This window comes from Physella acuta, unplaced genomic scaffold (genome assembly GCF_028476545.2).
Source record: "Physella acuta isolate Inbredline_101_S28 unplaced genomic scaffold, ASM2847654v3 ptg001231l, whole genome shotgun sequence".
Taxonomy (NCBI): domain Eukaryota; kingdom Metazoa; phylum Mollusca; class Gastropoda; family Physidae; genus Physella; species Physella acuta.
In genome coordinates, this window is record NW_026732747.1 from 298849 (window position 1) to 370937 (window position 72089).

General features: G+C 34.9%; 1 protein-coding gene and 3 long non-coding RNA genes across 4 annotated transcripts; 1 reads left to right on the forward strand and 3 right to left on the reverse strand.

Annotated features, from left to right (window-relative positions):
• Positions 1-7568: 7568 nt before the first annotated feature.
• LOC131957284 (uncharacterized) lies at positions 7569-9686 on the reverse strand. Its single transcript, XR_009389088.1, has 3 exons — positions 9493-9686; positions 9176-9245; positions 7569-7756 (listed from the first exon to the last, which is right to left on the reverse strand). It is a non-coding gene; the product is annotated as an uncharacterized LOC131957284 (long non-coding RNA).
• Positions 9687-23052: 13366 nt separating this feature from the next.
• On the forward strand, positions 23053-29422 carry LOC131957297 (F-box only protein 39). Its single transcript, XM_059322023.1, has 4 exons — positions 23053-23957; positions 24772-24965; positions 26764-26866; positions 28968-29422. Exons 1-4 carry the CDS (start codon positions 23121-23123, stop codon positions 29085-29087), a joined length of 1254 nt encoding a protein of 417 aa, XP_059178006.1. The 5' UTR covers positions 23053-23120; the 3' UTR covers positions 29088-29422.
• A 3415-nt stretch (positions 29423-32837) lies between these two features.
• LOC131957303 (uncharacterized) lies at positions 32838-36170 on the reverse strand. The gene is made up of 3 exons (XR_009389091.1): positions 36021-36170; positions 33978-34029; positions 32838-33831 (listed from the first exon to the last, which is right to left on the reverse strand). It is a non-coding gene; the product is annotated as an uncharacterized LOC131957303 (long non-coding RNA).
• A 2427-nt stretch (positions 36171-38597) lies between these two features.
• On the reverse strand, positions 38598-42525 carry LOC131957302 (uncharacterized). The gene is made up of 3 exons (XR_009389090.1): positions 42356-42525; positions 41903-41953; positions 38598-39754 (listed from the first exon to the last, which is right to left on the reverse strand). It is a non-coding gene; the product is annotated as an uncharacterized LOC131957302 (long non-coding RNA).
• Positions 42526-72089: the final 29564 nt, after the last annotated feature.

A 72089-nucleotide genomic window follows, 5' to 3' on the forward strand; every position in this document is an offset into this window, starting at 1 on the left:
AAATCAGGCGTTTTTGCACTATAAGCATTGCATTTGATTTGTAGCTTCCGTAACTAGCGTCTTCACAAAACGGGAGCATTTCTTTCCAGCAACTTTCGTACTACAGACGGTCAAGCACTCAGAAGCAGTGGCGTAGCGAGGTCGGGTGTCACCCGGTGCGGCACTTAATGGTGTCACCCCCCAGACGCGTAGCGACCCTTCCCGGGGACAAACTTTCAGGTTTTCGATTTGCACCCCCCCCCCCCTCAAACTTTCGATTTGCACCCCCCTCAAGTTTTTCTCTATATATTTTGCTATTTTTTGCCTTGGTGTCACTCCCCTAAATGGTGTCAACCGGTGCGGTCCGCACCCCCCGCCCCCCCCCCCCTCGCTGTTCCCCTGCTCAGAAGTATCGAAGTTATTTTTCTTATATCTCTAGCAATAGACCTTGACCTAACCCTAACCCTTACATAAATTAATACAGTAAAAAAAATTCTCGAGATGAAACTGTGTTGTCCTTCAATAGATAAGACTAGTGATGTACGATATTGTACATTGCAGGCTACCCAATAATCAATTTTGATTGTCTATTGACTATTGGTAGTGAACTAAAAATAGCCTACGACCTCTATTCGGAATAAGTTATTTTTAACAGACCAATCATATTACTTCTAAAATATATCGGCATTCGCATGCGTGCATATTTATTTTGTCGTCATCTATTGTTTATGATTCAACTTTTCTCCAAGTAGGCTACACCCAGCTCAGATGGGTACCTAGCTCACGTTAGGAATAGTAACGACGGCAAGGCTTAGGGTTGTCCGGCCCCCCCCCCCCCCCCCCTCCTATTTCAGTTTTATGTAGAAGTTACAATAAAAAAATTAACTTAACTTCACCTACATTGATGGACCGACTGGTTATACAAGGTGACTTTTGTTTCTGTCTGTAAGAATAAGATAAGACTTAACACTGTTTAAGTTTGAAAATAAACAAACTTAGAGACCCTTCAGAAATTACATTGCAACTTTGGGGAGTGTTTGTGTGTGTGTGTGTGTGGGGGGGGGGGGGGGGGTCGCAACTTTGGGGAGTGGGGGTGGGGGCGCAAACCACATTTTAGGATCCCGTGCTCTAGAAAATGTAATGCGAATCTTCACATCACATTATTCATAAATATTGCTATTAAGATAATTTCTCGATTGTAAATATGTAAGGTTGGTGTTTGCACCTTATTAATTTGAAATTATTAATGTACACACTTCGAGAGCAGTTAATCTTTTTCAGAACTAAACAAAATAAATCAGTGGCGTAGCGAGGTCGGATGTCACCCGGTGCGGCGCTTAATGGTGTCATCCCCCAGAGTCGTAGCGACCCTTCCCGGGGACAAACTTTCAAATTTTCGATTTGCACCCATCCCTCAAACTTTCGATTTGCATCCCCCCTCAAGTTTTTCTCTATATATTTTGCTATTTTTTGCCTTGGTGTAACCCCCGTAAATGGTGTAACCCGGTGCGTTCCGCACCCCCCGCTCCCCCTCGCTACGCCTCTGAAATAAATAATATGTTTCTTAAAATCTGGACAGAAATCGTTAAAGAAAGCGTTAAATCGCGAACTTACTAGCAAGAAATTTGTTTCACAGAGTCTCAAAGTTTGCAACAAATATAAATTGCGATTTTCATGGGTTTGGGGTCTCATGTTAGTCGGTTAAACCTGTATTTAAAGAAGAGATGTTAAAGAAATAAATCTGAACACGAAATTCTCATTGCAATATAACATAATAAAATTTGAGTGTTTTACACAAAAAAAAAAAACAGTTACAAGGTAGAAGTGTGTTTATTGGAAAATACGTTGAGCGAAAAACATTTAAAATATTAAAACATAATGTACCTAAATTATCAAACGAACTCAATTTTTCTGGTTTAACTCACTCTCAATAACAATCACACATGCAATTAATATTTTTTGAGGGGTTTTGTGTTTTTCCCCCTGAAATTTCATTCTGTCTCGCAATAGTGCAACATTTGATGTATACATCTGAGCTAAAGTCACTGTATAAACATTGTATATAGCCACACTTGTGTTCTCTAATGAATTTTGAGAAGAGCTCCTCTATAGGTCAGTAGATAGAGCATTAGCCTTGTAAGCTAAGGGTCGTGAGTTTCTTTCCCACTGCATGATATGCTTTTTAATGAAATATATTATTGACTGATATATAATACTAAACTAACTAATATAACAATTAAATGTTAAAGTATTGTTATCTATATATATAATTCTCTTCTGGGAGACTTTAGAAAACAAGCTGCAAGCGCGCGCCTTGCAGTCCCCTCTCTTCCTCTCTATCGCTACCACCCCCCCCCCCCCCCCCACCCCCACCCCTCACATGGTCAGGTGAGTTGTAGTTCATGCTAAATGTTTACAAAACAATCGTAGAGCCGGGTTTGGTGACGGCTATTAGGGGCAGATACTTTAGTTTGAAACTTTTTAAAACTTAGACGAGGTAACTAAGAGGAGGCTGCTTTCACGGGGGGGGGGGGGGGGGGGGGGGTGTAAAGTAGAAAAAACAACTAAATAGCGGCGCATGATACACCGCGGGTCGGCTCGTATTCAATATTAGTCACGAATAGTCGTTAATATAAATTTAATTATACCTTTATTGAGTTTTAATCATTAGAGTTGTTGTAACACAACAGAGATGAGTGGTCTAGGAGAATGATGATCGAGGTCTAATTTGGGTATTGTCTTTCTTTACTTGATCGTATACAGAGTGAAGAGGAGGGTCGGTGTGGTCGAGTCGATAAAGCTCATGGTTGCTAAACCAAAAATCTCGAGTTCGAACCCTCGGGCAGATGAGGCTCGTTAGCTGGGGACAGCCACTCTTCTAGGAGAGACAACTCCAAAATCAAACAACTGCTGCCTTGTAGTTTGTTCTTTATTGGACAAAGGCTATGGAAGCAAATAAAATCGGAGTCGAATTTGTGAATTCGACAGTACCAATGCTGCCACTGAAAATATTTGCTTTAAAACACTATCAGTAGGTCGTTAAGGACGATCCTACCCCCTCCCTCCTTTCCCCCAACCCCAACCCCTACCCTACACCCCCCCCCCCTTCCCCCGTGAAAGCAGCCTCCTCTTAGTTACCTCCCCTAAGTTTAAAATCGTTTCAAACTAAATTATCTGCCCCTAATAAATGTAAACATTTAGCGTGAACCACAGCTCACCAGACCATGTAGGGGTGGGGGCGGTAAGGACCGCGCTTACAACTTGTTTTCTAGCGTCTCCCAGAAGAGAATTATATATATAGATTGTAATCATGTACAGAAACCACATGCAATTTTGATAGTTATCGCGGTTTTACTTCTCGGTACTTAATCATATACGTAGTACATGGGAATATTTTAAAGGGCAAAAGTTATAAATCCAAATGTATCAAAATCTAGTCATCTAGTCCAGGGGTCGGCAACCTTTTGAGATGGAAGAGCCAAAAGTTACAATTTTCAAAATTTCCCAGTTTTTAAAGAACCAGAAACATTTTTTATATCAATATTTCATTATTCGATTAGGATTAGGTACATAAATTTGATTTGTTATTTAAAATACATAGCTTTAAATATGACATAATATTTATTCATATAAAAACATACACTTCTTTCGCGAGAATAATGAAATTAGTAATCAAAAATTAAAATTTTTTTTTTCTTTCTTGACGTACATCACCTGCTCAGTGGGTGTCTCCCATTAGCCAGTCAGGCCCAGTAGCGTAGCGAGGGGGGACGGGGACATATGTCCCTGGGCGCCGACCTTAGGGGGCGCCAAAATGGGTTGGAAAAATAAATTGAAAGGTTGAGGGGGGTGCAAATCGAAATCTTGAGTGGGGGGTGCAAATGGAAAAGTTTGAGGGGGGGGGGGGGGAGTTCAAATCGAAATCTTGAGGGGGGTGTAAATCGAAAAGTTTGTCCCCGGGCGCCGGGAAGGGTCGCTACGCCTCTGGTCAGGCCTCAACTTGGCTAACTTTGACTATCTGGCCTGAATATCGGTTTGATAACAGTGTAACGGTCGCTTCTGTCCTTCGGATCTCATCAGACTTATCTTCTACCCCACAGAGCACAAGGTAAACTCGTACCCCACCGTTCAGTATTCGGCTCAACAATAGTAACTAATCACTTAAAAACTATGTCACTCTCGTCAAATTAATGATTACTAACCACTATGGACATGCATTCTGAATAAAATGACATTCGCATTTAACGATATTCAAAAAAGTGGCCACTTGGGCGGTGGCAAGCATTGAATAGTCGCCACGGGACTGGCTGCAGCACTACTGTGGGGCTAGGCCTGGTGCCCAAGCGGCTGTCCGTATACTTTCTACCTCACAAACTGTCATTTTTCTCTGATGAGTGTTTTTATCCTGTTTAATGTTGAGTTTCTTTACAGTATAATATTTGTTGCGAATTTTGAAAACGAAATAATATAACTATTTAATAGATCTGAAGAGCCGCATCTTGACATTAAAAGAGCCGCATGCGGCTCGCGAGCCGCAGGTTGCCGACCCCTGATCTAGTCCAAAAAAACTTGGTTACGCTATTTTGTCCGTATGAATAGATATGCAGAAATGAATACAATTTGTTTATTTCATTTACACCACGTACAGTTGTTTATTATTATTTAACTCTAACAAGATTTTGTTTTCTATTTTGTATAGTGTTTTGTTACCAGTTTGTGGTTGTATGTATAAGTCGTGTGACGCGCTTTGCTGGACATAAGTTGGGTGTCAGTGAATTAACAGGAATGGAGACATTATTCGGTAGTGAGGGGGTAGATTGTCTGGAGTATGTATTGATTCGAATTAGACAGATGTATATATTATTTTCTTAATTGGCACAAGTGAAGAGTAAAATAATTTTCTTATTAAGTAGTACCTAATAAGAAAATTAGGACAAGACTTACACTTATCAACTTTATCCCTCTTTAAGGGATCCAAAATTTTACTTACATCTGTCTTGAATAATGCTTAAAAAGCGTATCTCTCTATACATAATAAATGTTTCTTAAATCAGAGCTAATGTGTTTTAATTTATAACTATTTTAATATTTTATGCTATTATATTTACAAAAATAATATTTGGGCATATTTATACAGACAATTAGTAATACAAAATAATATTATAACAATTGCGAACTATTATTCTTTTGTTTGCGTTGTTGATAAATAAGTATTTGTTTTTAGTTGATTTGATTTATTTCTATATATTGCCTCCCTTGATTCAATATTTTATATTGAAATCCAAATGGGAGGTAACCTAATCAATAAGACTGGAGAAATCATGATCGGCTATAATATCATCCATTTATTTAAGCCGCTTCGTGTGTATTTTTTCTAAGCCTTGTTTTTCTTTCCAAATTTTCAACGACTAATGCAGAAGTGAATAATGTTTGTTTACTTCGATTACATCACGTGCATTTGTGTAAGAGGCATTATCGGTTTTCTGCAGTCACACAATGTTAAAGTGCTACTAAACTTGTCTATCGTAGAATAGGGAGTTCAGGCCCAAATTGTTTTCAAAAAAAAAAAAATTAAAGCTATTAAAAATTGAAAAATGAAAATAAAATACCCAGCTGTAACGGGTTCCTGACTCACGTTAAAGAATTGAATGCCGGATGGGCATAGTGCCCATAGTATGCCCACAGTATACAGAGGTGATTGAAACATATGAACTCTACTTCATCTGTGCCTTGTGGCGTGGGCACAAAAAGCTGATGATGACGATGTTAGTCCACGCTAGCTGTGTGTAGCATAGTATTTAATGCAAATGCAATCTATTGTGTTGTTTACTGTTCTTGTGTGTCAAGTTTTTAGACTAGTTAAAATAGAATGTGTTTCTCTTTTGTTTTATGTGTAATGTAGATGGTTCATTTGAGTTGTTTATTATTGTTTAACAGAGTTTCTTCCAGGCATCTCTTCGGAGGAAGGGGGGCCGACCCCCCCCCCCCCCCCCCCTCCACCCCTTTAGAAAGTCTACCGCTCCCCGAACGAAATGGAATTTATATAGAAAACATATACATTTAACTGTGTCCGCCACCCCCCCCCCCCCCCCCGAAGAAAGTCTACCCCCCCCCCCCCCCCCGAAAATTTCAGGTGCCCCCTCCGGAGAAAAAAGTCTGGAAAAAACAATGTTGCTTAGCTACCATGGAACTACCATTTGACTCAAGATCTCCCAGTCATAAGGCATTGCTTATTTTGACTCGGAGATTGAAGGGTTATCTGGTCAAATAAAAAGTCAACGGTCGATCAAAAATAGATGACTTCGACAAATACTTAAGTTAAGATGTCTGAACAAAAAGTCAACCACGATGGCGTTAAGAGTCTATCTAGAGGTTGTTCCGGTAGTCCATGAAGGACATGCATAAAATTTTACAAACTTTTTATTGACATTATTGTATTGTCCCCTTGAAACAGGGATCCAAAATTTTTAGTTGATACAGGTCAAGATAACTCATTCAGTAAAGTAATTTATCAGTAGTGGCCAAACTTAATGTAACACAAACCTAGTGTATTTATTGTTTAAATTATAATTTTTTACGTAATACCAAATGGACGGACGGACGGACGGACGGACGGACGGACGGATGGATGGATGGATGGATGTGTGTCCGCAGCTTTAAGTCGTATCTTCTCCTCAACGAAGCAATATCGAGGACTAGTTCCAAAAGCAAATATGTTAATTAAGCAAGTTCGAAGGATGATTGTGGGCCAAAAATATTCCCGGAATTCCTTCCTGGATTTCCCGGAAAAGCCAAAAAAACTCGAAAAAAAAAATGCAGTTTTTGGTCCATATCTCGGCAACCAGACAATTTAGCGACTTGAAACATTTACCAATCGATTCCTGCCATAATTTAGAACAATATTGCCGAAGAAAGATTTTAAAAATATCCTTTCGTTCGGTCACAAAAAATTAATTAAGAAAATTGCGCTTAAATTGTCACTAGACTTTTTATTAACTTGTTTTTACGTTTCTACTCTTTTAACCACAACAAATCAACAAACGCTGTTAAAGAAAATTTTGCAAGTTTTCTTAGAGGGTTTTTTTTTAATTAACGTAACATTTAAAGCATTTAAAATCGTTGTATCAATACAAAATTGTAAACAGTATTGTTTTCTTATAAAAGCGACATACATTTCCTTTTGGAAAATATATAATATAACAATATAATATACACAATTTGAAAATGTAATTTCAAAATAGCTCCATAAATAATTAATAGTTTTTTAAAAAGTTTCAGCCTATTTATTTGATGAAAACAATTCCAAATAATATCGTAAATTATATATACTAAAACAAAAATTGCTAAAATTAGCTCCCATAACTTAAAACAACGAGATGTCTGTCCAATAAAGTATGTATATGAAATATGTAAGATAATACGTGGTATGTCTGAAAGCCAAAGAGAAACATACGAAACATTCATAAACACATTGAATTTCATTTTATATAAATTTATAGCAGTATGAAACGATATAACCATATACTGGTTAAAAAAATGAAACATGGCAAATACAGTAATGACGTGTTGATATCCTGATGCCACCGCAAACACTTTGTAAAGAAACCAAAAATCAAGATAAATTCTCAATTCCTCTAAGAATGGTAGTGCATCTAGCATTTCCTCTTTAGTTACGAAAAATACTTCTTCAATTCCTGTCTTTAAAGTTATGCTCTCCATTTTTTTGCTGTTGCAGAGAGTTTTTATAAGTCTCACTTTTGAAAACCCTTCTTCTCACCTATGAAAATAATTAAATATGCATGTATCAATATATATATTTTTTGTTTATATATATATATATATACATATATATATATATATATGTATATATATATATATATATATATATATATATATATATATATATATATATATATATATATATATATATATATATATATATATAAAGAGAGAGAGAGAGAGAGAGAGAGAGAGAGCATTAATAACATTATAGATCAACGAAGTAGAGAATTACAAAGGCCTATGGTAAAATGGAGTAAAAATCCAGTAGACTCAAAAAACAGTTGATTCTGATTACACACAACATTAAGACAGTAATCAATAAGATATTAAGACATCCTGATTATAATAATAATATTTTTTATTGTGGGAGTCTTAGATGGCAATTAGCGTCAGGGTGACTTCTTCAGTGCAATCAGGTTATAGAAATATAGAAACGAGAAGTGGAGTAAGCTTCTGTTTCGGTTACCGTAAATTGCTCAAACGTTGATAGAAAAATACAAATTTGATATAATACTAATGATATTTCGTAAACCTAACTGAAACGTCACTAAAGTTAACGAGTTTACTCACACATGCATGCACATAAACATACACATATACACACATACAAACACACACATTTACAGTCCAACGGTCAAATTGGACAACTACGTGCATATGGATACAAAAGATCAACGACAAAATGAGTCGAAATCTCGATTTTTGGAACGACTGCGATATATATATATATATATATATATATATATACATATATATATATATATATATATATATATATATATATATATTTATATATATATATATGTATATATATATATATATATATATATATATATATATATATATATATATATATATATATATATATATATGTATATATATATATATATATATATATATATATATATATATATATATATATATATATATATATATATATATATATATATATATATATATATATATATATATATATATATATATATATATATATATATATATATATATTCTCTTCATGGGGACCATAGAAAACACCACGCAGCTTAGCCACCACCCTCATCTCCACGTGTCAGGTGAGCTATGGTTTATCCCCAAATGTTTAGAATAGTAGAGCCGGTTCATTGTCGTCTGTAAACATCTGCTTTCACTGGGCGGGGTGGGATGGGAAGGCAGAGGGTTGGGGTAGTGTCGAATTCACAAATTATGAATTGTTGATAAAGTAGAAAATAAAACAACTAGATAGCTCCGTATGCTACGTCGCGGGTCAGCTCGTGCTTTATATTCTGTATACGTTACAGTAAAGAAGCGTAAAACGGCGAAAGCTGTTACAATCTCATTTTTTTTTAAATTTAAGTGCACGATTAAAGTTTTTTTTCTACAATCTGTATAAGAGAAAGTAAAAAAAAAAACATACCTTTGTTTCAAGGTTAGTTTCTGTTGGTCTAAGATGAATATCACGTGTCCGTTATTTGAGTGTCAATATGCTGTAAAAATATTTAAATACAAAGTTCAATGCATACGATTTACAAATTAAAACTACGATTTTATTTTAGCTCTTGCTAGTGATGGATCTAAGTAGTATGTAAAAAAGGGGGTAAAAATAAACCAGTTCCTTCTGTTGAATTACTTTAATATATTTACGGTATTTACAGTGCACAGAGTACAGTCAAAAACGAGAAAACTGTTATACAAGAATCATTATTTAACACAAAATTAATAGAACATTCTTACCAAAAGAATCAAAATACTTCGTGAAAGTTTATTGTAATTCTTTGCTAATGGTTTCAGTGAAACTAAAACTAAGACTTGAATGTACGGGCTTTGGAATGCCGATATATGGACGGGAAACCATTTTATAAGCTCAAGACCATTAGGTGGTTTTCTGACAGCATTCTGACTCAGTGCCAATATTACGTGTTATTAGGTGATTCCCTTAAGAACACTAATGGTTTCCAAATAGCTTTTAAAGAATGTGAACCGCACGTGGTTAGAAGAAAGTCTACCACCCCCCCCCCCCCAGAACGAAATGAAATTTATATAGAAAATATATACTTTTGACAGTGTCCGCCCCCCCCCCCCCCCGAGAATTGTTGCACCCCCGGAGAAAAAAGTCTGGAAGAAACACGGCAGTTTAGGTTCGGTTATGCTAGGCTAGACTAGGCAACTTAGAATGCTCAATGCTTTCTTTATTATTTTTTTAAGTAAGAGACGTTTTCTCATACTTTTAGTCTATTCATGAATATTTACAAATATTTTAAGCTAAACAAATCGAAATCGATCCATTAGGCATAACGAATAGGTGAAGTAAACCGAAGATTATACCATTGAAATGATTGACACCTGATTTGGCATGTGATCAAGTTGCGGTGAAATCAATATGTTATTCGGTCAAGTTTTTGTATGAGTAATTGGAAGCTTGACAAAGTTTAGACTTTAGAAATATTTAAAAATAGTTCATAGTAATCAAACAGTTGTCATTTACAAGAGAGTATTTTTAAATTTGAAATTCCCTTCATCGATTATTTTATGGCAATCTAAATGGTTGATCTGGTGGAAAGATATCTTCGTCGGACTAATTAGCATTTATTGAAAAATAACTTTAATTTTTAACAGTTCGTTAAAATTAATTGTGTCATAGAAATATTGGAAACAGAAACATATTCTAACCTAAGGAAATTATAATCTAGCTAATTTGTTCATTTTCGGATAAATATAATTTGTCTATTGCTAACGGAAATTGAAACTAACCTTTCAGTGATAAAATTGATGTCCTTTACTAGGTTTTCAAACTTTAGCTTAATTAAAAATTCAGGGGGAAATAGTACACTGAAAAAGTAAAACAAAATGACAAAAAAATTAGCAAAAAAAAAAAGGATTATAAATACATTATACACACAAACCGCATATAAACGAGGGCCTATGTATGATGCAAAAAATGTTTTAAAATAATTCGACCTCTAAAAGTGTTAAATTTTAAAGTTTTAAACGTCCAGTTCTCTAAAATAATAACAGATTTTTCTGAAAATTTGTAATCTAACATTATCTATAGCAAGAGCTAAAAAAATTTCATTATGATGAAATTTTGAAAAAAGTTTAAAATTTTAAAAACATCCATTTTACAAAAAATAAATTAAAAACTTCTACTTTTGATATGATGCTTGACATCAAATTTTAAATAGTATTGTCTATATTTATATTTAAAGAAAACAATTTCTTTTCTTCTTTTTAGTGAATTATTACATAAAAGCAGGTTATTTTTAAAGCAATTTTTTCAGTACTCTAAATTTGTTATTTACAAAAGAGTTGCATGACTAAAAACCATTGCGCACCTAATGATCATAACAAAGCACGTATAATGGTGCGGAATAGTTTGATAAGACTGCCTACTTATTTGGACACAGTTTTAATTAACTCATAAAACATTAATTAGGCATCCTTCTTTCTTCTTCTTCTTCGTTCTTAATTTTAAATGTTGGAGGTGATCGAGCCTTATCTGCCAGAGGGTTTGAAACTCGAGACTTTTTCGAATTTATCAACCATGAGCTTTGCCGACTCGACCACGCTTCCAACACAATTAAGTATACGTGTCAACTGGTTATGCACCATTGAGGTCATTGACTCCGATTTCAGCCTGCTTTTCTTTTTTGATTTGCTTCCAACCAAGAACAAACTACAAGGCAGCAGTTGTTTAATTTTGGAGTTGTCTCTCCTAGAAGAGTGGCTATCCCCTGCTAACGAGCCTCATCAGCCCGATGGTTCGAACTCGAGATTTTGCGGTTTAGCAACCATGAGCTTTACCGACTCGACCACGCCGACCCCTTTGATTTAAAATTCTCTGTATAAGGAGATGACGAAATCGATATTTAAATTGAACCCACTGTTTGATATCCGATCAAAGTGATCGATAGCGTATCAATCGAAATCAAGGACATTCGATACTGTTATTAACAGAAGCGTGAGTGCTTGATTGAAAGAGAATTTCATTCGTTTGCATGTGGGGTGTTGCACTGCTCAGCACTTGCTTTCATTAATTACAATTTTTTAATTGGTGTCATGATTAATTATGTATAGATAACTAATGGCGAAGGTGGTTAGTTGGTTGTTGACATCATGACACGCCTTTTGTGTGTGTGTGTGTGTGTGTGTGTGTGTGTGTAGGGGGGGGGGTAGGGGGAGAAGGGGGAATAGTTTGTTTTAGACGGCTAGGGTCGGGCTCTATTGAATACTGAAAGTAGGGTGTTGTATGTAGAAGTATATCTAGTAATATGGGGTGTTGTATGTAGAAGTATATCTAGTAATATAGGGTGTTGTATGTAGAAGTATATCTAGTAATATAGGGTGTTGATGTAGAAGTATATCTAGTAATATGGGGTGTTGTATGTAGAAGTATATCTAGTAATATGGGGTGTTGTATGTAGAAGTATATCTAGTAATATGGGGTGTTGTATGTAGAAGTATATCTAGTAATATGGGGTGTTGTATGTAGAAGTATATCTAGTAATATGGGGTGTTGTATGTAGAAGTATATCTAGTAATATGGAGTGTTGTATGTCACTCTACTTCACTTGCTGTGGAACTAAATAGTCGGGAAGTAGAGCATTGGACTGCTAACCCTAACATTTCGAGTTCGGATCTCGGTCCGCTTAGATCTAAGCGGCACCTGACTCACATTTGGGGAATGTTAAGGTGGATGAGCATAGCGCTGTATATACTATACTATCGCTTCGTATGCCGAGGTCCGAAAATACATGAACTCGACTTTATATGCCTAATGAATCGTTAGGACTCATAGACTAATTTTAACGTTAACAAACTTTCTTTATTTAGCTTTAAACATTACGTTAACTCTAACCAAACTTTGCTACGGACTTAAACCCTAATCACGTTACCAATGTTTCTTTCTTTAGGAATGGGCCACACTATCTGAGAGTAAAACTTGGGATAGTTCTCTATCTCTACTATTATCCCTACCATTATCCCAGCTTTGGTATTTGTACTCGCTGGCTGGCTGTTGCTAAGGCCCTTCAGTACCCAGCCAACGTGCCCCCCCACACCCCCGACACCTCCGCCCCTAAAATGTCGACCCCTTGCGGCGTCCATCTCATTGTGTGGTCACTGTCGGGTCCCGCTGGTGACCTCTAGTCGCTTCATGTGTTTAACCAACCGTGGTGTGAGCGACACACATACACACACACGCTCTATCTGTTACACACACAAACACACACTCTCTATCTTTTAAACACACACACACACATACACAGTGGCGTAGCGAGGTCGGGTGTCACCCGGTGCGGCACTTAATGGTGTCACCCCCCCCCCCCAGAGGCATAAAGACCCTTCCCAGGGACAAACTTTCAAATTTTCGATTTGCACCCCCCTCAAACTTTCGATTTGCACCCCCCCCCCCTCAAGTTTTCGATTTGCACCCCCCCTCAAACTTTCGATTTGCACCCCCCTCGAGTTTTTCTCTATATATTTTTCTATTTTTTGCCTTGGTGTCACCCCCCTAAATGGTGTCACCCGGTGCGGTCCGCACCCCTCGCCCCCCCCTCGCTACGCCCCTGCACATACACACACTTTCACACACACATACTCTCTCTCTCTCTCTCTCTGTATATATATATATATATATATATATATATATATATATATATATATATATATATATATATATATATATATATATATATATATATATATATCGCTATCTTTCACACACACACATACAAAGTTGACTTTTAGCGTTTTCTCAGATTACACTTTGACGGTTAAAAATACAACAAACATCTTTTTGTGCAGGTTTTGCTTATATCTCAACATGTGCCAGTTTCTCTATCATCATCTCATCAATTCTTCTAACTCAACTTTCGCGGTTGAGTAAGATCCCGGTTTTATTAAGGCTAAAAATAGTCACAACATAATTTCTAGTAATATAATAGTTGGGTTATCGTTTTTAACGACCTACTGATAGTGTTTTAAAGCAAATATTTTCAGTGGCAGCATTGGTACTGTCAAATTCACAAATTATAATTTCCTGAAAAGTAGAAAATAAAATAAATAGAGGCATATGATACGCCTCGGGTCGGCTCGTATATATATAATTCTCTCCATGGAGATCATAGAAAACACCACGCAGCTTAGCCACCACCCTCATTCCCACATGTCAAGTGAGCTGTGGTTCACCCGAATGTTTACAATAGTAGAGTCTGTTCGAATAAGACAGTGAACGGCTATTAGGGGCAGATAATTTAGTTTTTAAACGATTGGAAACTAAGGGTAGATAAGTTCTTCTTGATATTTCCATTGTCTTTCACTGGGCGGGGTGGGGGAGTCAGGGGGGTGGGGTAGTGTCGAATTCACAATTTATGAATTGTTAATAAGTAGAAAATAAAACAACTAGATAGCGGCGTATGCTACGTCGCGGGTCATCTCGTTTAATATAAATACAATACTAGGCTATATACCATAGATCACTATTGTGTATTTGTATTATGGAAAACAATAGTTCTGAATTTCATTGTTTTACTCTCCCTGGCCATTCCGGTTGACTTTAAGGAGAGGTTGAGGGCAGTTTTTAAAAATACTTGAATTGATAAAACAATTCTAAACGGGTTTTCACCGGCGTATATTCAATACAAATATATAAAAATGAGTGTAACCGATGGTTCCCAAACAGCTTAAAGTTTAACTATAATTTTATCTCTTTGCATATTATTTAAAATATTTTATTACAAAGACTTTTCAAGACTATTGGGTGTTGCAGTAATACTTTGCTATATAACATGCTATTTTTCAAAAAATTATATAAATTAATTGGCAAGCGCTAAAATTATGTTTTAGCTGTCAAAAATTAAAACAAAATATTAAGTATCGATTTTTATGTGTTTTGAATTTTTTAATTCAAGATAAACTATTGAAAATAATTTTTAAAATAATTAATAATATTAATTCATTAATCCATTCCAAGTTTTGGAAAAACTTCCGCCAGGGAGAGATTAAATTTTCCAGACTAAATGAATTTTTGTGATCATGATTACCATTGATAAACAAACATGGCGGCTGCTTGTTTCTTGACTTCGCTTCAACATTTTAAACTCATCATGAACTCCCAATATGCAACAAATATACAAAAGTTCAAGTCTATTGTGTACGTACGGTTGGGAAGTAATGTATTTGCATTCAATTCTGACAGAAAAGTTTTGTGGCGGTAAGTAAATTAATTATTTTTTAAAGTTAATGTAAGACCTAGCAAGCCTAGCCCCAGGGGACATCACTCCTACTGAACGATTTGGTAAACAGTGAACACTTATCTAGACCGTCAAGTTCGATGACAGAATATTACAAAAATAGATCTAAAATCTAAATCTACCTGATCCTAAATATATAATATCTGAAGGCCTATATCTACTTTATTACTTTATTAACTATACTGATCCCTCTAAATAAAAAGTGACAGTACAGTAGTGATTAGATTTAGAATCTACTAGATTCTAGATCTAGATTACTAGACTAGATTGAATTCTAGATCTAGATTCTAGTGTGTGTTTGTCGAGTAGAGAGCTAGTTGTAAGGCTGTAAGGTATCTAATCTATCTAGATCTAGTTACTCTAGTCTAGTACTACCTATCCCAGTCTGCCCCGTCTAGTGGCGTCTAAGCTAAGGCAAGGCCTAAAAGGTGTGTAGAGTTGTAAATGTAGACTGTAGAGTTCACTAGTGTTGTAATAGACAAATTGTGACAGTGACTGTAGCATTGCTAGTGTGAGTTGTAGTAACAATGTACACAGTAATTTAGAAATTTTGTCTAGGACTTAGTGTCAGTAAATATTGTAACATGCACTTATTACTCTAGCCCACAATCTAGATCTAGTATGCAATGTAGCAAAATGTATCTATATCCACTTATTTAGTAGGCCTTGTACCCTGGTTATTAGATCTAGAGTTTAGATTTAGTAATAGAATCTAGGCTTAATGCTCAATATATATTGACCTAAAGTAGTTATAGATTTAATGGCTAGTTTTAGTTTCAATTTTATTTAAAATTTTGATTATGCATAAAAATGTAAACTATAATTATAAGAGAAAATTCTGAGTAGAAATATTGTGTGTACATCTATTTTTCAGATTAGGCCTACCTGAATTAAATCAGTGCATATAGACCTCTAGAAAGAAGCCTACACAATTTCCAGGAAACCTCAACCAAGACTATCAACAAAACATGAAATCAAAATGTGTGTTATAATGAAGATTTCATCTAAGACTGCAATTTATGAAGAACAATGTTTGATGCAAGAAAAAAAAAATCCCCTGCAATTACTGGAAAGTAATAAATCAAATACCTTTACCTTTAAATATTAAATAAATGATAAATTTATTTACTAAATATTGAATTTTTCTCATTCATTTTATGTTGAATTTCTTTTTTAAAAATTGTATTTGTAATGTTAGTTTATGAAAATATTGTAAACAATAGTGAGAGTTGTATGGTAGTAAAGCTCCAGTTTCAAACCCGTTGATCCATGGATCTGACAACATAGAGTTCACCTATTTTTGTGACCTTGGCATAGGAAGGGATGATTTGGTCAGCCATATGCCCATCCACATTTACTTTCACTAACGTGAGTTAGGTACCCATCACTGCTGGGTGCACTCAGGGACTTTCTACTGACTACCGGGTTAGCAGTCTAATGCCAGTGTGAGTTGCTTAAAACAAAATTTGCAAGTAAAATACTATTTAGTTTCCTAAACAGTTTAAAAAATATTTGAACCCACACACACACACAAAGAACTGGTATTAAAACAACACACTCAATAAAAGAATAATTAAGTTTAATAATTTATAAAAGGACATATTTAGGATGTACATGTAATATTGTTTAATATGAACAATGAAACCAGTTGCTCATATCATATTTCTACTCATAATTAAAGTTAAAGCAATATTTGTGAACAGAAATATATATTTACAATGACATATATATGAAAATGGGATTTATTGGTTGAGCATTACAGCACACAATTGCTAATCCAGAGAAGTGGTTTGAGGGCTTGAGTACATTAAGGGTAACTGGCTTGAGATACTGACTTTAACTTACTTTAAGTGTAAACCACACAACTGTTTTATTAGCCTAAGTAAAAAAAAACAAGACATTATTATTACAAGTGGAACATGCTTCATCTGTGGAATAATATTTTCATTAACAGTAAAAATAAATATTAAATAGTGTACACAGACACGAAAAATACATGCTTACTGTAAAGCAAAAGAAATTATTCTAAAACAATGTAATATACATTAGTAGTCATTAGGCCTATTTAGTCATATCTGTTTATTCTGAGTGATATAGTCAGAAAACTGTAATTATAGCATATTTAATTTCTACTAAGTATGCCTTGTACAACAGTATGAATATCTAGAATCTAGCTATATAGATTAATTAAAGTTGCTGATTTTTTTTTTTAAATCTTGGAATTAAATTTTCAATGTTAAATTAAAAGCTCAATGACAGTAACACAAAGCCAAACAAAGCTTATTACAATAAAACTAATTAGACCCTAATAATAGTAATTATTAGATTAATCCAATTTTAGGCCCACTTTGGGCTTAAATCAAATTTGGAATTTCTAGAGCTACTACTAGATATAGAATTTTATCTAGTAATACTGGTACACTATAACTTGTCTATACTAAGCAGACGACTAATTAGTAATTACTGTTATTAGGTCTAGCCTACTGTCACTGTGTAATATCTAGTTTATCTACTTCTAGATCTAGTACTAAAAGAAAAAGTACTAGGAAAAGGAATTATTTTTAAAAATATGGCATTGATTTAAAATAGGGGCCTATTTATTAAAATGAATAAAGGCAAAGTCTTTATTACTAAATAGGCCTAATTTAAATTAGGGGCCTATAGGCCTAATTAACTATAATAATATGATTAATACATAGGGTCAAATTACTAATTTAATCAGGCCTAAACTTTCTAAGCAAAATAAAGTCTAAAGAAAAATTTATGGGCCTAAATTCAAAAGTTAAGTCTAAAGGCCAAAGGTTTCTATTTTACAAAATGATCGTAAATCTAACTAATTATTCTATTATTACTAAATCTAGCTTAAATACTACTAGCTATTAAGTACTAAACTAATATAAATACTAACACCTAATAATAATATTAATAAAAGTATTCATATAGTTCGCTATAAAAGAAAATACTCTATAGTCTATATATATTATTTAATTATAGATCTAGGTCTAACTAAAATAAGGCAGAGATCTAGATCTAAATAAAATACTTAGGCCCTAGATCTAGCAAATAATCTAATACTATTTGACGATTTGTTAGGCCTATATCAGACTATGACTAGATCTATAACTAGATCTAGATTCTATATCTTATTAATATCTATCTACAGTTTATAACTTAGACTTAGTGTGTTCGTGTATACTGTACTTAGTTACTTAGTGTACTATTAATAATTAATATTAATTAGTACTAGATCTAAGTACTAAGTTAGTGCACTACACTAGAGTAGAATCTAATTATTAAAGTTCTTTAATTCTTTAGACTTGGTCACTTGACTTTACGACGTCTTCTTTAGTAAAGAATCTTTAGTTCTTTACTCTTCTTTAAAAAAATCTTTAGAGTTTAGAACTTTAAACTGACTACGGTCCCTACACTAAATATACTAAATAAATAAATGACTAAAACTAAATCTAACGAGTAGGTTGTATTCTAAATAAAATTCTAGATCTAGAATTTAGATTCTTTATTAAAATCTGAAAAGTTGAAAAGTCAATTCTTTATCTAGAAAGATCTAGAATCTAGATTAGATTCTAGATCTATCTCGAATTCTAGATCTAAATTCATAAAATTCTGATTCTAAAACTTGTATTTGTTTTGAAGCCAAAAGCGAAAGTAGCTTTCCTAACTTTAAAAAAAAAAGATTTAATAAAAATATCCAGATTTGGTTTAAAAAAACGCCAACTGGCAGGACTCCATTTGGACTCCACTTCAACAGCCTATTGTTTTTCATCTTGCAACTCTTTTGTATTACAAATTTTAAAGTACTTGAAAAAATTCATAACATAAAAAATAGAATTTTTTAAAAATAAAAAGCTTTTATATAACTATGCACTAAAATCATTTTCCTTAAGTATTGAATAGTACACTACTATTTAAAGAACTATAAAGAAAAACATGGGTCTCTTCTTAAATTTTAGTAAAGGTATCCAAAAGATAATATAGTGACCAACCCTTTTCTTTACAGTTATTTAAACAATAGTGCATAGATACATATTTAAATAAAATAATTTATTCTCTCCTTTTTAGTGCATTATCACATAAACGCTTGTTATTAAAATGTTTATAATGATTATTTTTAGTACCGAAGATGAGGTGTAATGAGTATGACAAGTGTTTGATTAAGCGATAAATACGTAGTAAATTATCAAATCAGGATTAGTGAAGGGAAATTGGATGTACTGAATTGAGTTTTATCGGGAGGTTAATGTGTGTCATCCGTAGCGGTGGTGGGTATTAATTGTTACAAGTGGGGAAAAAAATTATCACAAATGTACTGCCAAATTCAGCAGTAACAAACAATTGTGTTTTAAATTATCATTACACTAAGCAATCAAAAAATTAAATGTTTCATAAATAAATTACAATTAAATAATAATACTAATTTCTGTAGTTTGTAATCACTGTATAAAATATTCGATAAACATATATATACAATAAAAATGAATAATAGTGTATAATCTGATTGCCATTTCTGTGTTTTATATTTTTAGAAATTTTCTACATTTTAGGATTTGTAGAAACTTTTATTAGGGTTCTCGCCCTTAGTAATTTAAATTCATATGATCGAAAAAGCTAACAATAAAACTTTTATACTCAAATTACAAAATAAAGAAACGTTTTCTTTAGATATTGTGGTAAAGATAAATACTTTAATCGCTAAGTATACCGCACAGATTTCTCTAACGATCAATGCGTTTGTGTGCTTGGACGGTGGAGAGTATGACTACGCTACTTTTTTTTTTACAAAAGTGTTTTTTGTTGTTTATCTGTATACATTAGTAATCCAAATCCAATTCAATCCAAATCTTGAAGCGAGGCCTAAGGGGTCGTCCATAAATGACGTCACACCAGAGTTTCTTCCAGGCATCTCTTCGGGGGGGGGGGCTTATCCCCCCTACCCCCCGAAGAAAGTCTACCGCACCCCCCCCCGAACGAAATGAAATTATATAGAAAATATATACTTTTAACAGTGTCTGCTCCCCCCCCCCCCCCCGAAAATTTCAAGTGCCCCCCCCCCGGAGAAAAAAGTCTGGAAGAAACACTGCGTCACACTCGTAGGGGGTAGGGGGGTCCTTAATTTTGTGACGGTGTGTGATGAGGGGGAGGGGGGGGGGGGTCAGATGTTGCGACGTCACACTTTTTGCAGTATAAAAATGCAATGTTAGAAAACGAATTTTAGACGTTATTTCGCGTTTTAGAAGACAGTTTTAATAAATTGTAATAGGAACTGATTAAAATACTCTTTTGACAGAGTTCAGACAAGATTTTGGAAAAATATCGACGTTTAAAAAAAATTTGACTGCAATTTCGAGGGGGGTTTTAGGCTGACGTGTGTCGTCATTTTAGGGGGGGGGGGGGGGGGTCTGGCTATTGTCACGATGTGTGATTGAGGGAAGGGGGGAGGTAAAAATCATTTTTAAAAAAGCGCGACGTCATTTATGGATGACCCCTAATAACACTTATCCGCCGTGTTTTTTTTTTTTTTTTTTTTTGTTAACAATAGAAATCATGTTCACTACAATTTAAGTTCAAAATATATATAACTCTCTTTAGATAACGAGGTTTCGATTGTTAAGCGAGAGAGACCGAGACTTACAAACCCTATTACAACCATGTTTACCCCCCCTCTATCACCTTACAGGTCCATGCCACCTTCTGCTATCCGGGAACAGAGATGATCTCCCATCAGGTGGCGCTGCAGAAAAAAACCGCTTTCAAGACATGATGGTGTCCCTTGAGAAGACCAAAAACACTCGCAAGAAAACACAGTCAACGGTCCAGGTTCGGGTACCGCCTATGCCACACCTCCGACGAACAGTTCATAGAATTAGACCAAGGCCTAGAACGATTCTATGGGCCTAATATATGAATCAAATGACACAATATAGATATTTTTGTCAAAGCCTGTTTCTTACTAATAATCTTTACATATTTATTAAAATTATATTCATATTTTAAAAATATATAAAAACATTTACTAACGTATCTCTTTATTTCTTTTTTATTAAATTCATCGTGTTTGATTTCTTTTTCTAGAGAAACATGTATTGGCTCGTATACAGGTAAAAAATGTAATGACTTCAGAAATGTCGTAATGCCGACGTTTCATCATATTTAAAACAAAAGAAAGAAAAAATACCATTTTAATTATTTTTGGTATTTTTATAAAGTGCTAAATTTAATCAGACCGAAGTTTTATATCCGTTATTTCATCCTTATGTTTAGATTTGAGAGAAATAAAGATTCTTTTTAATCACATTGCCCCGATTAAGTTGTTGAGGCCAGGGGCGTAGCGAGGGGGGGGGGGGGTGTCGGGGGGTGCGGACCGCACCGGGTGACACCATTTAGGGGGTCGACACCAAGGCAAAAAATAGCAAAATATATAGAGAAAAACTTGAGGGGGGGTGCAAATCGAAAGTTTGAGGGGGGGGGGGGGGTGCAAATCGAAAGTTTGAGGGGGGGGGGGTGCGAATCGAAAACTTGCAAGTTTGTCCCCGGGAAGGGTCGCTACGCCTCTGGGGGGGGGGGGGGGGGGTGATACCATTAAGTGCCGCACCGGGTGACACCCGACCACGCTACGCCACTGGTTGAGGCTCAATATTAATTAGTACAAGAAAACGTAAAGTATTAATTAGTACAAGAAAACGTAAAGTATTAATTAAGATGTTGAAGACATAATTTTGGAAATAGCGAGAGAGTCTTGTATATATAATACTCCTACAGTCGCTTTTTATTCGCAATATAAAATACTTTACTTAGAAATTGTTTGTACACTTCAGTGATATCATATCAACTTTTCTGTTTATGCAAAGGACTTCTCTTTGAGTATAGTATAGGTAGGTATTAATTTTTTTTTTACACAGTGTTCGTAGATCAACGTTAAAACAAAACGATGACTCATGGTTTCATTGTAACTTATTTGATGTACTCTTTAATGTACCTAATTAACACGTTTAGTGTATGGATCAACACCCTAATATATAAAGAGAAAAAAAAATGCACTACAGAAATAAACATCTAAAGGTTTTTTTTTATTAAACTAGACATCTAACACTTACGAACGTTGGTCATTCATAAACTTATCTGTTTAAAATCACAATGTAAACTGAAAAAAAGTTTTTTCTGCACATTGCGTGAGCGTCTAAAGTATTTTATGTCGGCTCTCCATCTACTTTCAATATTTAAAAAAAAAATAATAAAAAAACGTTTTAATAACAAGCTTTTATGAAATGATGCACTAAAAAGTAGAAAAAAATTACACACTACTATTTAAATAACTATAAAGAAAAGCGTGGGTCACTTAAGTGCCTATTGGATACCTTTACTAATATTTGAGAAGAGAACCACGCTTTTTTTAAATAGTTATTTAAATAGTAGTGTATAATTTATTTTCTACTTTTTAGTGCATTATTACAGAAAAGCTTGTTATTAAAAACGTTTTTTTTTAAAACAATTTCAGTACTTTACATGTTTTATTTACAATAGTTACATGACTATAAACCATTGTCAAGTTTATAGCTGAAGTTTCAGTAAAGTATTATGGGATGGCGCCGTCTAGTAATAAAGAACTAGACTGCTGACCCGACTAAAAACCATCACGGGCCTATTGAACGTGATGACGCGTTATTGACGTAGAGCCCCCCCCCCCCCTCGCACCACGCCCAACACGGCCGTGATGACGCGTGTGGATAGAACTGCCTACTAATTCGGTCCAAATTTTAATTAATTCATAAAAAATTAATTAGGCGACCAATTGAGTCAAATTGAATGTCACGATGCATTGTCTTCATGTCTTAAAAAACAAACAGCCATGGTCGTAAAGAGTGAATGTTGAAAAGAGACATGCTAACAGTAGAATACACCAAACATCTAAGCCGATGAAACTGAAATATCTAACTAACATGGCCACATGTTGAGTACTTCATATGTTTAGTAGTTTGCACACCACACTGCCTGCACCAATCCGCACAGATTTATCCAGGAAGTTGCTTGTTTTCGCATGTACGATGTACACATTTACATCCAGATTATATAAAAAAATAAGAAAAGAAACTTAAAATGCCTTTGACAAGAAAACATCCTTGTAAGGGGAATTATAAAAACACAACAGAAGGTATAAACCACTGGTACAACTTACCAAACGATGTGATGGAAAATATATTCAAATATTTTCCTCAAAAGGATATGTTTCGACTAGCGACCGTGTGCCAGTCTTGGCGGAATATGATCTACACAACGCCACACTTTTGGCGAAACATGCATTTGAAGCTCAGCTGTAATTCCAAATCTCTGCAAAACAAAAAAACATTTTGGTTGGCAACCAAAGTGGGAGGTTTCATCAGGGAGCTGCGAATCACATGTGATCATCAGCATGCGAGTATTGGGTGCAAGTGCATGGCGAATCATTTTCGCAAAGTTTTGATTATCCTACAACCTACATCTCTGACGTCTATAAAAGTATTAAACCTGGAATTAAAAGGCGCTATGTTGTCTACCGTTTCCAATATCAGTCAGGTTATGACCCGCATGCTGTCCAGCCTTGACCGTCTGCATTGTTTCCAAATGTCGTCTGCGCAGTGGCCGCTTAAAGAAGGCGTCAAGGTCATGGACACCGTCTTGACCGTGTCAAGAGGAACCCTACAGTCTCTGGTCATCGACGGATTCTTTGATACGACCGCGGCGACCAAGAGACCGGCTGAGTTTGAGCGAGTGACCAACGGCATCCTTTCTCTCAACCGCCTGACTAAACTAGGCATCGACTACCAGCTCTTGACTGACAGTTTTGTGACAGCGCTGTCCAGGTCACACACAGGACAGCTGAAGGTACTGAAAATCGTGGCAAGCAAATTGGAAGAGAACACGCCCCTGATAAAAGAACGGGCCTGGCTGTGTTTGGTGAGTAGTTAAACTTAGTTGCAAGTCCACAGATGTACAGGATTGTTTAAACTTAGTTGCAAGTCGACAGATGTATAGGATTGTTTGAACTTAGTTGCAAGTCGACAGAGCGATATCATTGTTTGAACTTAGTTGCAAGTCGATAGAGTGATAGCATTGTTTGAACTTAGTTGCAAGTCGATTTCTGAGCTATAGCATTGTTTACTTTTAACCGAATAATAGAGCAATTTATAATCCACCACATTAGGGTTAAAAAATGGGATAATCTGATTTTTAAGCTTTCTATTTAATTTATAAATATCATCAGACTAATTAGTGGAGAGTACTTAGCAGAGTTAATACCCAAAATTAAAATACAGCGGGAAGTTGCTAACCTTTAATTTTTTTCAATGAAACGGTATTGCGTCTATCATATAAACCCCATTTACTTATAAAAATACCAACATTTCTAACTAGATCACAATCTTGTTTTAGGTAAAGTAAAAAAAAAAAATACTTTTTAGACCTACCGATCCATAGGGCAGATGAAGTAGAGTTCATATGTTTCTTGACCTCGGCTAGGGAAAGTGTGGTCAGCACTATGATCAGCCGCCTTTACTTTCCTTAACGTGAGTTAGGTACCCATCACAGCTTGGTTGGCTTGAACCCGGATTTGAACTCGAGACTTTCGGGTTAGCAGCCTAGCGCTCTAAAGCGGTTAGAGTACACATCCTAAAAATCACCCCCCCCCCCCCCCACACACACACGCCGTACGATCTTGTTTTATGGAAGTAATTATCAAAAAGGTTTTTTATATCTTTGCTTACAACTCCAGACAAAGGCTTGTCCTGAAATGAAGGTGGCCTTCACCATCGATGGCATACATTCATTCGAGGCGATATATAACGCTTTGGATCCAGACTTGCCCATCAAGAAAATACGTCTGAGGCATACACCAAAGCGTCGAACTGGAAACTGGTATTTGTCCACGATGGTAGCGATCTCTGTGATCATAAAAAATCGTTATAGGTAAGTGTTTATACGTGTTTGGTTATGCGTTATTTGTAGGTATTTCTGCGTGTATATTACGATGTTGCTTTGTAAGCCATGCTGCACAATTATGCTGCTTTTTAGACATGTGACAATTGTTGACTCGACGGTCTATACGCCACAAATGCATTCAAGCGATCAGAGGCGTAGCGGCCCTTCCCGGCGCCCGGGGACAAACTTGTCGATTTGCATCCCCCCCCTCGAGATTTTGATTTGCACCCCCCCCCCCCTTAAACTTTCGATTTGCACCCCCCCCTCGAGATTTTCATTTGCACCCCCCACCTCAAACTTTCGATTTGCACCCCCCCCCCTCGAGATTTTCATTTGCACCCCCCCCCTCAAACTTTCAATTTGCTACCCCCCTCAACCTTTCAATCTATTTTTCCAACCCATTTTGGCGCCCCCTAAGCTCGGCGCCCGGGGACATATGTCCCCCCCCCCCCTCGCTACGCTACTATAAGTGATTCTACACTCGGTATATTAAAAAAAAAATTACAGCAGTCAGTACCAAGACAGACAGCAACCAATCTAAGAAAAAAAAATACGAAGTTCAACGCGAGTGGAGCCCCTTAGGATTTCCAACCCTCGTTTCCTTTCGGTAGCTGCTACGACATTATTATTAAATCCAAGCTGTACAGGTAATTCCGTCACATGGGTCCATCAGCTGTGTGGAGAGGGTGGGTCTGATACATGTGCAACACCTGGGTCGACTTATTTTAGGGCCCAGGTTTTCTGCTTGGATTTTTAAAGGGCAATCATCTAATGGTCTATGGAGCCATAAAACAGATCTGGATAGACGCAGGAACATCTATCGCTGGCCGAATTGCTATACTGCAGACCAGATGCTTAGGTCGATGACTCTGGCTCTATCTAATAATGCCGTTGTTGTATAAGGATACTTGATATTGTTCCCCATATCAGGCACGGTAAAATAATACAGTTGGAACAGGAGACCTTCATGGTTGTTGTTCTTTATGTTTTCAATCAAAGAGATGTTCTTCTGAGCTTGGCTATACACGAACCGTTTTAGTTGAAGGAGAGATAGAATCTCAGACTTTTTTGTTGTTATACCTAATACCTATCCCCCCCCTGATATTTCTACGGAATAATGAGACCGAATCGCGTGAGCTAACAAATTATGCCCCCATGTACTAACAGCACTGGACACTGGTCAGCATAAAGGCTAGTACTGTCAAGTCAAAGCTGTCTGTTTTTTAAACCGGTCATCTCTTGTCCCTCTATGGTGTACCCTGTAATTATATGCAGTAAATTGCTACTTGTAGAATTATATACGCTACAATTTAATAAGTTCTTGAGTATGTTCTTTCAGACTTTCTTGCTAGGATATCGCGGTCAATTCGGTGGGATTTCAATCTCTCCGGACATTGGCCAAGCGAGTAGGTCAATGCGAGAACTGGTGGGCCATTGCGAACATTGGCCACACTTGGCTTTGGCCGCAGTATATATATATATATATATATATATATATATATATATATATATATATATATATATATATATATATATATATATATATATGAGTCAGCTTTTGCTTTACGTAGATTGAGATTAGATAATTTAAAACACATTATCAGATAACATTGTTTAAGATTACGACGACTCCTAACCCATCCTCACTTTAATAACTTAATAGTTAAAATAGACAATGCTCACAATACATTTAATGATGTAGGCTTCGTTAGGTGTTTAACTATAACAATTTTCAATTTGTGGTAAGGGAAACAACTTATCTTTTTTGAAACCGGATTATCTACAGGCACTTGGTCAAATTTGATTTGGACATAAAATGTAAACACATGCTGATAGATACAGTTTTGCTACTCCTCGTCAAGGAATGTAAAGAACTGCTGTATGTAAAAGTAAGTTGGAGATTATAAAAATCATTACAAATCTCTCCACACTATTGGCACATAATCCTTCCCAAACATCCGAAATGAACACCACATAATATTGAAACTAACCACTTGTTTTATACACGTAAATAAACATCCTCAAAGCTTAGTATTGAGAGTCCTTACTATAAAAATCTAAAACAACCAAAGTGAAGAACCAAACAAGGAAAAACAACACTTAGCCCATAACTCAAAAACAAACAAAAATACACTAAAGATTTTTTAAAATCTCAGATTTAAATGTTTGACTTTTATACTATTAACTAGCAATCGGTACCCGTAACATGTGAATTATAGGCCTATATATTTTAATGTTATACTTGTATGAAGAAATATTTTATAAAAAAGTTGTTGGTCAAAACGCAATGTGCTTTACTACACGTTGAACAATATTAGTGACAAAGCAAAGAAGTAACTAAATAGCTACAAATCCGACATTATTAAAAATAACATAGGCTTCCAATATCTATAAGAAAAAAACAAACAAATTACATACATTATTAGTCAACACACATCACACCATTTTAAATGCACACACTGATTATGAGACTTAAATGATTCTGTTAAAACCCGGCTGTTCAAATGTATTTATGCTGTCTTTTAAAGTAATAATTAATTAGAATTACTTTTGGCCGAGAAAATTGTATACATTTCATACCGTACCTCCTGATAAGTAGGTATATAGATCTATATCAAATATTAATATAATAGTTCATTTCTTCATATTCTAAAATTGGAAGACAACGCCATTAGTTTTGTGTACTTTCCGTAGTTTAAACATGTGGCATGTGACGCTTTGTTTTTAGAGTTATTGTCAACACCATACACACTTTTCCGGCTGCTTAAATAAAAGTGTTCCTCCATTCGAATATGCCTTTACATTTATTTCCCTTTTTTAGCTAGAATTTAGTTTATTCATTACAACATCCAACATGTTATTTTCAACAAAAGCCCGTATCTTTAAGTTCTCCATATATAGCTATACATACTGATCACATAAGCTCAAAAATATTGCGGATAGAGAGAGAGAGAGAGAGAGAGACATAAAGAGAGAGAGAGAGAGAGAGAGGTGTGCACATGTGCTTCTATATATTAGGATAAATACATAAATATAATTATATAGTTAAACAAAAACAACTAACAAAGCCATATATTAATACTTAATAACTTGAATACAATATATTTAATTTGTTACAAAATAGACAATTATATATATATATACGAGCCGACCAGCGGCGTATCATACACCACTATTTAGTTGTTTATTTTCTACTTTTCAGTCATTCATAATGTGTGAATTCGACAGTATCAACGCTGCCACTGAAAATATTTGCTTTAAAACACTATCAGTAGACCGTTAAGGACGATACCCCCCACCCTCCTTTCCCCCAACCCCAACCCCTACCCCACACCCCCCACCCCCGTGAAAGCAGCCTCCTCTTAGCTACCTCCCCTAAATATAAAATCATTTCAAATTATCTGCCCCTAATAGCCGTCACTAAACCCGGCTCTACGATTGTAAACATTTAGCGTGAACCACAGCTCACCAGACTACCTAGAGAGGAAGAGAGGGGACTGCAAGGCGCACTTACAGCTTGTTTTCTAACGTCTCCAAGAATAGTATTATATATATAGATATATATATATGACTATAATTTTTTTACGAATAACGATGTTTATCCTCATAGCTAGGGACAGCCACTCTTCTAGGAGAGACAACTCCAAAATCAAACAACTGCTGCCTTGTAGTTTGTTCTTGGTTGGACAAAGGCTATTGAAGCAAATCCTAAAAGAAAAGCAGGCTGAAATCGGAGCCAATGGCCACAATGGCGCATAACCAGTTGACACGTAATCCTTAACTGTGATGGAGGCGTGATCGAGTCGGCAAAAGCTCATGGTTGATAAATTCGAAAAAGTCTCGAGTTCAACCCCCCTGGTAGATAAGGCTCGATCCCTTCCAACACTAACAATTAAGAACGAAGAAAAAGATCCTCATAAAGAAGTGAATTTTGTAATCTCTAAATGCTTATTCCCATACATTTACTCGTTGCAATATTGAATATTTCAGACAACAGCAGACCTATATTACAGTAATACCATGATGGTGGTAGATAGAGTACTACAACAGCGAAAACGCCAGTGCCCAGAATTGCCGCGCAAACGCGCGAGAACTAACCGGCTGCTGTGAGCAGCTTCGAATAAAAAAAGGCAGAGTGCTGTGGATGAGACCAGGGCGGTTGGTCTTAATTAAAACGTTTATTGATTTATTTGTGTACATATAAATTAGGATACTTAAAGAAATATATTTGAAAGTATTAGGGACTTTTTTGAAAATATGGTTGAAATGACAACGGCGGCCAACTTTAAAAAAAAAAACAACCAATTTGTGGATTTCTAAAATTTCATAAACTAATATATATATATATATATATATATATATATATATATATATATATATATATATATATATATATATATCGGTTATATAACCATTGATACTTCTTTTACTAACACTAATAGTCAGCTGGCTAGTTTTTGTAATAGAAAACACTCTAAACAATTTTTTAAAATTTTTAAATTTGGTGTGGCTAAATTTAATGGAATTTCGCCATTAAAAAAGATTGAAAATTTGAAAAAAAAAACTTCTAGCCGATTTTCTGTTACACAAATTAGCCAGCTGGCTCTATTAGTGTTAGTACAAGAAGGATCAATGATTATATTGGCTGTTTATATGTTACTTTATGAAATTTTAGAACGCCACAAAAGGTAGTCTTTCCAAAATGGCCGCCGTAGCCATGGCGAACATACTTTCAAAATAGTCCCTGATGCTTGCAAATATTTTCACTTAAGTACCCTAACTTATACATACACAAATAAATACAAAAAAAATATTAATTAAAACGTTTTTTCCCTTGTTTTTTTTCCGGAACCTACCCCCTTAAATATAGTTTAACTACAATTGAGTGGTTTGATTTACATTTACCATTCTGTTGTGTCCAGAAATGGAAAAGATTGTATATAGGTTGAAATGAAAATATATAAAAGCTTTTTAAATATACCATCATTATTATTATTGTTTAAAATGGGAACAGGGCATTACCCCCCCCCCCCCCCGAGTAATTACCTCCCTGTCAATTACCCCCCGCCCAGTAGGATATTACCCACCGGTCATAGCTTAAGGTTCAGCTAGGGTTAGAGCTAGGGTTTGTTTTTGGGCTAAGCCTAGGTCTAGGGTTAGCGCTAGGATTAGGGTTAGGGTAAGAGTTAGGGCTAGGGCTAGGGTGGCCAAGGTGGCTAGGGTTAGGGTTAGGGATAGGGGTAGGGGTAGGGGTAGGGGTAGGGGTAGGGGTAGTGGTAGTGGTAGTGGTAGTGGTAGTGGTAGGGGTAGGGTTAGGGCTAGGGCTAGGGTTAGGGTTCGGATCAGGGTTAGGCTTATGTGATCAGTATGTGTAGCGATAAGCTTAAATCAAAGTTGCGTTTTTTTTTTTTGGGTTTATTTTAAGGTGAGGTGAATTCTTAGGTGTTTAGTCTTTTTCTTAAGGTTAGTATTAAAGTAAAATATAGATATAGAGTTGTAGTTAGAATTAGGATTCTATGTTGGTGGATGGCGGGTGGGGGTAATGGACAGGTGGTAATTGCTCCGGGGGGGGGGGGGGGGGGGGGGGGTAAATACGCGGGGGGGGGGTAAATGTCCGTTGGGGGGTAATGTCCTGTAGCTGTTTAAAATATATATTCTTTAATTTAGTAAAGCAATCATTGTTTTGTGAAATCTGTTTAAGTGAACTTTTGAAATGCTTTATAAAAATATCAAATATTACATCTATTTTGATACCTTGAACTAACCATCTTTAATGAATGAAATAAAAAAATTACATCAATTTGATTGTTAGATTCTTACATTCATTAATGTTACATACATTGCTGTATAGCCTACGAGTGGATATTTATTCTGTTAATCGCCTTGCAAAATATACGTAATGCGCTGAAACATTCTATGAAATAATAACAATATCCATGACTGTGGATTCACTAGGTGTATCATATTCCTAAATGTATCAGTAACCACCCTCGATCCATTTAAGAAAAAGGTGCCAAGGAATTTGTCAACATGACAAAAGCGAACACAATCCTAATACACCCAGGAAAATAAGGTTAATATTCATTGCTACATATAAAAAACGCCAACATCTTCCATCCACTTCATTACATATTACTGTAGAAAATAAAATCAATGAACAAGTTATCGGCTACAAACGCTTAGAGTTATTTATCAATCAGAATTCAATTCAACCTTGGCTTATCATGTTGATTAATCTTCTAAGATTATCCATACTAAAACTGTTTTTCAAACTAAACGATTGTGTGTTAACTTTAAAGTGAAAGTTGATTTTTAACGGACCTATTTTTGCTGTCTTGGATAGAATATTTTTTTATAGTCTGGAGTGTCAGCTTCATAACCAACCAAGATATTCTTTCAACAATACGAAACAGCTATAGGGGTTGTAAGGGTCTACGACAAAAACTTTACAAAATGATTTGCACCCCCCTCAAATTTTTCTCTATATTTTTTACCATTTTTTGCCTTGGTGTCACCCCCCCCCCTAAATGGTGTTACCCGGTGCGGTCCGCACCCACCGCCCCCCCCCCCCTCGCTACGCCTCTGTTTAGGAGTCACGACTGCGTAGGTCAACTATTAATTTTTAACAGCTTTAACCTACTTTTCTAAGTCGACCTTTATCCACGTAGGTCCTGAGTTTAAAAGTGAAAGTTATACCTGCAATTCACAGAAATCTAAAAATAGACATTACACCTATTATGAATTGTAAATATGAAAATACTAGTAGGGTGGGGAACGTGCATAAATGACGTCACACATTTAGGAGGGAGGGGGTCGAAAGTTTGTGATGATGTGTGACGAAGAAGAGGGAGGTTCAGATTAGTAATGTCACACTTTTGCATATTAAAAGTAAGTAATGTAACCATCTGAATTGTTGACATTATTTCGCGAAAATTGTTTTTGTAAGTTGTAATAGAAATCGGTTACAATACTTCATGTTGACTGAGCTATGTCATAATTTTAGAAAGAAATCGATGTTTAAAGGAACTAATCTGCAATTTTAAAGGGAGTTGCAGACAGAGGTGTGACGTCATTATAAGAGGTGCTGGCTTTCTGTGACAATGTTTGACGGTGTGGTGGTGGGGGTGGGGGAGGGAGGTAGAAATCGACAAAAACCGCTTGTCGTCATTTATGAATGACCCTTATAATAAAATCAACGGTGGCATATATATTTTGTCATGAAATCGCCCTCACTTAATGATCATACACCTAGTAATAGTATGCTAAGCTTTGTATTGATTTTCAACTTTATTTTGCACCGGTAGACAAGAACTTGTCATTATTTATGCACGATTTTAGAAAACGAAAATCGCTACATCTTACCAATTTATTATCAGAAATTTCTTTACTATACTGGAATAATAATGTATTATTTTTCAAATATTACTTTGATCAATATATATTTGTACCCGCCGGTTGTATTTCAAAACGTCAAAAGTTTTGACAGTCTCGTTTTTAAAAAAAAAAAATGACACACGGTAGTTTATTCTGAAAAATAAATAAACGGCAAAACGTTTACATATAGAGCTAGTTTTATTTAAACCTGAACTATTATTATATCATTGATTAAACTAACATTAAACATTTCATTATATAATTTACACACAAAAGTTAAATAAATAAAATCCAAATATAAAAATGTAAAGACAGCTAAAACACTAAACATACATACAATGTATTATGGCAAATGAAAACAGAAACAGCATGTCATTCTAAAAATTAATCTACACTTCACCTGCCATTCCTAAATATATGTATATATATATATATATATATATATATATATATATATATATATATATATATATATATATATATATATATATATATATATGTGTGTGTGTGTGTGTATTTATATATACATACATATATAATCACAAACACGATCGCGACCACAATCATAATCATAATTGTAATCAAACATTGTATTTTAATAAAAATACTTTTTTCATTTAAGTTATTACTTTCGTAATAAAACATCAGACAAAGCAGTCACAAGACAAGAAACCCATTATAGCGATAAATCAAGATTTTAGTGATTTTCTGCTGAGCATACCCCCCTTAAACAATAGAAAATAAACAGACAAAGTACGAAAATCAACACAAAAATATACATTGCGCTAAAACTATTACTATTTTTAAAAAGAAGATGAGTGCTCGTAGTTCTTACATTTAGTGTAGTAAAAATGTCGTAACAATTAAAATTAAACGTATTTGCAGGTTTGCCAGAATAGCAAAATATTTTTTGCAATAGTTATAATAACACAAAGTTGTAATTTTAATTAACATTACTCCTATAAATTGCCAATCCAATCACTATTAAAGTGATGATAAATTTATACGTGTGGGCAGACGCTAAATCTTGTTCAAATGAATTCATCCTTTCAAAAGGTTGACCTTTCAGTATCCCAACAAAACTAAACACGTTCATAAAAACAAGAGCAATTTTACACCACTGAACATTAGCCACCGGGTCTTTATTGTTGTAATATGTAACAATCAAGCTAAAGGCATTTTGAAAAATGTCGATGTACTCGTGAGCCAATGAGAGGTTCCCCCTACCCTCAAAATGGCAGCAGTGATTAAAAATATCAAAAAGCCGAATAAAACCTCCAAGGATAGTGAATACTAAAACAGCAGTATAAGTATTTCCGACCACTTCATGTTTATTTGTTGATCCAAGGTGACTATAAAAAGCGCAATCACATACAAAATTTAATACAGCAGTCACAACACCAATCACTGTCTGGAAGTCTTTATGCTTTCTTCTATATTGCGAATAGTGTGAAATTGTAGTTTCATTGTTGATTGTGCCCTGAAAATAGTTTATATATATATATATATATATATATATATATATATATATATATATATATATATATATATATATATATATATATATATATATATATATATATATATATATATCCCTACACAACTAAATTCCAATATATCACTTACCATGTTAGCAAATGTGACATCCATAATGAGCAGCTAATTCATGTAAAACAGTCTGTAGACAAAGTTACATATGATATAATAAATAAAACGAGTAAAAACAAAAAAAAATGCTTTATTATATATTGAATACCTAAACTAGAATTTAGGAAGAGACCCACATTTTTCTTTATAGTTAATAATTGTATAAACGCTTGTTATTAAAACTTTTTATGAATTTTCTTTTCAGTACTTTACAATAAATTATTTTTAATACAATAGTTCCATGACTAAAAACTATTGCGCACCAGATGAAAATGAGAAAAATGCGCATATACGAAAATTTTAATAAATTCATAAAAAAATTAACTAGGCATCAAATTAAGTCAAATTTGATGTCTGATTACAACGAATCGGTTGGTTAGAAGTGATTGAAATTTCGCTCCATGAAACCCGGGGGATTTAATTGAACACAGGTAAAGAACCGCTCCACTAGAAACTAGAATATACACCTCAACACAACACAAAACACGATACTGTTGACAACACAACTCTTCAAGCGATCCAGTCAAGTCACATTCACCAGTTTACGCATAACCAGAGGCGTAGCGACCCTTCCCGGCGCCCGGGGACAAACTTTTCGTTTTGCACCCCCCCCCCCTCGAGATTTTGATTTGCACCCGCCCCTCAAACTTTAGATTTGCACCCCCCCCCCCTCGAGATTTTGATTTGCACTCCACCCCTCAAACTTTCGATTTGCACCCCCCCCCCTCGAGATTTTGATTTGCACCCCCCCCCCCCTCAAACTTTCAATTTGCACCCCCCTCAACCTTTCAATTTATTTTTCCAACCCATTTTGGCGCCCCCTAAGCTCGGCGCCCGGGGACATATGTCCCCCCCGCCCCCCCCCCCCCCCTCGCTACGCTACTGCGCATAACTCCAGTCTACTACACACCCGCCAGGGGAGGACACTCTATTTTACACAGTGTCTGCATTTTAAATCGACCATCGTCACAAGGAGAAATGTATTTATAAATAGTAGGAAACAGGAGGGGGTGGGGTGGGTTAGACCAGGGGTCGGCAACCTGCGGCTCGCGAGCCGCATGCTGCTCTTTTGATGTCAAGATGCGGCTCTCCAGCTACTTGCACAAATACTAATAATCTTAATAAAAAAATAAAATACTTGTAATAAAAAAATGTTAGTGGCTCTTTAAAACCAGGGAAATTTTGAAAATTGTAACTTTTGGCTCTTCCGCTTCGAAAGGTTGCCGACCCCTGGGTTAGACTATTTTAATTCACCTTTTGAACATCCCTGTCAACCTTACAAAGTAAAAATAAAACTTCAACTTATATACACATAAATAAAACAAATACAATCACGTCTAGATTTATAAAAGAACGTCCTAAAAAATGTAATGCTAAATTGATATAACACGACGCGTATTAGATCGATGTGCTTGCCTAAAAATAACTAAACGAGTTTACAAAATCAATATTACATATATATATATATATATATATATATATATATATATATATATATATATATATATATATATATATATATATATATATATTCAATTAATTTCAGTTTAGCAATGTGAAATGCATAAGCCTACATATTTTTCTTTGCAGTCAAATGAAGTAAAAGTCACAATCAGCCTTTTTAGACGAATGACTTCTTAGTTGGCCTGTGATCAAATCGCAAAAATCGATAAGCTATGTACATAGCTTACATTAAGTATGAATAACCAAAACTGTGGTTAGAGGTGAAACTAAGGTTAGTAGCTTAAAATAGACATTGTTTACAGGAAATTTCTAAACAAAACTAGAAAAAGCGTCCGCCTATTTTGTTTTTTCTGTTAATTTAAACATGAAAATAAAATTACTGTAAACATAAAGATGCAGCAGAATTGATTGATTAAAATATCCATATTTTATATAATATGCGATAAAGTAATTTTTATGAATTATATAGGCCTTCTTGAAAACATAGAAAGTGAAACAAAAACCTTAGTAAAAAAATTGAAAACTAGTCCAGCTTAACAAACTTTTTTGAGTTCTTACCCGTGAAGAAGTAAAAATTAATTTCTTATAGAAAAGGAAAAATGTATATTTATATGCTACTGAATGTCTTAAAAAAATGACCAATAAGACAATTAAAAATAAACCAAAGCACGCCTTGAAAATCCGTGCGCCAGTATCAACCTAGCCAAGAAGTAGTTTTTACCTTCTGCGACTGTGAAGATTCTATTTCGTTTAGTCTGGTTTAACGGGACAACGATAAACGTAATCATGCTAAATATAGCGGCATGGCGCGTGTATTTTTAGCGCTTAGATATTTTGTTACACTTCTTAAAATTGATTGAAATGTGAAATGTCACTAGCTTGATACCCGTGTGCCTAATAGCAAGATTGCGACTAAAAATGACAAATACCAGGATATTATATTAATAATTTTAATGATTCAAAAATAAAAATAAAATATTTTTTATAATAATCATTAAGGTAATATTGAAAGTAAAATTAAATACACAAGAAATAATAAAAAGTGATGTTTTTAGTTTTAGCTTTCAGTTGTTAAATGCACTTCATTTTATTTATTATGTGTTTTATAATGCTGAAACTTTTTTTTTCTAAAACACACAATTAAGAACACATATACGATACATTTTACCCCTAAACTTTACCCTATTTCTGATTTCTTAAAAAACACATTTAGCCTACATTAACTTGATTGATCTGTCTAGCGACCGTAATAGTGGGAAACTTGTGAGCGAAATTTTGAACACTTCTAGGGAACCGAATTGTTTTAAATTTTTCACGTAGCTTAAGACTCGAAGACAAAGTATTGTGGCATAAAATGTTACTTAATTAGAAGATAAATTAACTCTTTGATAATGAATCACGGTTTTCTTTAAAAAGTAGGCCCTACCACTATTCTGCACTACTTTACACACATCGTTTGCTGTTCATTGGTGCGCAATTCTTTTTTCTAGAAGATTCTATTCTATTTGTTGTTTAAAGCGGGAGTGATTTCCCCTAAATTTTCTCGAATATTCTTATACAACCTTACGGGGGATGGCAACTTGGGACATATAAATGATTTTTAACCCATTTTTAATTACTTAAACGTTTAAACTATTTTTATTGAAAGATATTATGTACTGGATCAAAAAAGTTTCTTAAGAGAGATTGATCATCATTATTGTTGTTGGTTATTCATGATAATTGGTAGCATCTTTTCCCAAAATACCACCACCATTCTAAAAATAACAGAGAGCAAGTAATTAGTAATATTACTAACGGAAAAGTCGGCTGCTTGTAGGATAATATTTTTAAATTATTTTATGAAGGTTTATTAAAGCGTATATCGTATTCTTAGGATCGCTACTACTTTTGTTTATTTTTTTTATTCTAGCCGATTCCAACTGTAAGGGTAATAATAGGAGAAAGAGTTAAAACAGCCACAGGGATTTAGATTACAGATTAAGTAGTAAGCTATTGTAGAAAGTATTAATTTTATGTCATGGAAAGTTATGGAATGATGGATCAGTATGAGTATTACAGAGACACTTCTCCCACGGTCGTTTCAATTTCTGTCCATGGGTGGCTACAATGTGAACTTTTGACTCCGCAGCTAAGGACGGAGCACAGTAAACTAAGCAGTCAAGAGAAACATAGTTTGCACACCTTATTTTAGTGCAGTTCTAATGCCATTTTATTATCTCCCTTATATTATTATATATGCAATTGATGTTCATGTCTTTGATGCTGTGTAAAACTATCAAATAAATTATTATTACTGATTTAAATGTTTAAAACAATTGAATTAATAAAAATAAAGAAAGTATTTATGGCATTAATAATAATTATTTTATTTAATACATCTGTGTTTCAGTTACAGGTAAAGGTACAATAATCAGGTAGTGTGTCTACTACTCAAGCTGAATGTTTTACTTTTATGCTTTTAGAGACCAACAACATGTGTCCAAATATCTTGGTAGCTTGTACTTCTATTCTGCAGATTTGTAGAAGGTTACAGTTACCAGTGAATTTTTATTATTTTTAACGTGTTCTAATTGTAAATCCTGCTGTAATAGTACCTTATGTTTATCAAACGTTTTTATATTTTACAAAATATCTTTGAATATTTAAACAATTTTATTTTAAAATACATCTTAATCATTAGTATGCGAAGTCAATTTTTATTTGTAAAAAAAAACAACGCATCTAAATCTATTTTATAATTCAAGTAAAGAGGAAGTGTTTACAAAACGTGTTTAATATTATACCTAAAATGAAAGTAATAAGTAACACATTTGGCATATTTGGGTATTGCTAATTATACGAAACAGATGCTTAAAATAGTACAAGATAATAAATACAAACGGTAGCTGCAGTGAGATTAATTTAATTAGTAATAAAATAGATAGTGTTAGATTAGAGTAACACTATCTGTTTCACTACTAATTAAAATAGTACATTGATTTTGCTGAATTGGTTGAATGGATACTCAATATAGAGTCAGGGTCCTCTATGTTAGATTGTAAACACTTGAGAGCAGTGTGGATTCTGTCTTTTCTGACAACATTATTACGAAAAATGGGGTGGGAGGGGGGGGGGGGGAAGAGAAGTCTAATAAAAAGTATAAAGTTACTCTGTTTCATGTTTAAAAAATTCTAAATTAACTTTAGCAGTTCTTTCGCATTTTTAAGACTTGTGTATAAATGGTTATGAGATAAATCAAATGATCACTACGATCAGGTCGTATCTTCAAAATCAATCACTTTTTGAAATTTTGTTTTAAGTAAGTGCAATTTGAGAAGGGGGAGGGTGGTGTAAGTTGAAATGTGATTTCATTTTGGACTGGAAGGTGGTCGGGCCTTTGGGGCTGACACTGTATATCGAATGGGAGAGAGGTGTGGACGAAAAAACGAAACGTGTCGTCATTTTTGTCAATTAACTCTTTTTGGTTCTGGCTAACCAAGAGCAGCTTGCCATAACCCATTTTCATTAAAAAAAAGTTCAGCGTTTGATTAGCTACATTTTTCACAGTGTGATATGCGTTTAGGTAAATAGTGAAAACAGAACAAAGATGTTTTATTTAAATGTAGTACAAAAACTGATACATCCCAAGGTTTCTTTTTATATTTTGATGTACAATTTAAGATTACAATAATATACTTAGTAAAAGATTAATAACAGAAGTTTTATAAAATGTTTTGAAAATAAAAAACACAACTGTAGTTAAAGCAAAAGAATAGGTAAAAATAATTTGTATTAGTTTAATTTCTAAATCCATATATAGCTAAAATAACAGCAACTACAATCTCTATAAACACACCAATTTTCATACAAATTTTGCTTCTTCGCGATTCCTTCTCACAACAGCCTTTAAAGAGAGTCGCTAGAAGGTAGACCAAATTTATCACAACCAGTACAATTTTAAACCACTGTATCGCAAACACAGGCTCTTTCAGTTTTATGGCAGCTGTTAGGCTTAAAATAATCTGGGGGACATCTTCTACCCACACACAAACAGTAGAGAGAAAGTCGCTATTCATACAATTAAAACAATGGTTGAACATCTCAACCACCCATGTCAACGTCCCAACCACACAGAAAAGTAAAATTAACCAAATAATGGGACCCCAGGGTCCTTTGTTAGAGGTATCGACGTCATGGAAGAATACCCAATCAAATACCAGGTCAGCTGTGGCGATAATTAAACCAATCAATACTTGACAGCGGGCAGCACATTTTGAAGTTGCAGGTCTTTTATTGCCATTTTCAAATGTCTAGGAAAGAGTTTAGCAAAATAAATCTACAACACAGCATTTGCATGTATATATATATATATATATATATATATATATATATATATATATATATATATATATATATATGTTATAAAGCAATGTATAAAACACGTCAAATAATTTTTTTACGTGTTAATGAAAAAATTCCTGTTCATCTGTGTCACTTTAGCGAATGACGAAATCTGCTTCATTGTTAACATGATGCTATTTGGCACTCTGGGTTATCCTATGAGCACGATGGCGCCTGTTAGTTTTCAGAAGCCAGGGGCCCTACGCTGCGCCTATGCGGTAGTGTAATCTGGGGTGGGGGGCTCCTAAGATCGCCCCTCTACGTCCCTGACACATTGGTGGTCACTGAAGTGTGTTCTACCTCATTATTTCGGTGAGTGATTAATGTACGCTCAAGGTTTTCATGCGGTTGTGTAGGTAAACCCGTGTTCCGCTATTTATGATCCAAGCGCCGGCATTGTTTACATTTAAATAACTCACTTTTTGAAAACAAGTTCACGAGTCTAAGAATATAGGATTGGTAACGCATGGATCAAACCAGTTTTATATATTTCGTCGGACTTTCTTCTATTCCCGCGGCAACGCGCTGGGACGGGTACACTAGTATACTATATTTTGTTAAAAATATCGTATAATATGTAACTTTGTTCATATGCGTAATTATAGGAACGAATTGCAACATATATCTTTTATGTTCAAATCATCATTCATTTTCACAGGCTTTTATTTAACTTTCTTACTAGTCTGTCGTCCGTTATGAATCGAAATGGCAAATGAAATTTCGACCATTTCTCAGAGACCGATTTCTCTGAAACTTTGGTCAAGACCCGATGACAATGTTATCTGACATCAACTTAGACTTATTTGGATGAATGATTAATTTTTAAAGAATTAATTACAATTTCCTGATTAAAATATTATTTACCGCGCAATTATACGCACATTTTTCGAGTTTATTTAGTGCGCAGTTGTTTTAGTCATGCAACTCTATTGTATTAAAAATTTAAAGTCCTGAAAAAAATGCATCAACGATGTTTAACATTCTTTTAATTAAAAATGCACAAAATAAACCGGGAGTGATCTCCCCAAAACTTTCTCGAATATTCTTATATAAAATAACAGGGGATGGGAACTCGGGCTATAGACATGATTTTTAATCCATTTTAAATACTTAAAGTTTTAAAAATAGAATAAAATCTCGTAGACAAATTAATTGCACACCAAGTGAACGCCAAATAAAAAAGCGCATAATAGTGCGCAATATTATTAGTACTTTTAAAATTTACATTAGTTTTTTTGAGAAATCGGAATTAGCGTAAAGTACTACTTCCAATCAACCGAAATTACTCAAAATTTAACAGAAGGTAGAGAATTAGATCTTTCACTTACATGTGAAATTTCATTTATCTATCTGAAATAGTACTCAAGTTATAGGCTTTTAAAAAATTCAAAGTAGGAAAAGTACCACTTCCGGTTATCGGAAATCGCTCAAAAGTTGATACGGATCTACGATTTTGATAAAATACTTATATATGAAATTTCATCAACCTAGCTGTAACGGTACTCAAGTTATCGTGTTTACACACGGACAGACACACAGACACACACACACACAGACATACGGACAAGATTGCAAAATTATGTTTTTCCGTATCAGTGAGGTGTAAACGTCGAGATTTGTAAAAATCTCGATTTTTTTTTGCACGATTAAAATACTTTCTCTATACTTCGTATATACGAGAAAGTAAAATGAACAAAAGAGGAGAAAATAAATAAATTCCTTTAAATATATAATAATAAACTACTATTTAAATAACTAAAAATAAAAGCGTTGTTTCCATCTTAAATTCTAATAGATGTATTCAATACATAATGTAGACAGCCACCCACGATTTTTAAAAATTATTTAAATAGTAGTTGAATATTATATATTCAAAGAACATTAAAAGTCTTCTTTTAAATGCATTTTTACCTAAAAGCTTGTTATTAAAACGGTTTTGCATATTTTTAAACGTTCCTGCTTTTTTAGGTTTTTATAATAATAGCTACGTAGTGTGTACTAGCTGTAATAATTAAACACTAACTAAAGATAAAAAGTATAAATTCAATATAACTTACAAGATCGATTTTTACATCTGAGTCTCGCATTTTAGTACTTTTAATATCAAGCTGGCAAGAGTTTGAAAAATGTACGTACTATATATATATATATATATATATATATATATATATATATATATATATATATATATATATATATATATATATTTGCGTGTGCGTAAACAGCGTACAAGTATGTTTGAGTATGCATGTATAATTATCCAATATATATTAAATGTATATATACATACATTTATACATATATACCTTTATATATATACCTATATATATATATATATATATATATATATATATATATATATATATATATATATATATATATATATTTATACCTATATATATATATATATATATATATATATATATATATATATATATATATATATATATATATATATATATGACATTTTACTTAATAGTAAAACCAAAAAAATGCTAAGTTAAACCTACTGCAATAAAATAAAGTGAACGTTCGATTCTCTAGGTCTGTAATGATGTCAGTCTAGCAGAGTTTATTTTATATAGTGACGCCGCGCACTTTCATTTTCGTTTTAGCGCTGGCAAAGGGCGATATAAGTCTTATTGAGTTTAAAAATAAACGTTAGCTATTCGATCTTTTCAAGGAGATATGAATTGAATATGTATGGTCTGGTTTTTTTTTAATTTTTGTATACACCTGGACGAATTATATGAATTGTGACCTGCTTGTTTTGACAACCATCGATATACAGGCTGGATTTGTATACTTATATATGTGATTTTCTTCCTTTTTTTGACCCGCGGCGAGATGTAGGTCGGGTCAGGTTTCTGTGTGGGCGCGTGGCGCACCGCACGCGTGGAGGTATTTGTTTTTTTTATACTTTATCTTTATGTGATTTGTATGAATGCGACTGCCGATGTGTTCTCGTTTTATTTCTTTTTCGTCTAAAACGAGATAGTGAGCATCGGCATGTCTGGTATGCACGTGGTGTGTTATTTTGAGAGATTTTAAATTTGTATTTTCTAAACCCTTGGCGTGTGTTTCGGACCACGTGGTTTAGGCCAGTGTGTTTAGGAGTGTTTCCTAAACTAGTGTGAATGCGTGTGTGCATTTACTTGATTGTTTTATGATGTGTTGTTATTGTGGGTTCCCCACGATGACTAGGATTGGCTTAGTCAATAGTCAGTTGGTTAGACAGTAATTAGATTAGTATATTTTAGTTGCCTCGAGTTTTAGGTTGTTTAAAATTAATGTGTGTGCTGTTTCGTGCAACGTCATGTTGAGTATCGCTTGCTTTGTGTCTGCCTTCATTGGGGCCTTAGCGGAGTGTGTTAACTTTAATGTTATCAATATGGATATTGTTTATGTAGACCAATGGCTTCGGGCTTCCTTGTGTAGGAAAGATTGGTTCTACGATGAATTTGTTTACACGTTATTTTTAAGTTGCTAGTTCTTTAGACAGTGGTTAGTTGTTTTTGAGAATTGCTTTTAGAATTGTATAGTAAGGATTAGTTTTACTCGAGGCTTTAGCTAGATAGAAGTAGTTGGTAGCATTTTGAACTTGTGTATATATTTATGTATATATCTGCCATTACCATGCATTTTTCTTATGTTTTCCTTTTCTTTTTCTCTTCCCCCCCCCCTTCCAGTGAGGTTGCTTGGGCAACTTGGCTGGGTGTTTTGTTATATATGAATTGTTTTGTTTGATGTAAAAAAGGTTGTTTTGTACGTAATGTCTTCTACGTAATGTATTGTACGTAGTGGTTGTACGTTGTGTTTTGTTTGGTGTGGACTTTTGGATGTCGAGAATGGATGAAGGGAGGTTTCTGTGTATCAGGGCCTGGACCATCCTAGACATCATAAGTCGGTGCAACACCAGCAAATGGTCGAACGTAATGTTTTGTTATATATGAATTGTTTTGTTTGATGTAAAAAGTTTGTTTCGTTTGGTTCTGTTTTGTGTCAGTTTTTATCTATTCTTTTTTTATAACTTTTGGTTCCATGCAATAAATTTTATTAAATTGTTAAAAGTTTTTGTTTTATTTTAGTAGCTTATTACTTAGACTAAGGTTAGGGTTTAACCACTGTGGGTTCTACCACGGTTGCAGATTAGTTAGTTAAGCCTAGAAGGGTAGATTTTAGGTATCCACCCCCTAGCAGGGCTTACATATATATATATATATATATATATATATATATATATATATATATATATATATATATATAAATGTTATTGATTTTAAGAGTTGTTGTAATAAAGATCGATATTTAATACTGTAAAACATTTTAAAACATGTTTATATTTTTGTAATATAATACATTTTTCAGTACAAAGTAATATTAGTATTTCTTAATATGACAATAAGATATTTAAACTTATTGCATTTGAAAATGAAATATCTGACAAAAGTAAATTCTAGATAAATCCATGTAATTTTTTAGAGTTAATATTATTGTCTCTTTTCTATTAAGTACTTTAAATATGTTATCGACGCCTTTAATAGCTTGACCTAAATCCTGGGCAGCATGTTAAAAAAGAGCCTCGTTTTGCCCACCCATCTGCCCCCCTCCCCTCCCCTATCTCCACAAAGATTCGACTTAATAAACTTGGTAAAAGCTTTGTCACTATCTCCTGTTTTATTATATTTCTCTCATACAAGTGTTGCTGTCCTCGGCTAATATACCTGTAACACATATGGTTACCAGCCAGGGGAGGGAAAAATATGAAGTTTTAATTCATTGAGTTGCGGCCCCTGTGGGGCTGTGGCCCTGTTGACGTAGTTGTTTTTTTCATGCTATTGTGAGCGATGTTACCTGTGTCCCATGTCATGTGACATGGGACTGTGGGTAGTTTCATGCCTAGCCGTGTGAGTCACACGCAAGGCTGTTGTCTGTGGACACGGTGACCAAGAAGTAGACCTAATGAAGGGCTATAGTTTTTCTTGGCTAGTTTGTTTTCTTGGTTTCCTGTTGCTTCAGTATTTTCTCTCGTCGTACTACTGTGTTATGCATCGCCGTCATGGCTCGATGCTGTGAATAAAGGAGTACCTGACAAAAACTGTCGGTGTCAGTGTGTTCGTAATCTCAGGGTCAGCCCGCCTTAACCACAACACCTCAGTGGGTAAAAGCATCCCCACTGAGTGAGGGTTACATACCTTTGTAACTTGGGAGCATGACGTTTTGGGTCAGCAACCATGCGTTCACGCCCAACCTCGCCGAGCTTGATATTACCCGCTAATACAATACAAACATGGATTAGTTTAACATAAAAGCTAAACCCGCGTTCAGATTGCTATTCGTTTTAATCAAGGGAAAGAACCTTGTAAATTTAAACGACGGAAATAAACTTTATTAACGCCCTTATAAATTGTATGTCCCGATACTTAATATTGACTATCTGAAAATATTGCTTTTTTTTTCTTTCCCGTGTAGTTATCGTTGCAATTGTTTTTAATTCTCATAATGAATCGTAAAGCACGATGTTGAAACGGATCGGACCGTCAACATTCTAGCATGTAAGCTGTAGAGTTTCTTCCAAGCATCTCGTCGTCTAATACCCCCCCCCCCCCCCCGAACGAAATAGAATTAATGTAGAAAATGCATAATTTTACCAGTGTCCGCCCTCCCCTCTCCGGATATTTTAAACACTCCCCCCCCCCCTCACCAAAAACTTCAAGTTTGTAAGTGTTAAGTTTGTCACCCCTCCACTCCCCTCTCCCCCCCCCTTAACCCCCCTCCCCCCACCCCCTGAGAAAAAAGTCTGGAAGAAACACCGGTGAGGTGTGATAAACGTGTATTATTATGTGTTTAAATGAAATAGGAAAACCGTGTATAGAATGGATTAATCTATCAACTGACAGTGTTAAGCTTACCATTTAGGACATTCTTAGTTACAAAAACAATACAAAATGATTACACATTTATAATAAGTAGCCCACCCGCATAATTTCCGGTAAATCACTCATTCTTTAAATTCTGTTTGGCCTCAGTTAAATGCTGATTTTATAACCGTAGGGTGGGTCAGGAAATTTGAAGACGTCTGGACAGGGTGTTTGCGTTATACATCACCTTCAGAGGTAATGAAACAGGTAAAATCTACTTTTTCTGCTCCAACAGACCGTCTGGCTTAACATGTAATACTTACTCAATAATATTCCCGTGTATTTCGTTATTTTTAGTTAAACGCTGATTATAGACAGTGCAAAAACTGTAATGTGTTCACAGTGCAATGCTTATTCCGTATAGGCTAAACATATACAAATGTGCTCCTAATATTTCAAAACAAATAAATTAAAAAACTGTCCAACTTCGCAATCCAAAGATACATACACATTATTGCATGTTATATATGAAGGTAACTGCTGTGTTTTGTTTAATTAGCTAAACTTCGAATCATTTTAACTCTGCCAATTGTTTTCAGACATTAGTCTTTGAAAATACGATTTATGTCACACATTTTTAGTATTCATCCTCTTTTTGTTATATTGGCTTTATTCAGCGATTTGATTATAAGTCAATACAATCAGTTATAGTGGGTAATATAAGTTTAAAAAAAACATTAATGTTACTATAAAAAAGGTCAGGTACGTTTAACTCCCTTCATCGTACAACAGTAGAGCTGCACTAATTACAACGCCAATCAATGAATTTAACCTTGATGGACCGACGCCATGATTCATTGATTAGTACCACGTGTCATTAGTTTATCGCTAATCACTTCTTACGCCTCGCTGTTTATTTAGCCTGTAATGATGCAGGCGGGCAAACAGTATACGTTGTACCCCATTGTTGGTACATTTGTATAGTTGTCACTGTGTTGGTACATTTGTATAATTGCTACAAATGGTCCTACTTTTGTAATTGTAACTGTGTTCGTACAACTGTATAGTTGCTACAAATGGTCCTACATTTGTAGTTGTCAACGTATTAGTGCATTTGTAAAGTTGCTACAATTTGTTCTATATTCGTAGATATAACTGTGATGGAAGCCTACATTTCCATAGTTGTTACACTATGCACTACATTTCTACTTGTAACTGTGTTGGTATATTTTTATTTTTGTTACAATTTGTTCTACATTCGTAGATAAAACTCTGGTGGTACATTTGTATACTCGATACAATCTGTGCTACATTTGTATTTGTAACTGAGTTCGTACATTGTATTCGATTTAAAAACAAAATTCGCTCTACTCCAGTTTACATTTACCCGTATTGTCTACAACTGAATTCACCTACACGAGGGAACTATTTTCAGACATCCTGATCATTGAAAATCGATTGGCCTATAAGCTCAACTTTCCTATCAATGAACTGTTGCTCGTGTTTTCTAGAAATTTACGTCAATAGCGAGAGTTTGCCAACCACCAACTAAACATACACACTGCGTCAACATTTACTCAAAAACATCAAATGAATTTTTTACCCCTTTTTTTCAACAGAATTTTTTAAAGTTACAAGTTAAATATTGCTATAGACTAAATCAAATACGGTAACTAAATAAAGAAATCATTATTTGGGGTAAAAGAGACTCAATATTTGTACTAACAGAAGTAAGTTTCAAAGCAATTCTAATCAATGTTTATATGTGATCAAGTCAGAAGAATGTACATGAGTCCATCGAGTTCTGGTGGGTACAGCACTCTCTTAATATGGCGACGTCCCATGATTAGGTAAAATCTACTCCACCTTCCCTATGGAACATCAGGTTCGAAAAGAGAACAATAATTAATATTTTTTTATATTCTTGTAATAAAAAACAGTAGATTTATATTGTTACCTGTCCATAATCTAAATGCTTATTTTTTAAAAATGTATACGGGTTTAATTTATGAATTGTTCACAATGCACCACAACATATTTTGCTAACAAAATTGTAAAATATTCCGGCAAACAAACAATGATACAAAAGCTTTAAAATGGCTCCACACCTACGAAAATTGTTTCCCTTGTTTAGTGAGTTACTGTGAGAGAGGTCGGAGGTCGCCGGAGACTGATCTCTAAATATCTAAGTCAGTGTGTGAGTAAACTTGATCAAGTCTACTGTCCTAAGTACAACGAATCTGAGTAAAGTAAAATTTCTATCACTAATATCAATGAGCGAAATCATAAAGAGCATAAAACAAAATATGACCAGTCGCTCACGTAAGCGCTTCCCCTTAACCAGGCATTCTACCGTCTCACAGAGTTAACTCAAAACATCTATCTATATATATAATTCTCTTCTGGGAGCCGCTAAAAAACAAGCTGTAAACGCGATCCCTACCTCCCCACCCCTACATGATCTTAGTAAGCAGTGTTCACTCTAAATGTTTACAAGCAGAGCCAACGATTTTAAACGTAAGGGGGGGGGGGGAGAGGGGGGGGGGGGAAGGAAGGGGGGGGGTTATGGTCCTTAACGAGCTACTTATGGTGTTTTAAAGAAATATTTTCAGTGGCAGCGTTGGTACTGTCGAATTCACAAATTATGAATTACTGAAAAGTAGAAAATAAAACAACTAAATAGCGGCGTATGTTATGCCGCGGGCCGGCTCGTATATATATAATTCTCTTCTGGGAGCCGTTAGAAAACAAGCTGCAAGCGCCTCCTTGCAGTCCCCTCTCTTTCTCTCTATCACTATCACTACCACCCCCACCCCACCCCCACATTGTCTGGTGAGCTGTGGTTCACGCTGTTTACATTTTACAATCATAGAAACGGGTTTGGTGACGACTATAAGGGGCAGATAATTTAGTTTGAAACGATTTTAAACTTAGAGGAGGTAACTAAGAGAAGGCTGCTTTCACGTGGGGGGGGGGGGGGGGGGAGGGGGAGGGGTTTAGTGTTTTTAAGCAAATATTTCCAGTGGCAGCATTGGTACTGTCGAATTCACAAATTATAAATTACTGAAAAGTAGAAAAAAAAACAACTAAATAGCGACGTATGATACGCAGCGGGTCGGCTCGTAAACTATAAAACATACAGGCTATTACAGATCCTAATTTCTATTAGATCCAAATGTCTCCATTACAATTCCACACAGATCCTAATGTCTATTAGATCCCAATGTCTCCATTACAATTCCACACAGATCCTAATGTCTCCATGATAAATTCCACAATGATCCTAATCTCTATGTGGTTATACTTTCTCTGTAATTATAATGTGTTCCATAATATAAATAAGTACACTGTGCCCCTAATGTGCTTATGATTCTAATGTCGGTGTGATCATGATATCTTAGTGTTCTCAATACCTACGTTAGCTATGTAGATCCCACTAACTATATTTCACCTTGTGTAACTTTACTTCACCAATTCACAGACTGTTTTCGAAAATGTATTCTATCTTTAATACGAGTATTAAATATAATGGCAGCAAAAAAATGGAGTAAATAAACTAAAAAGGTCTTATAGTACTTTTAGTATTTGTAACACAATTGAAATATTTTTTTGGTTGCGTCCCCTGTTTGACCGCAATTGTTTATGTTATTTTTTTTATGATATTCGGTGAGCAATGTTTCCCCGTGTTTCCCATGTCATGCGACGTCTGGGACTCGGTGTAGTTGCGACTGTGTCCACGGCATTCAAACCCTAGACTAAGGATGACCTGCACAGTTCAGTTGCAGACATGGGCACAGATTAACTAGGTTGTATATAGCCCTAATAAAGGGCTATATGGACTTGTTTTAATACATGTAATAGCACTTGCACTTGTACTTGATCTACCTATCTAGTTATGTTCCTGCCATTGTACTTTTCTGTGCAATGCTGTGTATGCAATAAATAAGGATCCGGTAGCAAGCAGCGTCTTTGGTGTTGTTATCTCTTAGGGTCAGCCCTCATACACACGTCTCATGGGTGATCTTTACACCACATCCATGTGTAAGACATGTTACATGTTTTTTTTTTCTTTTTTTACTTTCTCGTATAAACGAAGAATAGAGAAAGTCTTGTAATCGTGCAAAAAAAAATCTCGACGTTTTACACCTCACTGATACGGAAAAACATAATTTTACAATCTTGTCCATATGTCTGTGTGTCTGTGTGTGTATGTGTCTGTCTGTGTGTAAACACGAGAACTTGAGTACCGTTACATCTAGGTTGATGAAATTTCATATATAAGTATTTTATCAAAATCGTAGATACTGATCAACTTTTGAGCGATTTCCGATAACCGGAAGTGGTACTTTTCCTACTTTGAATTTTTCAAAATCCTATAACTTGAGTACTTTTTCAGATAGATAAATAAAATTTCACATGTAAGTAAAAGATCTAATTCTCCAACTTCTGTCAAATTTTGAGTAATTTCCATTGACCGGAAGTACTAATTACCGCTATTTCCGATTTCCGATACGGATCCGGAATCAAGCAGCGTCTTTGGTGTTGTTATCTCTCAGGATCAGCTCTTAAACATGCTACACCTCATTGGGTGATCATTACACCACATCCCCATTGAGGCGGTGTTACATTGTGATTACTCTATTCTTTAGTGTCTCCATGAACGTCTGCCGTATTTAAGACCAATACCGTCCTATTATCATGTTCAACTTGATCATTATTTGCATTAGGGGCGATGGTTTGAATACGATTATAAATTATCAAACTAAGAAAATATTAAGACATTCTAAAATTTCCCATCATTGCAATATTTTCGAAAATCAGTAAATAAAATTTAAATCTCAACCCGGTTAAGTTTTTACTTTACCTAACACATTGTCAAATATATCGAATATTTTAATTCTGAATTTTTTCCCCTGCGCATGATTAAACAGACAATGGTGTTAGTGGAATATAAATCAGGTTTAATTTAAGATTTTTTAAAATCGGAAATCGATTAATTAATAACCATGTTCTTTCGCATGATGTGAAGAAATAATATTGAAAAAAAATCGAGATTTTTGCAAATCTCGACGTTTTATTACTCCCTAAGTCGGAAAAACATGGTTTTGCAATTTTGTCCGTATGTCTGTGTGTGTGTGTGTGTATGTATGTGTGTATGTGTGTCTGTGTCTGTGTGTGTCTAAAAACACGATAACTTGAGTACCGCTACAGCTAGGTTGATGAAATTTCATTTATAAGTATTATATCAAAATCGCAGATCCTTGTCAACTTTTGAGCGATTTCCGATAACCGATTTTACTTTGAATTTATTTTTCAAAAGCCTATAACTTGAGTACTATTTCAGATAGATAAATGAAATTTCTCACGTTAGTAAAAGATCTAATTTCCTGCCCTCTGTCAAATTTTGAGTAATGTCCGTTGACCGGAAGTAGTAATTTACGCTATTTCCGATTTCTCAAAAAACGCATGTAAATTTATAAAGTACTAATAATATTGCGCACTATTATGCACATTTTGTTTTGGCGTTCGCTTGGTGCGCAATTCTTTTTTTCTATGAGATTCTATTCTATTTTTAAAAGTTTAAGTAATTTAAAATCATGTCTCTATTCCAAGTTATATAAGAATATTCGAGAAAGTTCAGGGGAGATCACTCCCGGTTTATTTTTAATATTTTTTTTTTTTCGTCACAAATTTTATTATTAGACAAGAATTTGAACAGTCAGTCAATAATCAATTAATCCAATGCGCAGTCTTCATAACGCCTATCTGGTATATATCTCCTGTTGATAAAATGAATTTTTCTTGCTTTGAGCTCTTTCATTGCTATGGCGAGAGTGTCAGTTTCTCCTTCTAGCTCCACTATCACAGGGGCACACATCGCTATTTGCAGTGCACGTGTTCCTAAAACTCTGGTCCGCTCATATTTTGTCATGTACTTGCTTTTTATTCTTTTCTGGGGCTCAACCTGTCCTGTGGCTCCATCAGAGGCGTAGCCGGGGGGGGGGGGGATAAATATGTCCCCGGGCGCCGACCTTAGGGAGCGCCAAAAAAGGGTTGGAAAAACAAATTGAATGTTTGAGGGGTGTGCTAATTGAAAGTTTGAGGGGGGGGGGTTGCAAATTGAAAATTAAAAGGTTGTTCCCGAGGGGGGGGGGGGCGCCAAATTGAAAGTTTGTCCCCGGGCTCCGGGAAGGGTCGCTACGCCTCTGGGCTCCATCAATGACGATCTCCACTCTCTCACCCTGTTCATTATCTATATTTTCTATAGGTTCATCTAATGGCTTATCTTCTACATCATGTTTTTTTTTCGAGCCGAGTCCTGCCAGGCGGTGAAACCGCACAAGAAGCATCAAGGACATAGGACGACGGCGCAGCTTGGACTTGAAAACACGGGGATCCCCGCCCGAGTGGAGCGTGGAAACCTCGACGGTTCAGTGCGAGCCCGCTTTCCAGCCCGACGAGTGTCGTGGAAAACAAGACGAGCTCGATTAATTTAGTCACATCAAGTTGATTACTCTCTTCAGTGTCTCCATGAACGTCTGCCGTATTTAAGACCAATACGGCCCTATTATCATGTTCAACCTGATCCTTATTTGCATTATGGGTGATGGTCTGAATACGATTACAAATCATACGAATACGATTACAAATCATCAAATAAAGAAAATATTAAGACATTCTAAAATTTCCCATGATTGCAATCTTTCCGAACATCAGTAAATAAAATCTACATCTCCACCCGGTTATGTTTTTCTCTTAAACTAACACTTTGTCAAATAAATCGAATATTTTAAATCTGAATTATTTCCCCTGCGCATAATTAAACAGACAATGGTGTTTGTTGAGTATAAATCAGGTTTAATTTAAGATTTTTCAAAATCGGAAATCGATCAATTAATAACCATGTTCTATCGATGACATCCGCATGACGTGAAGAAATAATATTGAAACGCTGCATAATTAATTAACACAGAGGCGTGACGCTTTTTATCATGCAGATGTTAATCTTATCGTGGGAAATTCAAACCTAATCATCGTCATCTGTCAATGTAAAACGAGGATATTACAATTTGAAAAAGTGCAATCTAGCTTTTGCTTAGATAAACATTGACAATCTACACCAATCATAACTAGCCGCTTGAAAGAAGTGCAGCATACATTCAGGGGCGGAACTACAGTGCCGCCAGACCCCGCAATGCCCACGTCATTTAGGGGCCCAGAGCCGACAATAATTAAAAAAAAAATTATAGACACCACCCCACGCTCTTGTATATTCTTTTTCCCTTTGCTTTTAAACCACTGTGAAAGCCGGGTCTTTCTGCTACAATTAAACTTATCAAATATAAGCAAATGTTCAAACCACTTCCATGACTTATTTCCCCCCCTTTTTTTTAAATAGTCAAATAGGGGTGATCATAAGCTCCTTTTAATAGATTTCTACAAAACAAATTAAAAAGCAATTACTTCTCTTAATTATTATTTTTTTATAAGGAATTACTAAAGAATAACATTGTATAAAAAGGAAATGTATTAAATCAATAATATTTAAAAAATTAATAATATAAATACAAAAAAACATAAAAATAAACATAACACGAGACACCATTACTTATACAAAGCTTTAATGTTTTATATTATTTTTGACCGCTTCTGTCAAGCATTGCTTCAGACTAATTTTCACAAAACTCACAATTGCACTAACTCACTTGACTTGAAGTTGAAATTTTTTAAAATTGATGTATCTCAAATCCCGAACAGGCCAGTATAATGAGTATTTTATGTTCGTATTTTGTGATTGTATATATACCATATCATATATAGGCCTATATATATATATATATATATATATATATATATATATATATATATATATATATATATATATATATATATGGGGGGGGGCCTAAAAAAAATTTTTGCGGGGTGGCCCTTTTTTTCTAGTTCCGCCACTGCATACATTTTATAGATTTTAAAAAAAAAAATTTTAAACAACCTTTCTCAATATCATACACGAATGTACACGAACACAAGAATAAGATGCAAGCCTTTTTGCGTAATTCAACTAAAATAGACAGTCCGAAATCATCATTTTTTCCCGTTACTGCGAACGACACTTGGAGAAGATTAGGTAGAGTTCCAACGACCTCTACCACGATAGTGAAGTCAACACTATGCCAAACTGCGGTAGTTTCCATACCGTGAGGCATGCACCTGTCATAATTTTCTTGACTCACACTTCCTACTGACCCGTGCCCGGGATTCGAACTCGAGTCTTTCGGGTTAGCAGTCGTAAGCTCTATCTTAAAACTACGCCTTTCTAAAACATAAAAGCGCTTAATAATACAACTCACACCATTCTTCCACTCATGTGACGTCTTGTAGCCACACCCTCATCCCTGGACGTCACATCACCTGTCACACAGCACACCAGACAAGCAGCCTTGACTCACAGGCACCTTTCAAGCACCTACCAAGCTCTCACTCAAAATTCCCCCCCCCCCTCGCCCTTACCCTAATCCTTTGTTTTATTCCCTAAACCAAATAACATCTCATAAAATAAAGCTTAACTTATAACTTGCACTACTTGTATGACGCTACGTTGTTATGTGTTTATCCATGTCAGCCAATGTATGTCCTATGTAAAATTTAAAAAAAGGCGGGCTTTACCAACCAACGTAATTCATCGAGAATCGTAAAAAAACCAGACAAATCCTACCCGACTAACCGAGTCATTTTTACCAGGGTTCTTTCGAGCAATGCAATCAAGTTAGATCCGGAAAACTTATTCATTCTAAGTAAATTTAACGTATCCTCAACACTGTCGTTTTTCATAAGCATATTACGATTATGTATGATTTAGAATTATGCCAGTATTCTTTCATGGAACTACCTGCTACAAAAGACTTATGTGCAACTTATTTTGTCATTTTTCGTAAGACTAACCAATGACATACCTTCATGGGACGCCAGAGCAATAAAATAAACCGTGCACTCGCAGCCGATTCAATCTAAGAAATAATCAATACTTTCGGTATTTTAATATTGATATTACTATATCCTTGCTAGTTGTGTTTAACTATACACTTTTTTGATAGATTATATATATATATATATATATATATATATATATATATATATATATATATATATATATTACTAATGGTTTATACGTTTGAATGTGTATGTTCTGGATATGCATGTGTGTGGTGTGTGTGTTGTTTGTAAAAAAATATAATTTCTTAATGGCAAATTTCTGCCAACGCGAGAGAGCATCAAGATATTAAGATGATTTCAATGTTTTGATGAAATATGTGAGTATGTAACTTTGTCGGATAACGTCCGAATTAGATTTCTTAGTGTTTCCTATTATCATTCTGGTTTATATTGCTTTAAAATGCTCGTGATTCTTGTCATTCACGTATCAGTAACGACACCCAAAGTTAGAGTGCTCAAAATATAAACATAAAATTATTTTTTTTTATTGCTATGATTTCCGTTGTGTTTTAGTGAGTAATATGGAAAAAATCAGTTATTGAAAGATATACAGTTACAGTTTAAATGCATAATTAAAAATACATGTAAAATGAAATGATTCCTAAATATCATATCATCATCGTCATTTATTTATTTTCGTGCCCAAAACACATTGGGCAGGTAAATTAGAATCCATCATTTTCAGCGACCTCTGCATGTGAAAGGATAATACTAATATGGTCAGCAGTTTGCCCAGCCACTCGTATTTTTCTAAAAAGAGTTAGGCACCCATCAGAGCTGGGTAGACTCAGGGAAGTTCCACTGACTGGAACCGGGATTCGAACTCGTTGCTTTCGAGTTAGTAGGCTAGCGAAATATCATAACCTTGCAATTAAATAGTTCTTATCTTAAATACAGTTTTTATTTAAGGAACGTGCCTGCTATCAGACTTGATAAAAAATGCATAATAAGATACTTATTTAACAATGTGTAGAGATCTGTATGTTTACAAATGACCGAAACTGATATTTTATAACAAGCTGTATAAAGCTACTTCTTTTTGTATTTAAAGGATTCTTCTCTAAATTTAATTTCTTTTATAACATAATGGCTTGTGTTTATTAAAAGCTTTTATAAAAGCACTAAAAAGAAGAAAATAAAACAATTTTTATTAAATATAAATAGTAGTGCATTAATATATTTAAAGAAAGTAATTTTTTATATATAAAGTAACCGCAAATTTATTATATTTTAAAAAATTATTTTATATTTAATAAAAATTGTATTATTTTCTTCTTTTTAGTGCATTTATTAACATAATGGCTGGTGTGAATTAATATTTTGGCGTCCATTAACTAGGCCAATCATTATCCAGTCTGTAAAATTCCGGATACAGAAATGTTACACCAGGTGTCGCCAGCGAATCCGTGTACTATAAATACAGTTATTGCCTATATAAAGTAAACGTTGAACCTGATACTTAAAAGAAACTTTAAACTTGAAAGACTCAACATCCTGATGAAATATCACACATAGATCTATATAAAGGTAAAAGAGTGTAGATTTTCTTTTTTTAAATTTTGTGTTAAATTTATTCTAAATTAAGTATTTGAAATTAAATACGCTTTGTATAGTTTCAAGCGCTCGTTTGAAATAAAGCGATTTTTTGTAATTGATTTTAAAATGCATACAATCTTCACTAATGATACAAAGTATAAAAGCATCTATAATCTATAAACTATTATATATATATATATATATATATATATATATATATATATATATATATATATATATATATATATATATATATATATAATATTAATTAATATATTATATTACATTTCATAAAATACATAGCTCTTTATGGATAAGGCATTTGAAAAGGTTATAGAAAAGTGTGTATAAATTTCTTGTATGGATTTACTAAAAACGTACGCTTTTGAATTAGTGTATGCCATTGTGTAAGCCTGCTATGCTATTTTAGTTTGTTTTATTTTAGTGTTTTGTTAAATAGCCTGCTGGAATTAATATTAATTTTAATTTAAAAAAATAATCATCTTCAGACCTAGCAATTCATTGGGCAGATAAAGTAGAGTTCATATGTTTCTTGACCTCGGCATAAGAAGGGTAGGTAAATGGGACTGCGTGGCCTATGAAGTAGAGCACTCGGCTTCTAACCCGAACAGTCTTTGGTTCGAATCCGGATCAAAGTCTGATTCTGAACACAAATTACCAATCTAGTATTGTGTCCTATCTAACAAGTAGGATTTCGGATATATTTTTTTTTAGAATAAAAAAACAGACGTATTATTATTCGTACTATCTGTTCCTAGACACTAAGACGCTATTTGCCTATCAACATTTTGTTGGTAGCTTATTAGTGCAGTTTTCTGAAATATTTTGTTAGGCAAGAATACGCAATTAAATGTCATTTTCTGTAAAGATAATTAATTGAAGTAATTGTTTGATGATTGATGAATGTGAACTTTTATCTAATTGGATGAGCGGGGGATTATCACCACGTACATCGTTCTCCCACCGCCCACCCCATCTCTGACGTGTATGTCCCCTGTCTTCACCCGCTGTCAATCATACCCGCTGTCAATCATACCCGCTGTCAATCATACCCGCTGTCAATCATACCCACTGTCAATCACACCCGCTGTCAATCATACCCGCTGTCAATCACACCCGCTGTCAATCATACCCGCTGTCAATCATACCCGCTGTCAATCATACCCGCTGTCAATCATACCCGCTGTCAATCATACCCGCTGTCAATCATACCCGCTGTCAATCATACCCGCTGTCAATCATACCCGCTGTCAATCATACCCGCTGTCAATCATACCCGCTGTCAATCATACCCAATCATAGTTAGGGTTATGGTTATGGTTAAAGTTGGGTTTAGAGTTAGGAGAAGTGTTTGCGTTTCGGACCGATGACCGATGACCAATGACCAATGACCAGTGACCAATGACCAATGACCAATGACCAATGACCAATGACCAATGACCAATGACCAATGACCAATGACCAGTGACCAATGACCAATGACCAATGACCGATGACCAATGACCAATGACCAATGAACAATGACCAATGACCGATGACCAATGACCAATGACCAATGACCAATGACCAGTGACCAATGACCAATGACCAATGACCGATGACCAATGACCAATGACCAATGAACAATGACCAATGACCGATGACCAATGACCAATGACCAGTGACCGATGACCGATGACCAATGACCAATGACCAATATCTAATGTCTAATGATCAATGACCAATGATAGTGATCTTTGACCAAGGAACAATGACCATTATAGACATAATTCCCATTTGGATAATTAGAAGACTTGTCCATAAGTCCAACAGGGACAGACCTAAGGATATAGACTATTCAACAAAATGCCGACATCCATAACAGAAGAACGAGCATAAGTTTGACAAGTGTAGTTTTGTTTTTTAGACGTTACATTTTAATTACTTTAATAAAAAAAAAAACTTCAAAATAATTAAATGTTTTGTATTTAATTAAAAACATGTTCAACCATGTAAAGTTAAAGAATGTTACAGCAGAAAAATATGATCTAGTATCTAAATTTGTAATCAAATGACCAATGTGTAAACGCAAACACACACACACACGCAGTGTTTCTTCCAGACTTTTTTCTCCGGGGGGTGGGGGGACTTCAAATTTTTGAGGGGTGCGGTAGACTTTCTTCGGGGGGGGGGGGGGGGGGGGACACTGTTAAAAGTATATATTTTCTATATAAATTTCATTTTGTTCGGGGGGGGGGGCGGAAGAATTTTTTCGGACACTGTTAAAAGTTTATATTTTCTAAATAAATTCCATTTTGTTTGGGGGGAGTGGGGGTAATCTTTCTTTGAAGAGTTGCTTGGAAGAAACTCTGGTTTCGGGTTGTTCACTTCTTTTTCTTCCTTCTATAGTTGTAATACTGGAGGGGATATCCTTCGGTATAACTTCAACATGACTAAGTATTTCGTGTCTCTGTGCTGTTTCTTTATTTGGCACATTTACTTCGACTTCAGCTTGCTTTTTTTCACTGGATTAGTATACTTTGTATTCTTCACCCAAAAAAAAACTCAATTTTGCGATGTTATGATTTTTTTCCATTATTCGCCTAATGTCTTGTCTGTATTTGGTCAGTGTAGGCCTCTTAACTATTTCAACCTTTTATCCATGTCGGCATAATCCGAAGTCGGTCATTTGTCAACCACAATCGGGTTGGGATTAGGTCGCTGACAATGATAGTCATAGGTGTAAGTATAAAATATTCCCTAAAAAAATTGATGTTAATTACGAGAGTGTGTTAATTGGCAGGAAGTTAAAATCAATCTCAGCAGAGGCGTAGCGACCCTTCCCGGCAACCGGGGACAAGCTTTCAATTTGGCGCCCCCATCGGGAGCAAATTTTCAATTTTCAATTTGCACCCCCCCCCCCTTAACTTTTCGATTTGCACCCCCAACCCTCAGACTTTCGATTTGCACTACCCCCCCCCCCCCTCAAACTGCAAAAATGCAGCTAAAATGACATTTAATTTTGTTTTTACAACCCATTTTGGCGCCCCCTAAGGTCGGCGCCCGGAGACATATGTCCCCCCCTGCCCCCCCCCCCCCCCCATCGCTACGCCTCTGAATCTCAGGGGTATTGCGAACCTTAATGACTTGAGGAGATAATTTGCTACTTATTATATTTATATGAAATGAACAAAAAGAAATGCAATCTAGCTTTTTTAATTAATCAATTCACTTCCTACAGTAGCATTTCAAAATTGCTTACTATATAAAAAACAGGAGCTTAGTTTAGTGCATTGATGACGTCAGAAGGGAATATTTTTTTTTCAAAGAGCTCGGGGTAATCCGGGTTTTTACACTCGGTATATTCTAAGAAGTCAACAATCGAGTGGCGTTCAATAAATAATCAATAAATACCTGTAGAGTTTTCTGACAGAAAAATTAGGTGGGGTGAGGGGGGTGTAGCGGTTTAGAAAGAAAATCTTGAACTGCACAAAGCAGATGCGTAGCGACCCTTCCGGGCGCCCGGGGACAAACTTTCGATTTGCACCCCCCCCCCTCAAACTTTCAATTAGCACCCCCCTCAAACTTTCAATTTCTTTTTGCAACTCATTTTGGCGCCCCCCTAATGTCGGCGCCCGGGGACATATGTCCCCCCCCCGTCGTCCCCCTCCCGCTACGCCTCTGGCGAAAAGTATAAACATTATTTATTGACAACTTATTATTTGACATATACTGAATCTAAGCGAATGGTATTAAAATAATCTCAACTCCCTGAACACATTTCTTCTTCCTTCTAAATTATAACCTTTATGTGGATATCTTCTACTATAACGAGTATGTGTCAAAATATTATGCAATATGCAATCCTAATGTTGTTTTTTTTGTTTCTGGATTTGCTTCCAAATATCTTGTTCGCTATGAAAACTCTGCGACGAGGCTTTTATTGATTTCGGAGTTACCTCTCCTACATAGGTGCTGCTCCAAGTGTTTCTTTCAGTCATCTCTTCTACCGCCCCCACCCACCCCCCACCCACCCCCACCCCGCTACCCTTCCCCCGAACGAAATATAATTTATATAGAAAATGGTATAATTTTATCAATGTACGCCCCCCCCCCTCCACCGCGCCTCAAAATTTAGTCCTCTCCCCCCATTCTCACACAAGTTTCAAGTACAACCCCCGGACAAAATGTCTGAAAGATACACTGGCTGTTCCATCAAACAAACCTCATCTAATCAAAGTCTAAGCCCGGGACTTGCGAGTTAGCTATAGTGTGCTACACCACCCAACCATGCCAACCTACGGTACCAATCCATTTGATCGATGACTTATTCATATCGCTGACGCCAAACCTACTATGGCTGCACCAAGAACTCGGGAAAATCCTGGTCTTTACAAATGAAATTCCTTACTACCTAAGCCGTGTAAAAATAAATTGCTGACGTCGCATGGTTGGAAAGACGGAAGGAAGGACGTAAGGTCGTGCCAAGGGCACTCGCCGTCCTCACTTACATTATACATAAGCCTTTGTATATGTATATATATATATATATATATATATATATATATATATATATATATATATATATATATATATATATATATATATACATATATGTGTGTGTGTGTGAGTGTGTGTGTCTGTTTGTGTGTCAGTGGCGGAACTAGAAAAAAGGGCCACCCCGCAAAATAATGTTAAGCCCCCCCCCCCTTATATATATGCCAATGTATATATATATATATATATATATATATATATATATATATATATATATATATATATATATATATATATATATATATATATATATATATATATACATATATATAATATATATATATATATATATATATATATATTATCAATTTTAAATACATTTCCTTTTTATACAATGACATTGTTTAGTAAGTGCTTTATAAAACAATAATTATTAAGAGAAGTAATTGCTTTTTAATTTGTTTAGTACAAATCTATTAAAAGGTGCTTATGAGCACCCCTATTTGACTATTTAAAAAAGGGAAATAAGTCATGGAAGTGGTTTGAAAGTTTGCTTATCTTTGATAAGTTTGTAGGAGAAAGAGGATTCGGCTTTCACAGTGGTTTAAAAACAAAGGGCAAAAGAATATACAAGAGCGTGGGGTGGTGTCTATAGAATAAAGATAATCCAACCGCAGCTACATTCTTTTTACAAAACAACCTTCAAGTCAAAAATGCAAGAAAATGATTTTTATTAACAATAAAAAAGTTATTATAGTCGGCTGTGGGCCCCTAAATGGCGTGCCCCCCCCCCCCCCCCCCCCCCCGAATTGCGGGTCTGGCGGCACTGTAGTTCCGCCACTGTTGTGTGTGTGTTACAGTCAAACCTTTAAGCTTACCACATCACGCAATGATCGGCCAATGTGCTCAATGGTAAATATCACCTACTAAGTACACCAAAGTACACATTATTTCTTGAAATTGGCTGGTCTGTCCCGTTCTATTGTAACCGTATCAACATTTTGTATGCTAACCACTTGAAACGCTTTGGTTTAGACAGGGTCAAAGTTACAGGTTTATTTTATTGTATTTTGAAATACAATTTTTATCTTCAGTAGATGACTTCTCGACTTTCTTTTAACACTGGAACAAACACAATGTCGACCGGTAGAGGATGCCTTCATAAATCCTGTTCATTGTGTTTTGTATTTGCTTTAGAAGTGTGTTTCTCCGTAGCAGACTGCGTGTTAGATTGGATGTTTTATGAACAAATAAAAAATATCGAAGCGAGCCTTTTGTTTGGGCCTCCTGATCATATCAAAATCCTACTGACTTTCATTTTCTGTATCGTTGGATCTATTACACTTCCAGTTGAAATCATCGTTTTTTTTCTCAAGTATAAGGCTGGTAAGAAGGATCGTAAAGAAACACTCGCTAAATTTGTAATCATTATAATATTGTGGGTGGAAGACATTCCTCAGCTTATTATCGGTTTATTTATATCACTGTGCGAGGAAACTCCTATCAGCTTGTTACAGATTGTCAAATCAGCACTTTTAACAGTATTCTCTTTCATACAACTGATTCTGAGTTTAGTCGAAGCGGGCAACATCTGTCAAGGCAAAAAATTTAAAAAGTTTGGGTTGCGCGTCATCGGCCACGCGTTGATTTCATGCACACATACAGCCCTGCTGGTTCTTCTGATTATCAACAGCACCGGGTATCTGACTTCGACAAATTACCAGTCGCCTGATGAATTTTTTGCAAGAGTATATTCCGACCATAACTACTTTACGGATGTCAGCATTTTTTTAAACCATCCTCTAAACTACGACAATAATGATCTCGCAACCTTGCAACACGACACTGAAAACAACTGGATTCAACTGGTAACGATGAACGAACTGCGTTCCTTTCCAGAAAAAGATCTCGCTGTTATACTGCAGTATAAGGAATCGGTAAATGATTTATCTCTTGTGGTAGTGAAAGAAAATATCACCCTCTCTAAAGATATACCTACCACATGGATACAATCACCTTGTTACACCATTCAACGAAATTCACCATCCCTTATTCTTCGTGAAAACAAAACGTGTTCATCTGCTACATTATCGAAGACCGTCTTCTTAAAATTTCGATATGTATCTCCTAACGAAGACAGCCCTTACGGGAAAATTATATTTAAAGCTATGAAATTAGAGAATGACATGTGCCAGCCTATGATAGACTACACAAACTCAATAAAAAGTTATTATTCAAACACGTTTGCGTTGAAACTGCATTACTTTCGAAACACTGACAAGACGCAAGAAGGGCCGTTAAAATTTGAAAAAAGCCAGACACGATTCTTCAAATACGGCACAACTAGTTACCCGGACCTGACGGACGTCAGTGAAATCTGGAAAACTGGCTGGTTGCAGTGTAGCTACAGTGGACATCAAGGGCCCGTGATGGACAAACGAATTTCTTTAAACTGTTACTAAATTTATACGTACGCGAAAACATGAATATCATTAACTATTACTAAATGTATTTGTGCGGGAAAACATGCATATCCTTAAACTATTACTAAATTTATCCATACGCTAAAGCATGAATTTCATTCACCTGTTACTAAATTTATTCGTACGCGAAAACATGAATATCATTAACTCTTACTAAATTTATCTGTGCAAAAAAACGTAAATTTCATTAAAATGTTACTAATATTATTAGTGCTTGAAAAATGAAATTGTATATTAAGCTGATTCATACGCAAAAATGTGAAAAATAACAAGTAACTCACTGATGTATTGCATACATAAAGATATTCGTTTGTTTCTGTTCACAATTGTATATATAAACTGTTATTAGATATTTTTAGCTAATTATTTATTTATTGATTGATTTAATTAATTACACTTGTAGTTAAAATGATAGACATTTACATTTTAAACATTTATTTATTTATATTTCTAACCCACGAAGAGTCTTTTAGTTTTTTTCTATCAATGTAGATAACTTACTACCAATAGCTAATTGTACGAGAAAAAAAAATCGAGAAAACTTAATATTGACACTATTACTCTATATCGTAAACTGTACGTTCATGAATAAAGGTTGCAAAATGGTGTAGGCTACATTTCGAAAAATATTAATGTAACAATTCACAAAAAAACACAAATGTTATCAAAGACAAGTTTTTAATTAAATAAGTTGGCAGGTTTTTTTTTGTGTTGGATCGTTACTTTGTTACTGTTCCTCAATTTCGATTTTATTTCGGTTTTGATATTCTTGTTATTCCTGTAAAAATATTGGTTCTTATCCATCACATTTTGAAGTCAGCTTTTAGTGTTTGGTGTAAGTTAATACGAGATTATATACAACACCATTTAAGATCTCAGTGGATTGTACTTGTTTTTAAATCTATTATTTAATGCAGATTTTTTTATTCGCTCACGAATACAATGTTATTCTAATTAAGTGATTTTTTTTTATCAGCAGCTTGATGTCACAAAGTCATTTAAATCCTCTAGGAAAATTACAGCAACTGAACAGTATATAACAATTTAGATTTTAAAATAATTAGGTTTTATTACCTTTAAATAATGGAGAACAAGGTATACCCAGAACTAAATTTTGCAGGGGAAAAAAAGGATTTCTCAGGTTGCTTTAAAAAATTTCTACTAGTTTCTTCAATATTGTTCACAACATTTGACATGGTTTTAGATATAGTGTATTACACTCAACTGAATATGATTGAAGAAGGTCTTTTGATTGGAAAATTAGGCCCATTCAAGCTAGGTGCACTCGTCTTGTGCATTCTGGACGGAGTAATACTGTTTATAGAAATCATTCTCATTGTATTCAAATACACTAAAATAAAGCACATTCTTAATTACCATTGCGCATTCGTGGTCTTTCTGTTGACTGAGGAGCTACCACCAATGATTATTAATTTTTTAATTGTGTTTTGCTCGGGTGTGCCAGTTCATACAGTGCAGATGGTTAAACTGGCAAGTCTTTTTTTATTTGCACTAACACTCTTCGTGGATTTGGTATTTTATGTACAGATTTGCGGCCCTCTACGTTTCAAATCTAAGTTCAAAGAACAATTTTACAAAGGATTTGCAATTATTTCTAACTGTCTTTATCTGTTGTGTTGTTCTTCACTGTTGTTTCTTCTGGTTGGTAAAAAAGTTGGCTTGTTCTCAAATTTGGCAGATCAGTCTATAACTTCGTCCTTCAACACCAACAATGAATACAACTACTTTTCCGACGTAGGTATTTTCATGAACCAGCAACTCTACTATGACAGCGACGATCTTGCAACTGCAGAATTAAACACGGAAAACAATTGGATACAGCTGGCTACTATTAACCAGCTTCGAGCTAAACCCCGAACAGAACTATCCATTGTTCTGCAGTATAAAAAAACGGAAACAATAAGAGGAATAAGTTTACTGTCGCTTGTTGTTTGGACAGAAAACTTCACAAGCTCAACCGAACTTCGACAAATCTGGACACAGTCTTCTTGTTATACATTTGAGCCGATCTCGAAAGTGCTCAAAGTTAATGAAAGTAAAGGGTGTGTGCCTACTACAATCGACAAGCAGATCTTTATAAAACTTCGCTACGACCCACCAACATCATATTTATTTTACGGCAATGTAGTGTATAAAGCAATGAAATTTGAGAATGGTCGTTGTGAAACTATGGATGACTATACGGAGCTATCGAACCCGATGTTCTATGGTTCAAAAACCGTAAAAATGCATTACTTCCGTAACAATGACGTAAATGAGATTTCTCCGCTAAAACATTCCAAAGACCTGACACGATTTTTCAAATATGGTTTGTCTAGTTACCCTGATTTGGCAGATGTAAATGACATTTGGAAAACAGAATTGCTACAATGTCCGTTAAACAGTGTTTTTAAACCCAAATTAGACAAATCCATTTCCATGAATTGTTATTTCCAGAACTTTTAATAGGATAAACGTATTCTTAAGGCCATGTACTCGAATATTCTGTAATATTCGGATACACTAGATCTACACATTTTTAGGTTTAATGTCTTTACAGTGAACATGTTGTATAATTTTAAAAATGTAAACTTTTGTTAGTCTTTCAAATAAAAATTAAATTGAAAAATGATCTTAAATATTTTTTTTATTTATTTTATCATTTTTTGGGGGGCTATGCAAACTTTTAAATTATTTCAAGTTGAAATGCCTTTACCCTAAGTGCTTAAAGAAGAAAAATGTCTACTTTGGAGTTAAACAAGTTGCTCTCTGTTTGAGCTCCCTCAATTTTAGTCTTTTAATTTGTTTATATCTCTCTGATAGTACAATACTTATATTTTTTTTTCAGTATTATAACTGCTATATGCATAAATATGTATTTTATTAAATGTAGTATTTATATAATAGTTTTTTTTCACTTTCATAAAACACATTGTATGGTAAATTTCAACTCCAATTTACCTTACTATAATTTTGCTTTTTCGAATTATTTTGTAGAGTAAGGGTGATGAGAATAAGAAAACACGATGGATGGTTTATAGATAAGGAAAACATGGATGTGATTTCTAATTTTATAGCGTGTGTTGTATACTAAAAAATATGCTGTAATCTTGTATATTTTAAACCCCTAATCAGAATATTATTCAACTTTATATCGCCTCGAAATTTTTAAGTGCCCTCCTCCACGGAGCAGAGGCGTAGCGACCCTTCCCGGCGCCCGAGGACAAACTTTCAATTTGGCGCCCCATCGGGAGCAAATTTTCAATTATATTCTCAAAACTTAAAAAAATGCAGCTAAAATGACATTTTAATTTGTTTTTACAACCCATTTTGGCGCCCCCTAAGGTCGGCGCCCGGGGACATATGTACCCCCCTGCCCCCCCCCCCCCCTCCCCATCGCTACGCCTCTGCCACGGAGAAAAAGGTCTGAAATAAACTCTGTGATCAACAGTTGTATTAGAATAAAATATTCATCTTAAGCCATTTCTTAACAAAAATATAATTTATACGATTTCAGCATAACCTTTTCGTACATTTCCGTTGTTCTAAAAAGTTTTAATATGCCATGTTACAACGAGACGTCCAATAAATAAAGTCGCGTTATTTAAGGGGAATTTACCTTCTTATTTTACCCGAACCTGTATCTTTAAATAGCATTTAAAAAAAAAAAATTCCTCCCCCCACGCCAATAAAATTACGCTCTACTCAATCGAAATACGTATCAATCCAATGTAAATTAAACGGGTTTTTGTCTTCTTTTTTTTATTTAGCAAAGTGTTTTAAATTTCCTGCGCAAAATCTTAACACCCCTTGTAGGAGTGTGACTTCATTCATGAATACACTCCCTCTCAAAAACAAAAACGTAATAGTATATATGGAAATTAGTATATTTCGCGAAAGGGGTTGAAACTATCTTCTAGATTTTAATTAGCAACATAATAAACTGCAAATATCATTCATGCCATAAACACTAGCTTTATTCATAAAAAAATGTCTGTAAACATTTCAGTTTATATTTTTTCTAAGTTTGCTTCAAGTTCTCGTCTAATAAGAAAGCTCGTCTGTTAGATAAACATTATGGTGCCCTATTGTTTAAAAAAAATAATGTCTACACTTTATATTGAAACATGTAATATTTTATAGATATAGACACATTTGCCTATACGTAGTAGTTCAAAATGAATTATTATTGTTTTTAATTTAATATTCCATGCAATTTCCCTTAAATATTATGGTTTTAAATATTTAATTTTTCTACCAATTTTATAATAGAAGTGTGACAATTACATATGGTATAATGTATGCTTTTTATATATTCATTGTGTATACTAGTAAAATATGTATTTATTTTATATTACCTTATTAAAATATATTAAAATTACATCTGTTGTTTGCTTGTGTGTTTTATTATGCTTAATTAAGTAGAATTCAGCAAAATAAATTATTCAAAATGTGCATATGTAATATACTGGGATACAAAGTAAATAGGTTAAAATGAACTTCATTGTACAGAAATATCATTGCAAACAACCATTAAGTATCTAATAAGTGATTGTTGCTAGAATTGCCAAGTTAAAGGACTCAGTGGAAAAATTAGTTCAGTTCCATTTTTTTAAAGTGAGCTAAGACCTGCATAATATTTGATTACATCCCGTAAAACATACCTGTAAATTTAGGAGATAGAAAAAAATTCCACAATGGTTTAATTCAATAAAACATGAAAAAAACTAGATATTTCAACATCATTTAAATCGTTTTTATCAAATCTGTAAAATTATATTGAAGCACTTCTTCCACTTCAATTATTTGATTTATTCATTTGATTATTCATAAAAAAGTTTTAAAATATACAACGAATATAAACAGATACATTAAAACAGGTTAAGAAATACTAAAATCATATGCACCAGTAGCGTTGCCAGGATCGTCTCATGGGTGGGGGGGGGTCAAATTTTTACCCGTGGACAAACTTTCGATTTGCACCCCCCCCCTCAAACTTTCGATTTACACCCCCCCCCCCCCCCCCCTCATATTTTATATATATACCGAAGGGTCTATGGGGGGGTTATGACCCCCCTAACCCCCACCCCGCCTACGCCACTGATATGCACAAATGTATACTGTCTCTCATTACTGTATCTGAATACAATTTTAGATTCAAAAAACAAGTTTGATCCATCTACTTTTGTCAGTATTGTAAATCTAAAATTAATATTTTTTACACTTTTGCCAGTGAATAGCAGATAAAAACAGTTATAAAACATTTGAGAATTATGGACAAATGATCTAAATAGTAACAGTATAAATAATCTGGCCTAGGCATTGTTTGTGTATATGGTTACATCAGTGAGGAGCTTAAAATGTATAGTTACCTTACTGGGGCGCTTACAATGTGTAGTTACCTAAGTCAGGAGCTTAAAACGTGTAGTTACTTCAGTGAGCTTAAAATGTGTAGTTACTTTAGTAGCATATAATGTGTAGTTACTTTAGCATTTTAAAATGTTTAGTTACCCCAGTGAGGAGCTTAAAATATGTTGTTACTTTAGGAGCTTAAAATTCGAAATGTCGGAAAACCGCAACAGGCAACAAGCAGTATCAGCTATGAGGAGCTAGAATCTAGCATCCAATTAAATCTGTTCAGTTGTAACATCCGGACATATACCGTACTAGGCCAGGGGTCGGCAGCCTTTTGAGACGGAAGAACCAAAATTACCCAGTTTTAAAGAGCCACTAACATTTTTATTTCAATATATGATATTTCATTAGGATTATATATATATATATATATATATATATATATATATATATATATATATATATATATATATATATATATATATATATATACTAAACATTCTAATATAATAGCCAGTGTTTATCATTTATATTTATTATTATGCGTTCAACATCGAGTGTTGCAAAAAATATATATAAAATTATGAGTTTTGAAAAATTAAATATGAAAATTATTAATATGTGTGCATGGAGCTGAAGAGCCGCGTCTTAACATCAAAAGAGCCGCATGCGGCTCTCGAGCCGCAGGTTGCCGACCCCTGTACTAGGCACGTCTAAACAAGGATGTGAATTGAAAATTAGATCAACGCAGAGGTTAATCACCGGCTATTCTCGGCTCGGGCTACTAAATAGGAAGTTACAAACAGTGGAAAATTTGACTAGAATATACGACCGACATAGATGGGAATGGATAACGAATACGAACCAAGCAGGAAATATATGAAATGCAAAAAGACTACAGTTATGAAACAAGTAAAAATCAAAGGAATATTGCTAATATTAATTGCAAAGTATGACAAAACAAAGATGGTGTACATTTCTATAGATGGGGTTACGAAAAAGGCAGAACTAGGCTCAGATAGATAAATGACGCTGATACAGACTTTCTGCAGCATGCAAAACTGATATGAAAGAAGTCGGACGCTGACAAGTCTGAAACGAAGGTGGTCAAGAAGGCCAAAACTCAAAATAAATGAATTATAGATTTATAGATCAGTAGGTTCAGATAATCAATCTCATTCTAGTTGACCATCGGTTAGCCTATTATTAATAGAGGCAATGAGAGGGCAAAAGAAAACAAAAATCTCAAGGAGACGACATTGTTAAAACTCTACGTCCTTCGAAGCAATTAACATATGGTAAACACATTGACGTCATTATACATCTAACCATTTCATCTTCTCTCGAGACTTTAGTTTTTGAGCTCAAGTGCTCTTTGCTTAATTTAAATTACTCCTGCCCCAAGCCCTCCACCCCCTTCCCCACCACAGAGGCATAGCGACCCTTCCCGGCGACGGGGACAAACTTTTCGACTTGCACTCCCCCCCCCCCCCCTCAAGATTTTGATTTGCACCCCCCCCCCCCCCTCAACCTTTCAATTTATTTTTCCAACCCATTTTGGCGCCCCCCTAAGGTCGGCGCCCGGGGACATATGTTCCCCACCCCCCCCCCCCCCTTGCTACGCTACTGCCCCACCGTCCTAACGTAAGCCTAACAGAGTGAGGATGTGGCTAAGTCCTGCTATCAGTCTAATAAGGTACAATGTTTTGTATGACATATGATTATGACCATGTCATCCCGCCCCATTATACACTGTATAAAACGAACATGAGTTCAAAATTGTATTCAATCAGATAGTTATTAAATATCTACAAAATAAAAATTAACGTGTTATAAAATATTGCCCTAATAAAATAATGTAATACTCAGTGAATACAAAATATTAAACAGAAAGAAGGAAATAACTAAGATATTAAACACTGAACTGCAATACTCATTACATTCGATAATCATTAGATTTGTTATAAATTACTACCGACCAAAGAAACACCAAACAAATTATGTAATATTTAAAGATCGTGCACTTTAATATGCAATACTTGCATTAAAATACTATAGACAAAAGTAGGAACAGATTAATTAAGATTTACAAATTCTAAACTGTTTGAATAACACACGGAATGTTTTCGTTTGATTAATGTAATCAGATTACAGAATCAATAGATCGATAAGCTCGAAGATCGATATCTCATTTCGATTTAGAATTGCTTTGCAATTGGTATAAATGTCATTGGATATTGGATAAATAGATCGAACAACTTGATCATACATTATTAAGGTACGACCCTCGCTACTTCGAAGTTCATTTATAGCAGCATCAAAGCATCGATGATTGTTAAAAATATTCATCGGAAAATATAAATTGAGGAATTATAAGCTTCTCATGCTGTCTCTTTGCGGCCTTCGGTAGTCACCCCACCCCCGCTTAGCGCCCTTAGCACCTGACGATGAGGCGTCACCTAAGTGGCAATAAAGGTATCATTAATTAACATGTGCAGCAAATCATCTTCATCTTCCTCACCTTCAACGTACTGCACAGGTGAGTCATCGACATTTATAAAAAAAAAATTAAAAAAAACAAGCGAAGAGAAGATGTTGTCAGAGTTGATTTACGTACCTTGTTAAAAGAGAAAAATTATGAGAATAAAATAATTCTAAAAACATATTTACAGTATGTAACCTTTAGTTATTTTACACAAACGTATCATGTTTGTATTATGTGTACATTATTTTATGTATGTTATTTATACAATTAATATTTTATTTTATACATATTTAAAACTATTATGTAATGTTCCGATAGTAACATATGCACTTATGAGGCTTTATTTACACTCATTTATATTATACATACACACAGAATGTACGAATGTTAAAATTGAGAGGGTAACACTCCTTCGCGGTCTTTTCTTGTAACTGGAATGACTCTATGTATCTTAGTTAGGGGCCTAAATGTGAACTGAGGGCGGGCAGAGGTGTAGCGAGGGCGGGGGGACGCGGGGGGGGGGGGGTCATATGTCCCCGGGCGCCGACCTTAGGGGGGGGGGGCGGCGCCAAATTGAAAGTTTGACGGGGGGGGGGGGGGGTCGCAAATGAAAAGTTTGAGGAGGGGGGTGCAAATGAAAAGTTCGAGGGCGGGTGCAAATCGAAAGTTTGTCCCCGGGCGCCGGGAAGGGTCGCTACGCCTCTGAGGGCGGGTCAGGTTTTGTAAAAGTTTCCCCACCGTCGACCTGGTCAGGACAACATTGACTGCCCTAACAGATCAATAGCCCAGAACCAGCCCATACGACTGCGCATGCCCGGACCTTCCTATTTACTCAGTGTCCCCGCGAATTCCCGTATAATCTGACGAAAATTCGCAATTACCCGCAGGTTTCAGGACTGTGTCCTGTGTCGGCTAGCACTGAATTATTCACTGCTGTAATTTTGATATCTGTATTAACAGCACGTTACAGCATTAGCAAGGATTTTTTTATAGGTTGCAGTAATGAAATAAAATGTGTTTATAAATATAGTTT

Coding starts and splice junctions, on each gene's coding strand:
- LOC131957297 (XM_059322023.1), top strand. CDS start 23,121: ATGCCTTTGACAAGAAAACATCCTTGTAAGGGGAATTATAAAAACACA. Junction 24,966..26,763: donor ATCATAAAAAATCGTTATAG/GTAAGTGTTTAT, acceptor GATTATCTACAG/GCACTTGGTCAAATTTGATT. Junction 26,867..28,967: donor AAGAACTGCTGTATGTAAAA/GTAAGTTGGAGA, acceptor TGAATATTTCAG/ACAACAGCAGACCTATATTA.